Genomic DNA, 71926 nt, shown 5'->3' with positions numbered 1-71926 from the left:
TGAAGAAAATATTTGTAGGGACTTGAAAAATGATTATAAAGGTATTTCTTAGGAAGAAAATACTTGGAGATATATCGATGGAATATTTGGACAGTATTTCTGGAAAGAACTTGAAGGGGATCACTCGGGAAATATCTGGACAGTATTTCTGAAAAGAATTTGAGGGAGATCACTGGGGAAATATTTGTAGGATATTTTGAGGAGGATTTTAGAGAGAATATAGACCACTATAATTTATTTGTTGATATCAACTTGCAAACAAACATTTTTAAACGAAATTTGAAATTCATTTTGAATTTAGAGCAAGTTTGAGAAAATTTCAGGATTTGAATTTTTGGGATGCTACAAATCTACCCCACTTAAAAGGAATCTCGTCCTCGAGATTCGGCTTAGAAGGGTTATGGGTATAGCTTTACTTCAGCTACATATCTTCACTTTGCAACACTTCGAGGAGATGAAACTTCAACAAAGTCTGGCCTTTGAGGAACATCTGGTTGCTGATTGAAAACACTGATTCTGGCTACTCAAAGATCATCTTCAGGCTTCTAGCTTTCGCTTGGCAGCTAGCTTATTGAGGAAGCATTGATGCCAACACGCAAACCTTTCTCTTGCGAACTCCCACATGGATTCCTTTCTTGATTGGTCTTCTGGTGCTTCATCAACAAAACTTGGGTGACCACTTCTCATCCAGAAACTTATATGCTTTGATGATCTGGTCCTCCACAAGCTTGCTACAAGTCTTCTTCTTTTTCTCCACAGCAGGAACCTTACTGGAATACTACCCCACTTAAAAAGAATGAGGGTAGAACTCTTGAATCTTGGGGATTTGAACTCCTTGAAGTACCTCATAACAAGGGTGTTATAAGGCCTTCTTCTACTGTTGCTGCTTGAGCAGGCTGCGAAGAGATTACTGGCACAGGGTTGATTCTAGGAGAACCTTCTTCTTATCTTCTCTTCACTATCTTCTTTTCTCTTCTCACTTTTCACTTTTCACTGCCTCTTTCTTTCTCTTTGCTCTTCCCACTGGAGGAAACCAAAGACTATGAACCATGTGCAACAATTTTCAACCCAAGAATCACCAAGCATTGTGACCTTAGGGGCGAGGGAGTGGAAAATGGAGTTGCTTGGGATTTGGCAGAGGGATTTATCTGGAGTGTGCTTTGCTTTGAGCGAGCTAGGAGTTGAGGGAGCTGGTGGGGGGTTTTATAGGCGAGCAACACTGATGGTGGTGCTCGGGGTGTGTGGAGTGATGGTGATGGAGCAGGTGCCACAAGGCAACAAGTGCGATGGAGGGGGGTGGTGTTGCTGGCGGTAATGGTTGTGGGTGCGCTGCAAAAAGGGGGGTGGGCGGCGGTAGTGCGCTGCAAAGGGGAAGTGGGGCGGTGGTGCTAGTGCGCATGGAGGCGGGCACTCGTGCGGGGGCACGGGTGACTGGTGGGGTCGATGACCCTGATGTTTGTGGTCTCTGGTTCCAAGAATCTTTGCCTCTCTGTATGGTAATAACTCCTTCTGTCCTCTTTTCCTGTTTACTTTGACTCAGGGGCAGTGCTTTGATTCTCACGGTCGGTCCTTTTGACTGAGCGGCTGGACTGGTTTCTTCTGTAGCTTAATCCATGCTTCAAGGGTAAGCTTCCCGGTATCTTCTTGGGTAAGACACCTTTCTCTTCAGATGGGTTAAGATGAGAATGGAAGCATAAGGTAAGGATTAGCCCTAATTTGTGATCTATGTTTTTAGAGAAAACTTTTTTAAGAAAAACGAAAAGAAAACACACAAGCTCAGCAATGATAAGCACAAACAAATCAAATGTTTTGAATAAGGGAAGAATAGAGTTTTTCCAAAGCACAGACTACTCAGATTCGGGGGCTAAGCATAACTACTATTGCTTGGCTCCTGAATTGAGAACTATGCTAAATGCGACTTATGAGCACTAACGTTAAAGCATCACATATGCACTCAAAAGGGGAGAAAACATCAAGCGAAATTCATTTTGAAATGCCCTAGGGGACCACACAAATAGAGTTTTGCAAAACACGAGTCTACACGATTACCTTTCATACATGCAGGGCTCTAGCCAAAGTGAAGAAAAACTTCACTACCCAATGCATGCAGGGGACTGGGCATAACTAACTTCAGACCAGGCAGCTTCTCTTCTGGCAGGGCTGGCACACAACTTCAATCTGAGACATCTCCTGGATGGGTCAAGAGGGAGCTGATGTTGATGACTTCTTCTGGCGGCAACTGAGATGGCAAGACGGGGTTGAACTCTTCTTCAAGCTGGACTAGCTCTTGTAGCTCCTCAGAGGGCGGCGGTGCTAGCGGGGTGCTTGCAGCTTCTTCCTTGACTTCAAGGGATGATGCTGGAATCTTCTTCATGGTGAGGGGCTCAAACAACTCTGGTGGGGGATCTTGGGAGGACTTGGGGTGCTCTTGCTTATCCATATCCTGAGGGAAGACTGGAATTCCTTCCAAGACTATGGCTCCTTCCGGGAGTTCCCATGCCTTCTTCTCTCCCCTGATAGAGACCGGGTGACCTTCAAGAATCTGGGGGTCTTCAGCTCTCATGGGTTGAACTGGGTTGGATAGAGCGGGCTCTTGGATCCGCACGGCTCTACGTTGGTTATGGGTTACCAAGTAGGCCTCCATCAACTTCTGGACGTGCTCATCCTTGGCTTGCTTTAGGGCTTCAACAGCAATGACTTCACGACTCTCCAAGGCAGTTGCACGGGCTTGAGCTGTGGTGAGATCCACATGGAGCTTACGGTTGAGCTTCTCTGCATTTTCTGCTCGGGCAATCATCTGACGGTGGTGCCGAGCCAAGAAATCATACTGCACATCCAGGGTGAGCAGGTATGCAGTGAGGTACACGATTGTGGGGTCATCCTCAAGCAGCTGGTGCTCTTCCAATGCACGCATCCTGGCCATCCAAGCGGGACGGTTTCTCTGAAAGGGCGGAAAGAATCTGAGCGGGGTGTCGGCCACTTCTTCTTCATAAATCTGACACAGGGTCCTCAATGCCTTGCGGGCGACGACTTGGCAGGTGTCTTTGAATCTGTGCCCAGCAGCAGTGACACTACATTCCACATGGTGCGGACTGGATCCAACGTATACAGTCACGACACACTTCTCTGTGCCATGCTCGACAAATTCACGACCATCATACTCTAGCTGACTCCTGATTCCGAGGCGAACTGTGCATGCTCTCAGCAACTTGGGGAAACCATCTTCATTCTGGCAAAAGCTGGTTTGGCAACGGACCTCCATCTGACTTCTGAGAGAAGGAAAGGGGAAAGCATTTTTGAAATGAAGGGATGAGAGCAAGATTTTTTTTAAGAAAATAGTTTTGACTCAAAAACTTTTGGATCAGGCTAAGGGTTACGTCCTGCGGCCAACCTAACAGCTCTGATACCACCTGAAGCGTCCCCAATCCTCTGGGACTCAAATGTGATACAATTACTAGTCCCAGGAGGCTAGTAAACACATTTATACATCAGATGATTCCAGATCTGCTTAAACGAGACAAACCTATAAAGGTGGCGAACAACTTTAACAGTTGGTCCACAACTCGGGACATATCATCAGAGTGGGGCTGAAGCAGCCCGATATACGCAGTGAAGCAATTCAGCGGTCCAACAGCCACAGGCAAGGTTGGGAACAGTCGTAACTCTTACCCGATCTTCTTTTTCTAAAAAACAACAAATAAGCAAGGGTGAGTACAAACGTACTCAGCAGCCCACCTTCACCCGCGGAATGGGGAAATCAGATATAATGCATGGAATATGTGGAGCTCAGGATATTTTGCAGAAACAGCAATATTTTATGCAGAGTTGTTTTGAAAAACATTTTGTATTTTTGCAAAGTGCATCCTCTCCAAAAGGAGCGGGAAGTTTTTCAGTATTATAACAAAATCCCATGGACTAAACCATCCAGGTATCTCAGCAGTTCCCACTGGTTTTCATTTTCAAAAACAGCTACTGGACTTCCCGTCCACCATAGCTCACGGCTCAACCGCCGAACCTTTTAAAAACCACTTTTCAAAAGCATCTCTTTTTTTGGAAAACAAAACATTAATTGCCATACCATACCAGACTCGTCCATTCCTGTGGACACAGACTATTCGAATAGGTTTTCAAACTCTGCGCAGAGGGGTACACTTTACCCACTAGTTCGGCTCTGCGATCCCATGGCCAATGAGACCCGAATCCGACTCTCTTTCTTTCCCCGCACGTCCTAACCTTAACGGTTATCCGGAAGGAGTCAGGCCACCACCATGTCCAAACCGGACAAAACTTTCCCCCTCCTTATCCTCCCGGTGCTCCCCAGCCTTCATAACCCTGGGGTTGGACCGTACGAGTTCAGATTGAGTGACTGCCCACACAGTCTCGAGTGGTTGTACTATTAAAGAGTACAGGTAGTGAAGATGACAAACCGGTCCTTATATGAGGGGACAATCCTTCTGCTCACGCCTAAACCAGCTGAGCCAACACCTTAGGCCCTCCCCTAAACCAGGGAGTCCCTGATTATCCCACTCACAAGGTGATAAGGGTGAAAACCCTTCATCATACACATTTTGAAAAGCATTTTCTTTTGAAAACTCACACCCTTTCTCAAATCATTTTGTAACAAATATATTAAGGATTGATTGCGGCAAGCGGCTTGGTGGCCATAATAACTTGTCTCAAAATCATATCATGCATAAAATAACAGGCTGAGGGTTGTGGTTGAAAAATCATAGGTAATTTATGCATCAAAGGGATCCAGTGAGCTTGCCGTGCTTATTCGGCGAAGGGGGAAGGGGAGCTCGCGGAACTAGCTTCTGGCTCCACCGCCTAGCGTAGACTCGCAGATCTGGCCTCCACGAGACGGCACGAACGCTCCGATAACTATGCAACATGAACAAGCAAACATACAAACGAGCAAGTATATCAACAAATATTTAGTATAGTGGTCAGAATAGTGATACATGGATGGGTAGAGTCTTGAGTAGAATATGTGTCATGTGGTGTTGATATACTACTAGTGGTGGAGCGGAGGTGCTTACCAGGAGGGTGGTCTGGAGGCGAAGCGACACTATGCGTGTAGCCGGCAGAGCAGAGTAACTGAGTGGGTGGGGTGTTTGCCTTGGTTGAGGGTGTTGAGTGTGTGTGGAGAGGGAGAGGGTAGCTGGGTGTATTTATAGCTGGGTGTATGTGGTGTAGCACAGTGAAGTTCACTGTTGGTGAGAATAGTGACGAATGAATCGTCTGACTTAGTATGAACAAGAGAGTTATAGGCAGAATATGGGACAAGAGTATTTTGGGAGTTTTCTGGAATATGGACCATGCTCAAGGGATGACATGGTTGGATAGGGAATAGTTTTGATAAGAATTTAGAAACGAGAATTGTTGGAATCTGAGTTTGGGAGCCTGGTTCGAAGGAATCTCAAAGTTAAGTGTGCTCAACTTGGAGAAACCTGGGATGGGTGACCAGATGAGAAGTTCCCACTGGAAGGAAAATCATAGTCACCGGAGTCCGTATGACTGGAATATGGGTCTGGCTGGTCTTAGGTGGACTGGACAGCATGATGTATGAGTAGTTGAAATTTGGGGTCATCGGCTAATCGATGAATAGTAACGATGAATAGTGTTGACGAAAAAGTTACTAGATATCATCGATGAATAGTACGATGATGAATAGTAACGATAATGAATAGTAACACTGAATAGTAACGATGGTGAATAGTGTCAGTGAATAGTAACGGTGAATAGTGATGTTGAATAGTCGTATGAACGAACGATGAACGATGAATAGGAACTATGAACGAACGATGAACGATGAATAAGAACTATGAACGAACGAACGAACGATCGAATGATCGGACGAACGAACGATCGGAATTTCGGCAGCATAACGGCAGGACAAAGATTATCTGGAAGAACGATGAATAGGGACTATGAACGAATGATGAACGATGAATAGGAACTATGAACGAACGATGAATGATCGAATGATCGAACGAACGAACGATCGGAATTTCGGCAGCATAACGGTAGGACAAAGATTATTTGGATGAACGAACGGACGAACGATCGAATGATCGAACGAACGAACGATCGGAATTTCGGCAGCATAACGGCAGGACAAAGATTATCTGGAAGAACGATGAATAGGGACTATGAACGAACGATGAACGATGAATAGGAACTATGAACGAACGATGAACGATCGAAATTTCGGCAGCATAACGGTAGGAAAAAGATTATTTGGACGAACGAACGGACGAACGATCGAACGATCGGACGAACGGACGAACGAACCATGAACGATCGGACGAACGATCGAACGATCGGACGAACGAACGAACAAACTAAGAACAGGGGACGAACGATCGAAGAACGATTGAACGATCCTTGTGCTAGTGTGTGCTTGTGTGGAACATGGAGTGGGTGTGTGTGTGGGGGGGGAGAGAGTTGCCATGAAATGGCTTGGGGTGGGATGAGAGGAGGCCCTTGCCCCTCTATTTATAGCCATGGTGGGGGGATTAGGGGGAGGGATGAGAGGATTAGTGGGAGGATGAGAGGATTAGTGGGAGATTAGCATGTATTTGTCTTGTATAAGTGAGATTAGCTTGTAGAGCTCACCGTATGACACTGGAGGCATACGTATACGTATGAGCATGAGAAAAGTTATGAAGAAAATATTTGTAGGGACTTGAAAAATGATTATAAAGGTATTTCTTAGGAAGAAAATACTTGGAGATATATCGATGGAATATTTGGACAGTATTTCTGGAAAGAACTTGAAGGGGATCACTCGGGAAATATCTGGACAGTATTTCTGAAAAGAATTTGAGGGAGATCACTGGGGAAATATTTGTAGGATATTTTGAGGAGGATTTTAGAGAGAATATAGACCACTATAATTTATTTGTTGATATCAACTTGCAAACAAACATTTTTAAACGAAATTTGAAATTCATTTTGAATTTAGAGCAAGTTTGAGAAAATTTCAGGATTTGAATTTTTGGGATGCTACAAGTAGGCAAGTTTTGTACTTGGCCGAACCACGGGATAAACCACTATGTCATCTCTGTGTTGATCTCTTTGTGGTTATCGTATTGTGCAAGTTCTTCTCTCTAGCCACTTGGTGATTATTGTGCTAACACTTAACCAAGTTTTGTGGCTTAAGTTTTAAGTTTTATAGGATCACCTATTCACCCCCCCTCAAGGTGCTCTCAATTGGTATCAGAACCGTTCTCTTCAAGAAAGGGACTAACCGCCCGAAGAGATGGATCCTAAGGGGAAGGGAATCGTGATCAATGACAAGGAGAAGGAGTCCTTCGTCAACGAGCCAAAGGATGACAAGTCCAACGACTCGGGCTCGGGCCATAGACGGAAAGATGGGAAGAAGAAGAAGACAAGGCGCATTAAGGAAATTGTCTACTACGACGACAGCGACGAGTCATCTTCTTCCCAAAAGGACAACGACGACAACGACTACGAGAGGAGGAAACCGGTTAATTCGAACTTTTCTTTTGACTACTCTTGTATTCCGCAAAGTTCAAATTCACATTTGCTCTCCATTCCTCTCGGCAAGCCTCCACACTTTGATGGGGAGGACTACGGATTTTGGAGCCACAAAATGCGTAGTCACCTATTCTCTCTCCATCCAAGCATATGGGAGATTGTTGAAAATGGAATGAAGTTTGATAGCTCGGATAGTCCTATTTTTATTAATGAACAAATTCATAGAAATGCACAAGCTACTACTGTGTTGTTAGCCTCCTTGTGCAGGGACGAGTACCATAAAGTGAGCGGCTTGGACAATGCCAAGCAAATCTGGGACACCCTCAAGATCTCTCATGAGGGGAATGACGTCACCTTGCTCACCAAGATGGAGCTGGTAGAAGGCGAGTTCGGAAGATTTGCGATGATAAGGGGCGAGGAGCCAACCCAAACATACAACCGGCTCAAGACCCTTATCAACAAAATAAGGAGCTATGGAAGCACGCGATGGACGGACCATGACGTCGTCCGACTATTGCTAAGGTCCTTTACCATTCTTGATCCTCATTTGGTGAATAATATTCGTGAGAATCCCAGGTACACCAAAATGTCGCCCGAAGAAGTCCTTGGAAAATTCGTAAGCGGGCGAATGATGATCAAGGAGGCGAGGTACGTGGACGACGCGTTGAATGGTCCAAGCCATGAGCCTCAACCCATTGCTCTCAAGGCAACAAGGAGCAAGGAGGCGTTACCTAGCAAGGTGGCGCAAGTTGAGGCGGCAGGGCTCAATGATGAGGAGATGGCCCTCATCATCAAGCGCTTCAAGACGGCGCTTAAGGGTCGCAAGGGACAGCCAAGCAAGACCAAAGCCAAGGGGAAGCGCTCATGCTTCAAATGCGGTAAGATTGGTCATTTTATTGCTAACTGTCCCGATAATGAAAGTGACCAGGAACACGGGAGCAAGAGGGAAAAGAAGAAAAATTACAAGAAGGCCAAGGGCGGGCACATCTAGGAAAGGAGTGGGACTCGGATTGCTCCTCCTCCGACTCTGACAATGAAGGACTCGCCGCCACCGCCTTCAACAAGTCATCCCTCTTCCCCAACGAGCGTCACACATGCCTCATGGCAAAGGAGAAGAAGGTATGTACTCGAGACGGTACTACTTATGATTCTTCTAGTGATGATGAGTCTAGCGATGAAGAAATTGATTACTCTAGCTTGTTCAAGGGATTGGATAGAAATAAAATTGATAAAATCAATGAATTGATTGATGCCTTGAATGAGAAGGATAGACTCTTAGAGAAACAAGAGGATTTGTTGTATGAAGAACATGATAAATTTGTAGAGGCACAAAAATTCTATGCTTTAGAAGTTAAAAGAAATGAAATGCTTTCTTTTGAACTATCTACTTGTCATGAAACCATTTCTACTTTAAAAAGTGTTAACAATGATTTAAATGCTAACTTAGAAGTAGCAAATAAATCTAAATCTTGTGTAGAACATGTTATGATTTGCACTAGGTGTAAAGATTTTGATATTGATGCTTGTAGTGAACACATAGCCTCTATTGCAAAATTAAATGATGAAATTGCTAGTCTTAATGCCCAACTTAAGATTAGCAAAAGTGAATTTGACAAATTAAAATTTGCAAGGGATGCCTACACAATTGGTAGACACCCCTCAATTAAGGATGGTCTTGGCTTCAAGAGGGAAGTCAAGAACTTAACAAGCCATAAGGCTTCCATCTCCACAAAGGAGAAAGGGAAGGCCCCTATGGCAAGTAGTACTAAAAAGAACCATGCTTTTATGTACAATGATAGAAGACAGTCTCATAGGAGTTGGAATGCTTATAATGCCTTTGATGCACATGCCTTTGATTCTTATGCTATGTTTGCTTCTAGTTCTTCTTATATGCATGATAGTGATATGTCTAGGAGTTATGTTCATCATGTGCCTAGAAAGAATGTTGTTCATGCTGCTAGGAAAGTTATGAATGGTCCTTCTACAATTTATCACACTTTAAACGCTTCCTTTGCTATTTGTAGAAAGGATAGGAAGATAGTTGCTAGGAAATTAGGGGCAAAATGCAAGGGTGATAAAGCTTGCATTTGGGTCCCTAAGGAAATTGTGACTAACCTTGTAGGACCCAACAAGAGTTGGGTACCTAAGACCCAAGCCTAAATTTGTCTTGCAGGTTTATGCATCCGGGGGCTCAAGCTAGATTATCGACAGCGGATGCACAAACCATATGACGGGGGAGAAGAAGATGTTCACCTCCTACGTCAAAAATAAGGATTCCCAAGATTCAATCATATTCGGTGATGGGAACCAAGGCAAGGTGAAAGGTTTAGGCAAGATTGCAATATCCAATGAGCACACTATCTCTAATGTGTTTTTAGTTGAGTCTCTTGGATATAATTTACTATCTGTCAGTCAATTATGTAATATGGGATATAATTGTCTATTCACAAATGTAGATGTGTCTGTCTTTAGAAGAAGTGATGGTTCACTAGCATTTAAGGGTGTACTAGACGGCAAACTTTATTTAGTTGATTTTGCAAAAGAGGAGGTCGGTCTAGATGCATGCTTAATCGCTAAGACTAGCATGGGCTGGCTGTGGCATCGCTGCTTAGCACATGTGGGGATGAAGAACCTTCACAAGCTTCTAAAGGGAGAACACGTGATAGGTTTGACTAACGTGCAATTCGAAAAAGATAGACCTTGTGCAGCTTGTCAAGCAGGTAAACAAGTGGGAGGAGCACATCACAGCAAGAATGTGATGACCACTTCAAGACCTCTGGAGCTGCTGCATATGGACCTCTTCGGACCCGTCGCCTATCTGAGCATAGGAGGAAGTAAGTATGGTCTAGTTATTGTTGATGACTTTTCCCGCTTCACTTGGGTGTTCTTTTTTGCAGGATAAGTCTGAAACCCAAGGGACCCTCAAGCGCTTTCTAAGGAGAGCTCAAAATGAGTTTGAGCTCAAGGTGAAGAAGATAAGAAGCGACAACGGATCCGAATTCAAGAATCTTCAAGTGGAGGAGTTCCTTGAGGAGGAGGGGATCAAGCATGAGTTCTCTGCTCCCTACACACCTCAGCAAAATGGTGTGGTCGAGAGGAAGAACAGGACGCTCATTGATATGGCGAGGACTATGCTTGGAGAGTTCAAGACCCCCGAGCGTTTTTGGTCGGAAGCCGTGAACACGGCTTGCCACGCCATCAACAGGGTCTATCTTCACCGCCTCCTCAAAAAGACGTCATATGAGCTGCTAACTGGTAACAAACCCAATGTATCTTACTTTCGTGTATTTGGGAGCAAATGCTACATTCTAGTGAAGAAGGGTAGAAATTCTAAGTTTGCTCCCAAAGCTGTAGAAGGGTTTTTGTTAGGTTATGATTCAAATACAAAGGCGTATAGAGTCTTCAACAAATCATCGGGTTTGGTTGAAGTCTCTAGTGATGTTGTATTTGATGAGACTAATGGCTCTCCAAGAGAGCAAGTTGTTGATCTTGATGATATAGATGAAGAAGATGTTCCGACGGCCGCTATACGAACCATGGCGATTGGTGATGTACGACCACAGGAACAAAAGGAGCAAGATCAACCTTCTTCCTCAACTATGGTGCATCCCCCAACTCAAGACGATGAACAGGTTCATCAACAGGAGGCGTGTGATCAAGGGGGAGCACAAGATGATCATGTGATAGAGGAAGAAGCGCAACCGGCACCTCCAACCCAAGTTCGAGCGATGATCCAAAGGGATCATCCAGTCGACCAAATTCTGGGTGATATTAGCAAAGGAGTAACTACTCGATCTCGATTAGTTAATTTTTGTGAGCATTACTCCTTTGTCTCTTCTATTGAGCCTTTCAGGGTAGAAGAGGCCTTGCTAGATCCGGACTGGGTATTGGCCATGCAAGAGGAGCTCAACAACTTCAAGCGTAATGAAGTTTGGACACTGGTGCCTCGTCCCAAGCAAAACGTTGTGGGAACCAAGTGGGTGTTCCGCAACAAACAGGATGAGCACGGGGTAGTGACAAGGAACAAGGCTCGACTTGTGGCAAAAGGTTATGCCCAAGTCGCAGGTTTGGACTTTGAGGAGACTTTTGCTCCTGTGGCTAGGCTAGAGTCCATTCGTATTTTGCTAGCATATGCCGCTCACCATTCTTTCAGATTGTTCCAAATGGATGTGAAGAGCGCTTTCCTCAACGGGCCAATCAAGGAGGAGGTGTACGTGGAGCAACCCCCTGGCTTCGAGGATGAACGGTACCCCGACCATGTGTGTAAGCTCTCTAAGGCGCTCTACGGACTTAAGCAAGCCCCAAGAGCATGGTATGAATGCCTTAGAGACTTTCTAATTGCTAATGCTTTCAAGGTTGGGAAAGCCGATCCAACTCTTTTCACTAAGACTTGTGACGGTGATCTATTTGTGTGCCAAATTTATGTCGATGACATAATATTTGGTTCTACTAATAAAAAGTCTTGTGAAGAGTTTAGCAGGGTGATGACACAGAAATTCGAGATGTCGATGATGGGCGAGTTGAACTACTTCCTTGGGTTCCAAGTGAAGCAACTCAAGGACGGCACCTTCATCTCCCAAACGAAGTACACACAAGACTTGCTAAAGCGGTTTGGGATGAAGGATGCCAAGCCCGCAAAGACTCCAATGGGAACCGACGGACACACCGACCTCAACAAAGGAGGTAAGTCCGTTGATCAAAAAGCATACCGGTCAATGATAGGGTCTTTACTTTATTTATGTGCTAGTAGACCGGATATTATGCTTAGCGTACGCATGTGTGCTAGATTTCAATCTGATCCTAAGGAGTGTCACTTAGTGGCAGTGAAGCGAATCCTTAGATATTTAGTTGCTACGCCTTGCTTCGGGCTCTGGTATCCAAAGGGGTCTACCTTTGACTTGATTGGATATTCAGATTCCGACTATGCTGGATGTAAGGTCGATAGGAAGAGTACATCGGGGACGTGCCAATTCTTAGGAAGGTCCCTGGTGTCATGGAACTCTAAGAAACAAACTTCTGTTGCCCTATCCACCGCTGAGGCCGAGTATGTTGCCGCAGGACAGTGTTGCGCGCAACTACTTTGGATGAGGCAAACCCTCAGGGACTTTGGCTACAATCTGAGCAAAGTCCCACTCCTATGTGAAATGAGAGTGCTATCCGAATGGCGGAAAATCCTGTTGAACACAGCCGCACAAAGCACATAGACATCCGGCATCACTTTTTGAGAGACCACCAGCAAAAGGGGGATATCGAAGTGTTTCATGTTAGCACCGAGAACCAGCTAGCCGATATCTTTACCAAGCCTCTAGATGAGAAGACCTTTTGCAGGTTGCGTAGTGAGCTAAATGTCTTAGATTCGCGGAACTTGGATTGATTTATAGCATACATGTGTTTCTGCCTTTGATCATGTTCCTTATGCATTTTGTTGCTTAGTTATGGTGCTCAAGTTGTACAAACACTTCCTAGACCTCACAAGTCCGTTGCAAAGTGATGCACATTTTTAGGGGGAGATGTGTTACAACTTGACCCTTTGAGACTAACCATGTGCTTGAGTTTGATGATTTAGTCTCGAAGGAGATTTGAAAGGGAAAAGATGGACTTGGACCATGAACGACTTCCACTGCACTCCGATGAGAGGGTAACTTATTTCAAGTTCATCTCGTGTACTCTTATTGCCTGTGTATTCCTATTGAAGATTTTGGTGAGGCAATGGGGTTCAAGGGCCAAGATTAATCCCATTTTGGTGCTTAATGCCAAAGGGGGAGAAAATAAAGGCCAAAGTGATAAATGGATCAGCTACCACTTGAGAGATTTTGAAAATAGAAGAATAGAGCTTTTGGTTTGTCAAAACTCTTTCATTGTCTCTCTTGTCAAAGGTTGGCTTCTTGTGGGGAGAAGTGTTGATTATGGAAAAAGGAGAGTTTTTGAAATCTTGAATCAATTTCTCTTGTAATGACTCTATTTATGTCTTAACATGTGTGTTTGACCTAGAGATAGAAATTTGAGTTTGATTTGCAAAAACAAACCAAGTGGTGGCAAAGAGTGATCCATATATGTCAAATTTGAATCAAAACAATTTGAGTTCTTATTTGAAGTAAGTTTGTATTTGTTCTACTTGCTTTATATTGTGTTGGCATAAATCACCAAAAAGGGGGAGATTGAAAGGGAAATGTGCCCTTGGGCCATTTCTAAGTATTTTGGTGATTAAGTGCCAACGCAAGTGCTTTTGTGTTGATCTATGCAATGTGGTGGACAAAGTGCAAATCATGTCAAAAGGTATGTTTCTAGACTTAGTACATTATTTAATTGACTAATGTGTTGTGTCTAAGTGCTGGAAACAGGAAAAATCGAATTGGAAATGAGATGGCTTTGTTCAGCCAAAGTCTGCTCAGTCTGGGAGCACCGGACTGTCCGGTGGTGCACCAGACAGTGTCCGGTGCGCCAGGCTGGCTTGCGCGAACTGGCCGCTCTCGGGAATTTCACCGGCGACGTACGGCTATAATTCCCCGGACTGTCCGGTGTGCACCGGACTGTCCGGTGAGCCAACGGTCGGCCGGGCCAACGGTCGGCCGCGCGATCTGCGCGGGACACGTGGCCGAGCCAACGGCTAGAAGGGGGCACCGGACTGTCCGATGTGCACCGGACATGTCCGGTGCGCCAACGGCTCTCTGGCTGCCAACGGTCGGCTGTGCCGTTTAAGGAAAGAAATCGGGCACCGGACAGTGTCCGGTGTGCACCGGACTGTCCGGTGCGCCAGTCGACAGAAGGCAAGATCAGCCTTCCCAGATTGCTCCCAATGGCTCCTAGCTACCTTGGGGCTATAAAAGGGACCCCTAGGCACATGGAGGAGAGAACCAAGCTTTCCTACAACATTCATAAGCACCAAGACATTGATTTCGCGCATTCGTTTCATTGTGATAGCATATAGAGCTCTAGTGGAGTTGTGAACTCATTGAGTTGTGTTGCGAGCTCTTGTTGCGACTTGTGTGCGTGTTGACACTCTGATTCTTGTGTCTTGTGTGCGTTGCTAATCCTCCCTTGCTCCGTGCTTCTTTGAGAACTTCAAGTGTAAGGGCGAGAGGCTCCAAGTTGTGGAGATTCCTCGCAAACGGGATTGAGAAAAGCAAGCAAAACACCGTGGTATTCAAGTTGATCATTGGATCACTTGAGAGGAGTTGAGTGCAACTCTCGTCCGTTGGGACGCCACAACGTGGAGTAGGCAAGTTTTGTACTTGGCCGAACCACGGGATAAACCACTGTGTCATCTCTGTGTTGATCTCTTTGTGGTTATCGTATTGTGCAAGTTCTTCTCTCTAGCCACTTGGTGATTATTGTGCTAACACTTAACCAAGTTTTGTGGCTTAAGTTTTAAGTTTTACAGGATCACCTATTCACCCCCCCTCAAGGTGCTCTCAGAAGGCGAACTAGGAAGGTTCGCAATGATCAGGGGGGAGGAGCCAACCCAAACGTACAACAGGCTCAAGACCCTGGTCAACAAAATCAGGAGCTATGGAAGCATGAGATGGACGGACCACGACGTCGTCCGGCTTATGCTAAGGTCCTTCATTGTCCTTGATCCTCATCTTGTAAACTCTATCCGTGAAAATCCTAGGTACAACCAAGATGACGCCCGAGGAAATACTCGGAAAGTTTGTAAACTCTATCCGTGAAAATCCTAGGTATCCACGAGCCTCAAACTGTTGCTCTCAAAGCAACAAGTAGCAGGGAGGCGCAACCTAGCAAGGTGACGCAAGTTGAGGCGGCCGGGCTAAATGAAGATGAAATGGCCCTCATTATCAAGCGCTTCAAGACCGCATTGAAGGGACGCAAGGAGTACTCAAACAAGAATAAGGCAAAGGGAAAGCGCTCCTGCTTCAAGTGCAGTAAGACAGGTCATTTTATTGCTCAATGTCCCGATAATAATGACCAGGGAGATGAAAGACATGGGAAGAGAGAGAACAAGAAGGTTTACAAGAAGGCTAAGGGCGAGGCACACCTTGGCAAAGAGTGGGACTCGGATTGTTCGTCATCCGACTCCGACGACAAAGGACTCGCTGCCTCGGCCTTCAACAAATCGTCTCTCTTCCCCAACGAGCGTCACACCTGCCTCATGGCAAAGGAGAAGAAGGTAAGCACTCGAAATAATATTACGTATGCTTCTTCAAGTGATGATCAAGTTAAGAGAAATGAAGTATTATCTTCTGAAATTTCTGCTTGCCATGAGACTATTTCTAGTTTAAAAAGTGTTAATGATGATTTAAATACTAAGTTAGAAATAGCTAATAAATCAAGCTCTTGTGTAGAACATGTTGTGATTTGCAATAGGTGTAAGGATTTTAGTGTTGATGCCTGTAGTGAACACTTAATTTCCATTTCTAAATTAAATGATGAAGTGGCTAGTCTTAATGCTCAACTTAAGACTAGCAAAAATAATTTTGATAAACTAAAATTTGCAAGGGATGCCTATACTATTGGTAGACATCCCTCAATTAAAGATGGGCTTGGCTTTCAAAGGGAAGTCAAGAACTTAACAAGCCAAAGGGTTCCCATTCCCAACAAAGAGAAAGGGAAGGCCCCTATGACTAGCAGTAGTCAAAAGAACCATTCTTTCATGTATCATGATAGGAAATTTTCTAGAAATGTTCATCATGATAGGAGTTACAATGCTTATGACTCACATGCCATGTTTGCTTCAAGTTCCAATTTTAATGGTAGGCCTAGGAGAAATTTTGTGTCTCATGCTCCTAGGAAAGTGTGTAATGGATCTACCACTATGTTTCATGCTTGCAATGCTAAATTTATTCTTTCATGCAAAAATAAAAAGGTGATTGCTAAAAAGATGGGGGCCAAATGCAAGGGAGACAAGACTTGCATTTGGGTCCCTAAGGCTATTATTACTAACCTTGTAGGACCCAACAAGAGTTGGGTACCTAAAATCCAAGCCTAATTTGCCTTGCAGGTTTATGCATCCGGGGGCTCAAGCTGGATTATCGACAGCGGATGCACAAACCACATGACGGGGGAGAAGAAGATGTTCACCTCCTACGTCAAGAACAAAGATTCCCAAGATTCAATCATATTTGGTGACGGGAATCAAGGCAAGGTTAAAGGACTAGGAAAGATAGCTATTTCATCCAATCATTTCATATCAAATGTGTTTTTAGTTGAATCGCTCGAGTATAACCTGTTGTCCGTTAGTCAATTATGTAATATGGGTTATAACTGCTTATTTACAAATGTAGATGTGTCTGTCTTTAGAAGGAGTGATGGTTCATTAGCTTTTAAGGGTGTACTAGACGGCAAACTCTATTTAGTTGATTTTGCAAAGGAGGAGGCCGGTCTAGATGCATGCTTAATTGCTAAGACTAGCATGGGCTGGATGTGGCATCGCCGCCTAGCACATGTGGGGATGAAGAACCTTCACAAACTTCTAAATGGAGAACATGTGTTAGGTCTAACAAATGTAACTTTCGAAAAAGATAGACCTTGTGCAGCTTGTCAAGCAGGCAAACAGGTGGGAAGTACTCATCATAGCAAAAATGTGATGACCACATCAAGACTTTTGGAGCTACTTCATATGGACCTCTTCGGACCCGTCGCCTACCTCAGCATCGGGGGAAGTAAGTATGGTCTTGTTATTGTTGATGATTTTTCTCGCTTCAGTTGGGTATTCTTTTTGCAGGATAAAACAGAAACCCAAGGGACCCTAAAGCGCTTCCTAAGAAGAGCTCAAAACGAATTTGAGCTCAAGGTGAAAAAGATAAGAAGCGACAACGGGTCCGAGTTCAAGAACCTTCAAGTGGAGGAGTACCTTGAGGAAGGAATCAAGCACGAGTTCTCCACTCCCTACACACCACAACAAAACGGTGTGGTAGAGAGGAAGAACAGGACGCTCATAGACATGGCGAGGACGATGCTTGGAGAGTTCAAGATGCCCGAGCGGTTTTGGTCGGAAGCCGTGAACACGGCTTGCCACGCCATAAATCGGGTCTACCTTCATCGCCTCCTCAAGAAGACGTCATACGGACTTCTAACCGGTAACAAACCCAACGTTTCGTATTTTCGTGTATTTGGGAGTAAATGTTATATTCTAGTGAAGAAAGGTAGAAAATCTAAATTTGCTCCCAAAGCTGTAGAAGGGTTTTTGTTAGGTTATGACTCAAATACAAAGGCGTATAGAGTCTTCAACAAATCATCAGGTTTGGTTGAAGTCTCTAGCGACGTTGTATTTGATGAGACTAATGGTTCTCCAAGAGAGCAAGTTGATCCTGATGATGTAGATGAAGAAGATGTTCCAACGACCGCAATACGCACCATGGCAATTGGAGATGTGCGACCACAGGAACAAAAGGAGCAAGATCAACCTTCTTCCTCAACAATGGTGCACCCCCAACTTAAGATGATGAACAGGTTCATCAAGAAGAGGCGTGTGATCAAGGGGGAGCACAAGATAATCATGTTATAGAGGAAGAAGCACTTCAGGACCCTCCAACTCATGTCCGAGCGATGATTCAAAGGAATCATCCCGTCGATCAAATTTTGGGAGATATAAGCAAGGGAGTAACTACTCGCTCTAGATTAGCTAATTTTTGTGAGCATTAATCTTTTGTCTCTTCTATTGAGCCTTTCAGGGTAGAAGAGGCCTTGCTAGATCCGGACTGGGTGTTGGCCATGCAGGAAGAGCTCAATAACTTCAAGCGAAATGAAGTTTGGACACTGGTGCCACGTCCAAAGCAAAACGTTGTGGGAACCAAGTGGGTATTCCGCAACAAGCAAGACGAGCACGGAGTGGTGACAAGGAATAAGGCTACACTTGTGGCAAAAGGTTATGCCCATGTCGCAGGTTTGGACTTTGAGGAGACTTTTGCTCATGTGGCTAGGCTAGAGTCTATTCGCATTTTGTTAGCCTATGCCGCTCACCATTCTTTCAGGTTGTTCCAAATGGATGTGAAGAGCGCTTTCCTCAACGGGCCAATCAAGGAGAAGGTGTACGTAGAGCAACCCCCTGGCTTTGAGGATGAACGGTACCCCGACCACGTGTGTAAGCTCTCTAAGGCGCTCTATGGACTTAAGCAAGCCCTAAGAGCATGGTATGAATGCCTTAGAGACTGTCTAATTGCTAATGCTTTCAAGGTTGGGAAAGTCGATCCAACTTTATTCACTAAGACTTGTGATGGTGACTTATTTGTGTGCCAAATTTATGTCGATGACATAATATTTGGTTCTACTAACCAAATGTCTTGTGAAGAGTTTAGTAGGGTGATGACTCAAAAATTTGAGATGTCGATGATGGGCGAGTTGAACTACTTCCTTGGGTTCCAAGTGAAGCAACTCAAGGACGGCACCTTCATTTCCCAAACGAAGTACACACAAGACTTGATCAAGCGGTTTGGGATGAAGGACGCCAAGCCCGCAAAGACTCCAATGGAAACCGACGGACATGTCGACCTCAACAAAGGAGGTAAGCTCGTTGATCAAAAGGCATACCGGTCTATGATAGGTTCCTTGCTTTATTTATGTGCGAGTAGACCGGATATTATGCTAAGCGTATGCATGTGTGCTAGATTTCAATCCGACCCAAGGGAGTGTCACCTTGTGGCCGTTAAGCGAATACTTAGATATTTAGTTGCTACGCCTTGCTTCGAGATCTGGTATCCAAAGGGGTCAACCTTTGACTTAATTGAATATTCAGACTCCGATTATGTTGGATGCAAGGTTGATAGGAAGAGTACATCAGGGACGTGCCAATTCTTAGGAAGGTCCCTGGTGTCTTGGAGTTCAAAGAAACAAACTTCCGTTGCCCTATCCATCGCTGAGGCCAAGTATGTTGCCGCAGGACAGTGTTGCGCGCAACTACTTTTGATGAGGCAAACCCTCCGGGACTTTGGCTACAATCTGAGCAAAGTCTCACTCCTATGTGATAATGAGAGTGCTATCCGCATGGCGGATAATCCTGTTGAACACAGCCGCACTAAGCACATAGACATCCGGCATCACTTTTTGAGAGACCACCAGCAAAAGGGAGATATCGAAGTGTTTTATGTTAGCACCGAGAACCAGCTAGCCGATATCTTTACCAAGCCTCTAGATGAGTCAACCTTTTGTAGGCTGCGTAGTGAGCTAAATGTCCTAGATTCGCGTAACTTGGATTGATCTATACCATACATATGTTTTATGTCTTTGATCATGTTCTTTTCTGTATGTTGTTGTTTATGTATGGTGCTCAAGTTGTGCAAGCAATCCCCGGACCTCAAAAGTCCATGTGTGAGTGATGCACATATTTAGGGGGAGATGTGCTACAACTTGACCCTTTGAGACTAACTGTGTGCTTGAGTTTACTTAAATTAGTCTCAAGGGTGGATTGAAAGGGAAAGGTGAACTTGGACCATGCAAGACTTCCACTGCACTCCGATGAGAGGGTAATTAACTCCAAGTTCATCTCTTTGCTCTTATTGCCTTTTTGCTCTTAATTGACGATTTTGGTGAGGCAATGAGGTTAAAGGGCCAAAAATGATCCCGTTTTGGTGCTTGATGCCAAAGGGGGAGAAATTAAGGCCAAAGCAAGCAAATGGATCAGCTACCACTTGAGAATTTTGAAAATAGTAGAGTTAGTACTTTTGAATTGTCAAAATACTCTTGTTGTCTCTTATTGTCAAAAGTTGGTCTCTTGTAGGGAGAATGTTTGATTATGGGAAAAAGGGGGAGTTTTTGAATCTTTTTGAATCTTTGATCAATTTCTCTTGGAATACCTCTCTTTATGTCTCAACAAGTGTGTTTGACTTAGAGATAGGAAATTGAGTTTGATTTACAAAAACAAACCAAGTGGTGGCAAAGAATGATCCAAATATGCCAAATTTAAATAAAAAACAATTCTTGTTCTTATTTGAATTAATGTTGCACTTCTATGTGTTGCTTTGTGTTGTGTTGGCATAAATCACCAAAAAGGGGGAGATTGAAAGGGAAATGTGCCCTTGGGCCATTTCTAAGTATTTTGGTGATTAAGTGCCCAACACAAATGGTTCAAGTATTAAATTGTGCCAAATGGTGGATGAAGTGCAAATCAACACAAAGGTATGATTCTAGACTTAGTACATTGGTTTTTGTGTACTAACATATTTGTCTAAGTGCCTAAATCAGAGACAATACAAAAGGAAAAAGACTTGGCTGGAACAGCCAAGACTCTGTGCAGTCTGGGTGCACCGGACTGTCCGGTGCGCTAGGCTGGCGTCTGGTCAACTGGCCGCTCTCGGGAATTCATCGGCGGCGTACGGCTAAAATTCACCAGACTGTCCGGTGGTGCACCGGACTGTCCGGTGAGCCAACGGTCGGCCACGCCAACGGTCGGCCGCGCAATCCGCGCATGACGCGTGTGAAAGTCGCCTAGAGGGGGTGAATAGGGCGAAACTGAAATTTACAAAGTTAATCACAACTACAAGTTGGGTTAGCGTTAGAAATATAATCGAGTCCAAGAGAGAGGGTGCAAAACAAATCACAAGCGAAAGAGTGTGACACGCGGATTTATTTTACCGAGATTCGGTTCTCGCAAACCTACTCCCCGTTGAGGTGGTCACAAAGACCGGGTCTCTTTCAACCCTTTCCCTCTCTCAAACGGTCCCTCGGACCGAGTGAGCTTCTTCTTCTCAATCAAATGGGAACAAACTTCCCCGCAAGGACCACCACACAATTGGTGTCTCTTGCCTCGGTTACAATTGAGTTGTTCGCAAGAAAGAATGAAAGAAAGAAGCAATCCAAGCGCAAGACCGCAAAAGAACACAACAAATCTCTCTAACTAATCACTAAAGCCTTGTGTGGAATTGGGAGAGGATTTGATCACTTGGGTGTGTCTAGAATTGAATGCTAGAGCTCTTGTAAGTAGTTGGAAGGTGGAAAACTTGGATGACTTGAATGTGGGGTGGTTGGGGGTATTTATAACCCCAACCACCAAACTAGCCGTTTGGTGGAGGCTGCTATCGCATGGCGCACCGGACAGTCCGGTGCGCCACCGGACACTGTCCGGTGCGCCAGCCACGTCACCAGGTCGTTAGGGTTCGACCGTTGGAGCTCTGACGTGTGGGCCCGCCTGGCTGTCCGGTGGTGCACCGGACAAGTCCTGTAGACTGTCTGGTGTGCCACCCGCGCGTGCTCTGCTCCTCTGCGCGTGCTGGCGCGCATTTAATGCGTTGCAGACGATCGTTGCGCTTGAAGTAGTCGTTGCTCCGCTGTTATACCGGACAGTCCGGTGTGCACCGGACACTGTCCGGTGACTCATCGGACAGTCCGGTGAATTTTAGCGGAGCGGATTTCCGAAGCTGGCGAGTTCAGAGTCGCTCTTCCTTGGAGCACCGGACACTGTCCGGTGGTGCACCGGACAGTCCGGTGAATTATAGCGGAGCGCCTCTGAGAATTCCCGAAGGTGTTGAGTTCAGCTTGAAGTCCCCTGGTGCACCGGACACTGTCCGGTGGTACACCGGACAGTCCGGTGCGCCAGACCAGGGCACACTTCGGTTATCCCTTGCTCTTTTTGTTGAACCCTTTTCTTGGTCTTTTATTGGCTTTTTGTGAACCTTTGGCACCTGTAGAACTTATAGACTGGAGCAAACTAGTTAGTCCAATTATTTGGGTTGGGCAATTCAACCACCAAAATCATTTAGGAAATAGGTGTAAGCCTAATTCCCTCTCAATCTCCCCCTTTTTGGTGATTGATGCCAACACAAACCAAAGCAAGTATAGAAGTGCATAATTGAACTAGTTTGCATAATATAAGTGAAAGGTTACTTAGAATTGAGCCAATATAAATACTTATAAGATTTGCATGGATTGTTTCTTTATTTTCAACATTTTGGACCACGCTTGCACCACATGTTTTGTTTTTGCAAATTCTTTTGTAAATCCTTTTCAAAGTCCTTTTGCAAATAGTCAAAGTTAAATGAATAAAAGTTTGAGAAGCATTTTCGAGATTTGAAATTTTCTCCCCTTGTTTCAAATGCTTTTCCTTTGACTAAACAAAACTCCCCCTCAATGAAATTCTCCTCTTAGTGTTCAAGAGGGTTTTTAAGATATCAATTTTGAAAATACTACTTTCTCCCCCTTTTGAACACAATAAGATACCAATTTGAAATTTACCAATTGAAAATCATTAGTTTTAAAATTAGGTGGTGGTGCGGTCCTTTTGCTTTGGGCTAATACTTTCTCCCCCTTTGGCATGAATCGCCAAAAACGGATACTTTGAGTGAAATATAAGCCCTTTGAATTACTTTCTCCCCCTTTGGTAAAAGACATATGAGTGAAGATTATACCAAAAACGGAGAGTTGCTCGGAGTGACGGCGAAGGTTGAGTTATGGAGTGGAGTGGAAGCCTTTGTCTTCGCCGAAGACTCCAATTCCCTTTCAATATACCTATGACTTGGTTTGAAATTCACTTGAAAACACATTAGTCATAGCATATAAAAGAGACATGATCAAAGGTATATTTATGAGTTATGTATGCAAGACATCAAAAGAAATTACTAGAATCAAGAATATTTAGCTCATGCCTAAGTTTGTTAAAAGTTTGTTCATCAAGGGGCTTGGTAAAGATATCGGCTAATTGATCTTTAGTGTTAATGTATGCAATCTCGATATCTCCCTTTTGTTGGTGATCCCTTAGAAAATGATATCGAATGGCTATGTGTTTAGCGCGGCTATGCTCAACGGGATTATCCGCCATGCGGATAGCACTCTCATTATCACATAGAAGAGGAACTTTGGTTAGTTTGTAACCGTAGTCCCTAAGGGTTTGCCTCATCAAAAGTAGTTGCGTGCAACAATGGCCTGCGACAATGTACTCGGCTTCGGCGGTAGAAAGAGCTACGGAATTTTGCTTCTTTGAAGCCCAAGACAACAAGGATCTTCCCAAGAACTGGCAAGTCCCCGATGTGCTCTTTCTATTAATCTTACACCCCGCCCAATCGGCATCGGAATAACCAATTAAATCAAATGTGGATCCCTTAGGATACCAAAGCCCAAACTTAGGAGTATAAGCCAAATATCTCAAGATTCGTTTTACGGCCGTAAGGTGAGCTTCCTTAGGGTCGGCTTGGAATCTTGCACACATGCATACGGAAAGCATAATGTCCGGTCGAGATGCACATAGATAGAGTAAGGAGCCTATCATCGACCGGTATACCTTTTGATCGACGGATTTACCTTCCGTGTCGAGGTCGAGACGCCCATTGGTTCCCATGGGTGTCTTGATGGGCTTGGCATTCTTCATTCCAAACTTGTTTAGAATGTCTTGAGTATACTTTGATTGGCAAATGAAGGTGCCCTCTTGGAGTTGCTTCACTTGAAATCCTAAGAAGTACTTCAACTCCCCCATCATAGACATCTCGAATTTTTGTGTCATGATCCTACTAAATTCCTCACATGTAGATTCGTTAGTAGACCCAAATATGATATCATCAACATAAATTTGGCATACAAACAAATCATTGTCAAGAGTTTTAGTAAATAAGGTAGGATCGGCTTTTCCGACTTTGAATCCATTAGTGATGAGAAAATCTCTAAGGCATTCATACCACGCTCTTGGGGCTTGCTTGAGCCCATAAAGCGCCTTAGAGAGTTTATAAACATGGTTAGGGTACTCACTATCTTCAAAGCCGGGAGGTTGCTCAACATAGACCTCTTCTTTGATTGGTCCGCTGAGGAAGGCACTCTTCACGTCCATTTGGTAAAGCTTGAAGCCATGGTAAGTAGCATAGGCCAATAATATACGAATTGACTCAAGCCTAGCTACGGGTGTATAGGTTTCACCAAAATCCAAACCTTCGACTTGGGAGTATCCCTTGGCCACAAGTCGAGCTTTGTTCCTTGTCACCACACCATGCTCATCTTGCTTGTTGCGGAAAACCCACTTGGTTCCTACAACATTTTGATTAGGACGTGGAACCAAATGCCATACCTCATTCCTAGTGAAGTTGTTGAGCTCCTCTTGCATCGCCACCACCCAATCCGAATCTTGTAGTGCTTCCTCTACCCTGTGTGGCTCAATAGAGGAAACAAAAGAGTAATGCTCACAAAAATGTGCAACACGAGATCTAGTGGTTACCCCCTTGTGAATGTCACTGAGGATGGTGTCGACGGGGTGATCCCGTTGGATTGCTTGGTGGACTCTTGGGTGTGGCGGCCTTGGTTCTTCATCCTCTTTGTCTTGATCATTTGCATCTCCCCCTTGATCATTGCCATCATCTTGAGGTGGCTCATCTCTTTGATCTTCTCCTTCATCAACTTGAGCCTCATTCTCATTTTGAGTTGGTGGAGATGCTTGCGTTGAGGAGGATGGTTGATCTTGTGCATTTGGAGGCTCTTCGGATTCCTTAGGACACACATCCCCAATGGACATGTTCCTTAGCGCAATGCATGGAGCCTCTTCATCACCTATCTCATCAAGATCAACTTGCTCTACTTGAGAGCCGTTAGTCTCATCAAACACAACGTCACAAGAAACTTCAACTTGTCCAGTGGACTTGTTAAAGACTCTATATGCCCTTGTGTTTGAATCATATCCTAGTAAAAAGCCTTCTACAGTCTTAGGAGCAAATTTAGATTTTCTACCTCTTTTAACAAGAATAAAGCATTTGCTACCAAAGACTCTAAAATATGAAATATTGGGCTTTTTACCGGTTAGGAGTTCATATGATGTCTTCTTGAGGATTCGGTGTAGATATAACCGGTTGATGGCGTAGCAGGCGGTGTTGACCGCCTCGGCCCAAAACCGATCCGACGTCTTATACTCATCAAGCATGGTTCTTGCCATGTCCAATAGAGTTCTATTCTTCCTCTCCACTACACCATTTTGTTGTGGGGTGTAGGGAGAAGAGAACTCATGCTTGATGCCCTCCTCCTCAAGGAAGCCTTCGATTTGTGAGTTCTTGAACTCCGTCCCGTTGTCGCTTCTAATTTTCTTGATCCTTAAGCCGAACTCATTTTGAGCCCGTCTCAAGAATCCTTTTAAGGTCTCTTGGGTGTGAGATTTTTCCTGCAAAAAGAACACCCAAGTGAAGCGAGAATAATCATCCACAATAACTAGACAGTACTTACTCCCATCTATGCTTATGTAAGCAATCGGGCCGAATAGATCCATGTGGAGGAGCTCAAGTGGCCTGTCAGTCGTCATGATGTTCTTGTGTGGATGATGAACACCAACTTGCTTCCCCGCTTGGCATGCGCTACAAATCCTGTCTTTCTCAAAATGAACATTTGTTAATCCTAAAATGTGCTCTCCCTTTAGAAGTTTATGAAGATTCTTCATCCCAACATGGGCTAGTCGTCGGTGCCAGAGCCAACCCATGTTAGTCTTTGCAATTAAGCAAGTGTCGAGTTCAGCTCTATCAAAATCTACCAGGTATAGCTGACCCTCTAACACTCCCTTAAATGCTATTGAATCATCACTTCTTCTAAAGACAGTGACACCTACGTCAGTGAAAAGACAGTTGTAGCCCATTTGACATAATTGAGATACGGAAAGCAAATTGTAATCTAAAGAGTCTATAAGAAAAACATTGGAAATTGAATGGTCAGGAGATATAGCAATTTTACCCAATCCTTTGACCAAACCTTGGTTTCCATCCCCGAATGTGATAGCTCGTTGGGGATCTTGGTTTTTCTTGTAGGAGGAGAACATCTTCTTCTCCCCTGTCATGTGGTTTGTGCACCCGCTGTCGATGATCCAACTTGAGCCCCCGGATGCATAAACCTACAAAACAAGTTTAGTTCTTGACTTTAGGTACCCAAATGGTTTTGGGTCCTTTGGCATTAGACACAAGAACTTTGGGTACCCAAACACAAGTCTTTGATCCCTTGTGTTTGCCCCCAACATACTTGGCAACTACCTTGCCGGATTTGTTAGTTAAAACATAAGATGCATCAAAAGTTTTAAATGAGATGCTATGGTCATTTGATGCACTAGGAGTTTTCTTCTTAGGCAACTTAGCACGGGTTGGTTGCCTAGAGCTAGATGTCTCACCCTTATACATAAAAGCATGATTAGGGCCAGAGTGAGACTTCCTAGAATGAATTCTCCTAATTTTGCTCTCAGGATAACCGGCAGGGTATAAAATGTAGCCCTCGTTATCCTAAGGCATGGGAGCCTTGCCCTTAACAAAATTAGACAATCTTTTGGGAGGGGCATTAATTTTGACATTGTCCCCCTTTTGGAAGCCAATGCTAGGGCGTCTCCCACTATAAAGCATACTACGAGCAAATTTAAATTTTTCATTTTCAAGTTCATGCTCGGCAATTTTAGCATCTAATTTTGCTATATGATCATTTTGTTGCTTAATTAATACCATATGATCATGAATAGCATCAATATCAACATCTCTACATCTAGTGCAAATAGTGACATGCTCAGTGGTAGATGTAGAGGGTTTGCAAGAATTAAGTTCAACAATCTTAGCACGCAATATATCATTTTTATCTCTAAGATCGGAAATTGTAACATTGCAAACATCAAGTTCTTTAGCCTTAGCAATTAATTTTTCATTTTCAATTCTAAGGCTAGCAAGAGAAATGTTTAATTCTTCAATCTTAGCAAGCAAATTATTATTATCATTTCTAAGATTGGGAATTAAAACATCACAAACATTTGAATCAACCTTAGCTAATAAATTAGCATTCTCATTTCTAAGGTTGTCAATAGTCTCATGGCAAGTGCTTAGCTCACTAGATAATATTTCACATTTTTCTCCTTCTAGAGCATAAGCATTTTTAACCTTAACATGTTTTTTGTTTTCTTTAATAAGGAAGTCCTCTTGGGTGTCTAAGAGATCATCCTTCTCATGAATAGCACTAATCAACCCATTTAATTTTTCCTTTTGTTGCATGTTTAGGTTGGCAAAAATAATGCGCAAGTTATCCTCCTCATTTGCTTACCACACTTGTAGCAAACCTTCTTTGAGCGGGGCTTGTAATCTTTCCCCCTCCTTTGCTTGAGGATTTGACGGAAGCTCTTGATGATGAGCGCCATCTCCTCGTTGTCGAGCTTGGAGGCGTCGATGGGCGTTCGACTTGGAGTAGACTCCTCCTTCTTTTCTTCTGTCGCCTTGAATGCGACCGGTTGTGCTTCGGACGTGGAGGGGCCGTCAAGCTCGTTGATCTTCTTTGAGCCTTTGATCATCAATTCAAAGCTCACAAAATTCCCGATTACTTCCTCGGGAGTCATTAGTGTATATCTAGGATTGCCACGAATTAATTGAACTTGAGTAGGGTTAAGGAAAACAAGTGATCTTAAAATAACCATAACCATTTCGTGGTCATCCCATTTTTTGCTCCCGAGGTTGCGCACTTGGTTCACCAAGGTTTTGAGCCGGTTGTACATGTCTTGTGGCTCCTCCCCTTGGCGAAGTCGGAAGCGACCGAGCTCCCCCTCGATCATTTCCCGCTTGGTGATTTTGGTCACCTCGTCTCCTTCGTGCGCGGTCTTTAGCGTGTCCCAAATCTCCTTGGCACCTTTCAACCCTTGCACCTTATTATACTCCTCTCGACTTAGAGAGGCGAGGAGTATAGTTGAGGCTTGGGAGTTGAAGTGTTGGATTTAGGCCACTTTGTCCTCATCATAGTCTTCATCCCCTATGGATGGTACCTGTACACCAAACTCAACAACATCCCATATACTTTTGTGGAGTGAGGTTAGATGAAATCGCATCAAATCACTCCACCTAGCATAATCTTCACCATCAGATGTTGGTGGTTTGCCTAATGGGACGGAAAGTAAAGGCGTATGTTTAGGAATGCGAGGATAGCGTAGGGGGATCTTACTAAACTTCTTGCGCTCATGGCGCTTAGAAGTAATGGATGGCGCATCGGAGCCGGAGGTAGAAGGCGACGAAGTATCGGTCTCGTAGTAGACCACTTTCCTCATCTTCTTTTTCTTATCGCCACTCCGATGCGTCTTGTGGGAAGAGGATTTCTTCTCCTTCCCCTTCCCTTTGTTGCGGGACTCTTCCGATGAAGCCTTCCCGTGGCTTGTAGTGGGCTTGTCGCCGGTCTCCATCTCCTTCTTGGCATGATCTCCCGACATCACTTCGAGCGGTTAGGCTTTAATGAAGCACCGGGTTCTGATACCAATTGAAAGTCACCTAGAGGGGGGTGAATAGGGCGAAACTAAAATTTACAAAGTTAATCACAACTACAAGCCGGGTTAGCGTTAGAAATATAATCGAGTCCAAGAGAGAGGGTGCAAAACAAATCGCAAGCGAATAAAGAGTGTGACACGCGGATTTGTTTTATCGAGGTTTGGTTCTTGCAAACCTACTCCCCGTTGAGGTGGTCACAAACATCGGGTCTCTTTCAACCCTTTCCCTCTCTCAAACGGTCCCTCGGACCGAGTGAGCTTCTTCTTCTCAATCAAACAGGAACAAACTTCCCCGCAAGGACCACCACACAATTGGTGTTTCTTGCCTCGGTTACAATTGAGTTGTTCGCAAGAAAGAATGAAAGAAAGAAGCAATCCAAGCGCAAGAGCTCAAAAGAACACAACAAATTTCTCTCACTAATCACTAAAGCCTTGTGTGGAATTGGGAGAGGATTTGATCACTTGGGTGTGTCTAGAATTGAATGCTAGAGCTCTTGTAAGTAGTTGGAAGGTGGAAAACTTGGATGACTTGAATGTGGGGTGGTTGGGGGTATTTATAACCCCAACCACCAAACTAGCCGTTTGGTGGAGGCTGCTGTCGCATGGCACACCGGACAGTCCGGTGCACCAGCCACGTCACTAGGCCGTTAGGGTTCGACCGTTGGAGCTCTGACGTGTGGGCCCGCCTGGCTGTCCGGTGGTGCACCGGACAAGTCCTGTAGACTGTCCGGTGTGCCACCCGTGTGTGCTCTGCTCCTCTGAGCGTGCTGGCGCGCATTTAATGCGTTGCAGACGACCGTTGTGCTTGAAGTAGCCGTTGCTCCGCTGTTACACCGGACAGTCCGGTGTGCACCGGACAGTCCGGTGAATTTTAGCGGAGTCGATTTCTGAAGCTGGCGAGTTTAGAGTCGCTCTTCCTTGGAGCACCGGACAGTCCGGTGAATTATAGCGGAGCGCCTCTGAGAATTTCCGAAGGTGTTGAGTTCAGCTTGAAGTCCCTTGGTGCACCGGACACTGTCCGGTGCGCCAGACCAGGGCACACTTCGGTTATCCCTTGCTCTTTTTGTTGAACCCTTTTCTTGGTCTTTTTATTGGCTTTTTGTGAACCTTTGGCACCTGTAGAACTTATAGACTGGAGCAAACTAGTTAGTCCAATTATTTGTGTTGGGCAATTCAACCACCAAAATCATTTAGGAAATAGGTGTAAGCCTAATTCCCTTTCAGCGTGGCCGAGCCAACGGTCTGATGGGGGCACCGGACCGTCTGGTGTGCACCGGACAGTGTCTGGTGCGCCAACGGCTCCAAGTATTCAACGGTCGGCTGCGCCAATTCAGGAAGGCGATCTGCACCGGACAGTGAACAGGGGATGTCTGGTGGTGCACCGGACTGTCCGGTACGCCACCCGACAGAAGGCAAGAATTGCCTTCCAAGAATGCCTCCAACGGCTCCTAGCTGCCTTGGGGCTATAAAAGGGACCCCTAGGCGCATGGAGGAATAAACCAAGCATACTTTGAGCATTCTTAATCATTCACACTCTGTCTTCGCGCACTCGATTGACTTTCTTAGTGATTTGAGCTCCGTTCTAGTTGTGAACTTTGTGCTATTCAATTGAGCTCAAGTCTTGGCTGTGTGTGTGCGTATTGCTACGGATTTGTGTGTGTTGCTTCCCTCCCTTACTCTAGTGCTTTCACCTTGATCCTTATTGTAAGGGCGAGAGACTCCAAGTTGTGGAGATTCCTCGCAAACGGGAAAGAGTAAACAAAGAAGAACACCGTGGTATTCAAGTTGATCATTGGATCACTTGAGAGGAGTTGAGTGCAACTCTCGTCCATTGGGATGCCACAACGTGGAGTAGGCAAGTGTTATACTTGGCCGAACCATGGGATAAATCATCGTGTCTCTTGTGCTTGTTCTCACTGTGTCTATTGTGTTTCACAAGAGCTCGGTCCTTAGCCACTTGATTTCATTGTGCTAACACTTAATCAAGTTTTGTGGCTTTAAGTTTTAAGTTTTTACAGGATCACCTATTCACCCCCCCCTCTAGGTGCTCTCACTTTGCCGAGCACTTCGAAAAGTTTTGGGTCTTGAATACGACTCAGATCAGATGCCTTCCTTTAGTGACAATGAGGTTTAAGTTACTACATGGTTAACCTGTTAGGGTTGAGGGTTAAGGGTTACTTCAATAGGAACAAACTTTTGGTTAGTGCGCAGGTGTAATCTGTTCCATGTGTTTTATGTCCATGAACAAGTGGATTATTTTTTAGTGTGCTAGTCTATGTAATAAATCCAACCTGAATGTTAGTACTTCTGCTACTACCTTATGGTATTATGGTACCATCATTGTGTTAATTTTATTTGCTTCTTATTTCGAGTGCACTTTGTAGGTCTATAACTGTATACTTGTTTTGCATTAAATGGAGAAGTCTGGCAAAGTGATTGCAAAGTGGGACACAAGAGCAACTAAAATATACACAGAAATTTGTGTAGAAGAGGTCAATGCACGCAACAGGCCACAACACTTTCTAAATGCAGAAGGGTATGCTAACCTCATTAGAAAGTTTAAGGAACGCACTGGACGCACGTACACCAGGGATCAAATGAAGAATAGGTGGGACTCTTTAAAGAGAATGTACACCCAATGGAAAACACTTAATGAAAGGGCTACAGGTCTTGGTCGAGACCCTCATGATGGTTCAATCAGTGCACCAGATGAGTGATGGGCTAAGCAAAATGAAGTAAGTAGATTGTTTTTTGTAGATTAGGAATACTGATCGGCATCTGAAAATAGGGAATTCCATGTTACTGCAGGCAATGCCAGGGTGTATTATGTTCAAAATAGCCCCGCTTGAGAATGAGGACGACCTTAAGATTATGTTTGGACCCATTGTGTGCACCAATGAGACAACCCTTGTTCCTGGAGTTGAGGATGCTAATTCATCGTCTGATGGTCACGAAGAAGAAATTTTAGGTGGCGGTGACAACAGCACACCTGACCCCAGCTCAATTGTGAAAGGTAAGCGTAAGGTGTTGCATGATTCTCCTAAACCTAAGAAGAAAAGGGATGTAAAGGAAGAATACATGAAACGCCTTGTCAAAGCTTATGAGTCTAGGTCCTTGTGCTCTAACATGTCCATAACCTCATTTGAGAACGACCCCGTTCGTAAAGAGGTTGCTGCTCAATTGCAACAAGTCATTGAAGATGGTTCACCGGAAGGAAGCGACTTACATTTCTTTGCGACTCATTTGTTGATGGAAAAACGTTACAGAGATGTATTTGCAACCCTAAAGACCAAAGAAGGAAGGAACGCTTGGCTGCGTCGTGCTTACGAGAAGAATGAGAAGTCCAGTTAGGTGGCCAGGAAGAGAACTGTTGGTCCGAAAACAGTTGGTGCTGCTCGTTGCTGGTGGTCTGAAAACTGTTGCTCGTGATCTGAAAACTATTGCTGGTGGTCTGAAAACTGTTGTTGGTCCTATTATACTTTGAATCAGTCTTTAATATGAGTTTTTTCGTCGTGTAGTGATGTTACAAACTTATGTCGTATGAGTCTTTTTTTCCCATCGGAGAAGTTTTTCAATTATTCGAGTTCAACTTGTGTTTGCAATAATAACAGTTGTATGTCTTTGAACAATGTCATTGTGTGAACCATATTGGATTTCAACAAGTATGTCCGTGAGTTTGTTTGTATGGTAAAGTTTTTATTGTAGGAATCTGGTTATTGTTTGTATGTTTGCAGATGTCTGAGCCTGATACAGACTCATATGATGATGAGAGGGATGGAGAATTGCTAGTTGCACTTTTTGCTGTGGACATATGGGGGAGCTCGCCAAGTGGGTTTTCGAGAAGAACCATGGTTGAAACAGGTATCCAATGGGTTGAGCGAACATTGGAGAGTAGTGACGGTTGCTTCGACATGTTTCGCATGCGTCGAACAATGTTTCGACGTTTGCATGATACGTTGGTGCAAAATCATGATCTGGTACCAAGTCGTGGTGTCAGTACAACGAAAGCAACTGCTATTTTCTTGTGGGCATGCGGGGGTCCACAATCATTTAGGCAGATAAGGAATAAGTTTGGTCACTCATTGGAAACAATAAGCCGCAAATTTAGTGAAGTCCTTAATGCAATATATAGGATGTCTTCTGACGTAATCAAGCCTAAGGACACAAATTTCATAGAGATTCACCCTCAATTACGAGAGACTAGATTCTGGCCGCTAGGGATGGCAGCGGGTCGGGTAAAGTGCGGGTAAGCCATTTACCCGCCCGCCAACATATACGCGCCTCTAGTGCTTACCCGTGCCCGCGAGAGCTTGCGGGTAAAGTTTTCGACCTGTGCCCGTACCCGCAGGATATCCGCGGATATCGGGTACAACCCGTTACCCGCCAGAAAATACCATAGAATGTGGTCATGTTCATTTTACCAAGAACATCAACAACTTGACAGATATAATATAATGACAAGGAACATAGTTCAAACTTCAAAGTCCACAAACATGATCGATCATCCACAAACATAAACATAAGTCTCAAACTCTTAAGATAATTAATTATTACAACACAATGTTTTAGGATAAAATGAACACATGGGCAATATTTTGACAGGCTAGTAAATTAAGCGGGTAACGGGTAATACCCGGGGGCGAAATTTTATATACGTCAATTACCGGCGGGTGAGAAGTGTTGCCCGTATCCTTACCCGTGGGCGAGATTTCTTACCCGTATCCATGCCCATCGGGTATGAAACCCGCGGATATCCGTGCCCGCAGGCAGGATTGCCATCCCTACTGGCCGCATTTCAAGGATTGCATATGAGCCATTGATGGAAGCCACTTTCCCGCGTCTGTCCCGGCCACGGAGCAAGCAAAGTATATTGGTCGTCACGGTTACGCATCACAGAATGTCATGGTCGTTTGTGACTTCGATATGAGGTTCACATTTGTTGTCACGGGTTGGCCAGGTTCAGTGCATGACACTAGAGTCTTACAAGATACTTTGATAACGTATGTGGATAGGTTCCCGCATCCACCAGAATGTATAACTATCTTTTACTTTTGTATCATTCTTTATTAATTTGTGTCATATGTATTGAAGTCCAGATTTATGTTTGTGCAGGTAAATACTATCTTGTGGATTCTGGTTATCCGAATAGGAAGAGATACCTTGCACCTTATAAGGGTCAGAAGTACCACATTTCAGAATGGCAAAATGCGAGGCAACCTGTTGGTAGCAAAGAAGTTTTCAACTTTGCACACTCTTCCCTACGTAATGTTATAGAGCGATCGTTTGGGGTGCTTAAAATGAAGTGGAGAATTCTTCTAAGTCTACCTTCATTTTCTCTTAGGAAACAATCGAAGATAATTATTGCTTGCATGACATTGCATAACTTCATTCGAGACAGTGCTCTACACGATCGAGACTTTGACCAACATGTACCTACTAGCCTTGCTCATGATGTACCCGTAGGTGAGAGTAGTAGTAGCACATCTGATGAGTTAGACATGAGTGCATTTCGAGATGCAATTGCTAATGCATTAGTGTCGTAGTTTAATAAGTGAATGTACCGATAGTTATGTTGTAATGAACTCTAGTGTTTTTAATGTAATGACCTTCTTGTTGGTTCGATGTTTTTATCTGTTTCCTTTTTTGAATCAGAATCTACAATCTCAGAATCTGCGTATCCAAACACACAGATTCTAACCACCAGCTTTTCTACACAGCAGACGAACCAAACACCCAGATTCTAACCATCAGCTTCTCTGCACAACCAGCTTTTTCTGACAACCAGCTTTTCAGAAAAGCTCTTCAGAAAAAAGCCGAACCAAACAGGCTCTAAGGCTAGCTCCAGCAAGGGACCCTAAAGGGTTCTGTACCCTAAATATAGAGGATCAAATGATCCTCTACGCTCTCCAGCAACGTCCTCTAAACGGTCCTCTAAATTTAGAGGACGCTGCTGGATTCTCTATATATAGAGTTTCTCTAAACGGTGCTCTATACATTTGAATACTTTAAATATCCGGTTTAGCAAAACTAAAATATGTCTAATACATTTGAGAGATGACAAATACGTATGTACAAAAAATAAAAATAAAAAATATCTCTAATATAGATATTTGAGTATAAATGGTGTGATTTAGAGGATGTTGTTGGAGAGAAAAGAGATATAAATGATGTAATCTTTTAGAGGAGACGGTAAAGTACGGATACAGAGGATGAATATAGAAAACGTTGCTGGAGACAGCTGGCGTGCCACCGACACTGCACGTCCACGCCATCGTGGCTGCAAGTTGGCAGTACCTGCAATTAAGAACGTGCCGATACAAATGCTGCTCAAGAAGTCAAAACCTGTTCCGTGCGCACGACCTCATCTGTCATCTCGCAGCAGACAGAGGAATTTCCCTTCTGGGAGAATCACAAACTGTTCTCCCTCTGCACTGTTGGATCTCTTGCGTGGTCGCCGTCCAAGCAGAAGCGGAGCACTAACCACACGAGCGCGAGAGTGGAGGCGCAGAGAGCCGTCGCCATCGTCCATCGCAAATTCGCTAGCGGACACAAATCCACCCAGCCAGCCGTTCATCGCAACCACCACAACCACCAACCAACGGGCGTGCCCACCACGCGGCGCCGTTGGGGTTGGCGGGCGCCATGGGGGCGCCGAGCAGCCGCGCGCTGGCGCTGGGCGCGGCCTTCCTGCTGCTCCTCGTCGCGCTGCCCTCCGCCTTCCTCTACCTCACCTCCTCCGCGGCCACCCGCGCCACCCTCCTCGACCTCAAGCCCTTCTCCGCCAGGTGCGCGCCCGCAGTCGCGCCGCTCCGCGTCTTCATGTACGACCTGCCTGCGCGCTTCCACGTCGCCATGATGGGGGCCGCCGCCGGCGCGGGGTTCCCCGCGTGGCCGCCGTCCGCGGGCGGGATCAGGCGCCAGCACAGCGTGGAGTACTGGATGATGGCGTCGCTCCAGGATGGGGGCGCGGGACCGGAGCGGGGAAGGGAGGCCGTCAGGGTGCGGGATCCTGACGCCGCCGACGCCTTCTTCGTGCCCTTCTTCTCCTCGCTCAGCTTCAACGTGCACGGTCGCAACATGACCGACCCTGACACCGAGGCCGACCGCCTCCTGCAGGTGCCGCCTCCGTCTTTCTTTTTTTTGGGGACAACTCTCAGCTCTGTACAAATTGTCACTCCTAAATACTATTATTACTACTTTCCGTTGGCTCATTGGCTGTTGATAGTTCTGCGCTGTCATGGGAGACCTACGATTGATTACCATTTAATTCGGCTCAGATTGAGACTGCTCTGTGCAAATTGCGTGTTTTGGGGAATTATCATTTGACATTTTGGCTATTTATTAGGACACTAAGAAGCAGCCAAAATTACCCAGTGAAACCTGCAGACACACCCAATAGAACAGCCACAGCACTACCAAAAACCAATGAGCCATTGAACACAGACAAGCACATCAAAGATATTCCCGAGAGGAACAAACTGTTGCCATTTTGACAATTCTCTCGCCAGTTGGGGTTATGTTACCATCAAACATGCTATCAAGAAACTGACTTCTTTTCAGATTCTGAACCTCTCAATAGAGTGATAGGTCGGCAGATGCCCCCCTTTCCTCGGTAATACAACGTGACATCTTTTGTCTCACTCTACTAATAGGGCTCTCCCAGATGTCCTCTTACTTAGTTTAGGATTTCTGTGGCTAAACCTTGATCACTGCTAAGGATATTTCTGCAGAACTCAAATCAATTAAGATGGGAATGGTGCATTTTCTTATTTCTGCCAAGGTTGACAGGATTTGCACATATTTTCTTAGCTGCTAAGGTTGACAGGATTTGCACATATGGTTAGATCTGTAGGAGAAACCCTTTAGTGTATATGATATGATGATGCTTCTCATATATGTTAAGGCCAGCGAATGTAGAATGTAGCTCCTTGAGGGCTGCAGAGCCCTGAAGGTAAGGTTGATGTGCATGACTACTAGCAACCTCTGCGGGTTTTTAGGTGCCATTCATGCTATGATTGTAGAATTAAACGAGGATAATAGAACAAGCAGTAGGTAAGAGTTCTACTGTTCAACATCACTAAGAACAGGACACTGTTTAATCCATGCCCTGCTGCTTCCTTTTGAGCTATTTGATGATGCAATTTGTGCATGAGCCAAAGAAAATTTATTCCAAGACGATAGCACTACTTTCTTGTCACCTAAGTTTTACTTTTGCCATCTCACTATGCCAAGATTGTTTTTTTACGGTCACCAAGTTTTTTTAGCCAACACATAACACTAGGCATGTATGATAAGAAGTAAAATAGAAATAGTCTGCTACTCGTCTACTGTTTATTAGTTAATCAGGATCGGTACTATTATTCAGTGTCCTTGTGAAAATATACTAATGTCGTAGTCCATTTTAACATTGGGAAAAGATTTTCATGTAAATAATCTAACTGTTTTTTTATTTATCTTGCTATTGTTTTCTTGCAGGTTGAACTTGTGGATATTCTCTGGAAGTCTAAATATTGGCAACGTTCTGCGGGCCGTGACCATGTCATTCCTATGCATCACCCTAATGCTTTCAGATTCCTGCGAGCAATGGTGAATGCATCTATTCTTATAGTTTCAGACTTTGGGAGATACACAAAGGAACTGGCTTCCCTGAGGAAAGATGTTGTGGCACCATATGTGCATGTTGTGGGTTCCTTCCTTGATGACGATCCACCTGATCCATTTGAGGCTCGCCATACACTGCTTTTCTTTCGAGGCCGTACTGTCAGGAAAGATGTATGGAACTGATTTATGATTGTAATAACTCCCTCTTCCCCTTCTCTATGATCTATCTTAATTTGTTAGTCTAGTTCACTCTTTTTTCTAAAGGGCAGGCTTGATGCAGTGGTGAGAGAGCTATCTCACTGAATCATCGGGTCACGAGTTGGAGGCAGCCTTTCTACATTTGTGGAAGAAAGACTTGCCTCAATTTATTCTTTTCCTAGACCCTACTCATGTGGGGTTTGCCCTTTTTAGTTCACTCTTTTTTCTCCTTGGCGGAATTTGACTAGGCATTAAACAACTTTAAGGTTAAATTTATTTATAGCGTTCATTTAATTTTTTTCAGGAAGGGAAAATCCGGTCAAAACTTGAGAAGATATTAAAAGGCAAGGAAGGGGTGCGCTTTGAGGATAGCATTGCCACGGGCGACGGCATTAACATAGTAAGTCATTTTTCCCATTTATACTCTTTTTCTTAGTGATATTAACATTTTTCTGTTAAGTTTTTTTTATAGAAGGGTAGACCCGATGCAGTGGTGAGAATTATCTCATGGAGTCATTAGGCCATGGTTTGAAGCAGCCAGACCTCACTCATGTGGGAGCCTCCGGCATTGGGTCTGCCCTTTTATTAAGGCTTCTTTACAATAGAGCATGAAATTTACAAATCTGGTTGATCCTAACAGTCTACAGAAGGTATGCGGTCATCAAAGTTTTGTCTCCACCCTGCTGGGGACACTCCTTCCTCATGCCGCCTGTTTGATGCCATAGTCAGTCATTGTGTTCCTGTGATAGTCAGCAGTCGAATCGAGCTCCCTTTTGAAGATGAGATTGATTACAGTGAGTTCTCCCTTTTCTTCTCCGTTGAAGAGGCTCTAAGACCTGATTACTTGCTGAACGAGCTCAGACAGGTCCCCAAAAGGAAGTGGGTTGATATGTGGTTGAAGCTTAAGAATGTCTCCCATCATTATGAATTCCAGTATCCCCCCAGGAAGGGCGACGCGGTGAACATGATATGGAGGCAGGTGAGGCACAAGATCCCCGCAGTTAACCTTGCTATTCACAGGAACAGAAGACTGAAAATTCCAGACTGGTGGGGATAATGATTGGTGGTGAATCGTGTACATATTACCATATCCACTGTTAGTCCTGGTTATTTTCGGTGCGTTATGATGGAAACATTGCTCACCGTCCTTTGTGAACCAAAGTGTTCATCTTAAGATCCAAGGACCGAGTCCACAACTATTTGCTGACAGGAACTGAGATTATCACCTCTTTTTTGGTCGATTTTTGTGACGGCTTCCTATTTCCCCCCCTGATGCTACAAAATAGAGGGGACAAATAAACTTACAGTAACATTATAGAGGAGTCATGCCTGACAAATAGGATCTGTAGCTTCTTTGTGCTCCCACACTGGAAGTTTAAATATATAATTCATATATGTCTGGTGCTGGACTGCCGGTAGATACGGTTTTTCTCTGTGTTTGCTACTTTGAAATCTGTTGACTCGATTAACGTAGGTTTCAATATGTTTGGTGTGTACTAAACCATATCGGTATGTGCTGTCAGCTGTCTTGTAGCGTGATGGCGCTACTGAATTTCGCTCACCTTGGTTGGTAACTTGCTGGGAACTCTGGTGGTGGAACCTTTTCTTTTGGCGCGTAGGGTCGTCCTGCGTTGGTCGTTAAGCAGACCCCGACCAAGCATCAGATGTGAATCTGGGTCATCCTTTCTTTTCTTTTTTTACGTACTGGTTTAGACGTGTGGAAATGAGGTCGCCGAAAAGATTGGATGAAAGGAACATCCTGTGGGATCATCATTGTTCCGCCTTTTTTCTCGTATAACGTTGACTTGGCACTTTGTACTTGGTAGTACATGTACATGCCTGGTGAGGATCTTCTGTGCTCAAGTTGCAACTTTGCAAGGGCTTCTTTCCGAGCTCATTTGCGCTTCAGCAGTTGATTAACATTAGTGGCACAGGTACCCCCTGCTTATGGTCGGCAGTTCCTCGATCTGGTCCAAGTTCCATTCCCTTGGACTAAACAAAGGATAGTCATAATCTGGTCCTTGGTTCCACTCCACCGAAGCGCTGACGGTTGCCTGCCTTGGCTGACCCTCAGGATCTAAAGCTAGTCGGAAAAAGGTGAACAGAAAATACAGAGCGCTGCTACTGAGACCCTGTTTGAAACACAGTTTTTCCAAACTGCAGTTTTTTAAATACTAAAACTGCAGTTTTTCAAATACTAAAGTATACTTTAGTCATAACATTACTGCAGTTTACAATGCTTCAGTTTTCGAATACAACAGTATCTAATACATCAAGGTGTTTGGGATAAACTTTGGTTGAGACCAATCAGCCAGAGCGGGACCCAGCTGGCGCTCTCTTTACAGAGAAAAACTTTAGCTGAGACCAAAGTTTCCAAAACTGCAAAACAAGTGCAGTATTTACAATACTACAGTTTAGTATACAGAGATTTCAGATGAGTTGCCAAACACCTCAAAGTATATAATACCACAGTATTGCTCAATACTATAGTATTACTTAAATACTGCAGAAAAACTTTGTTCCCAAACACTCCCTGAGATGTGAACTCGAGGGGGTGCACATGCAGTGGTGCACGCGGCAGGCGGCACACACGTCGAGAGTAGCATGGCACTCGCCGGGATTAGAGATGATGATGCAATCACTACGGGAGGCAAGGCAAGCAGAGAGCAGGACAGCAGAGCAAGCATTCTTTCTGTCGACGCTCGGTTGCAAAGCTAGCAGTGGTTGGTTTAACATGCACATGCCACGGTGTGTATCCGAATGACAAGCGAGCAGCACGAGCACGAGGCCATGTGCCTGCAGCCTGCACGAAGCTTTTGGCTCAGTGCAACAAAACAGCTAGACAGAGATAATGACATTACTAGTTGGCCGTTAAGTGATAACAGCATGCTGACGTGATGCGAAGAAATTCACTAGTTGGCTGATTTTTTTTTACTAAATGCAAAGAGCGCCCCCTACGTAACGGAGTATACTCGCGAGCTGACGTGATGCGAAAACAGCATGCAGCGCAGCGCAGCTGCGCAGGGACGGACGGTCGGACGGACACGTGGCTCGATAACAGGACGCAGGGAGCAGCATACGGGCAGTAAAAATTCAGACAGCTGGAGCCGCTCTGCCCTGTCTGTTGTAGCCTTGCTGCGGTGGATGTCTGGATGACAACCGTTGAGAAGCGAAGGATCAAGCGTGATCTCACCCATCCACATCACTAATCCTGAAGAGAATCACAAACAAAAGATCAATGGAAGACATTAAATAAAAATCAAGGACTATTAGTGAACAGTAATAGACGCCTATTCCCAATCTCTCTTGCACATGTAAACTCCCCAAGGAAAGCCATTGCCAGTCTGTTCCCCTGTACAAATACGTACACCATCCATCAATAAAAAGTTAACATTGTTTTCTTAACACCAAAATCATCATCTTAAACAACCGCGATTTCAACACATTATCAGCACGCTCCAAAACTGAATTCCACGACAATCAACGAAACAATAACAAAGAGACGTCAACTAAAGCCAATCCATCGGAGAAGGAATCATGACTTCTAGATAGTCGCACCACTGACACTATACTCACAGAAATAAAGTATTTCCAAACTCTTAACAGAAAAAAAGGAATGTCTTGACAATAGCTGATAGAGAGATACTTTGGTAATTGGTTTTGGTCGAGCCTTTATCACTCTCCCAATGGGAACACATATTGTGATTGGGGATTTGTTATTATATCTCGATTTAATGCGAACCTTGTTGATTTATAGAGACATTTGTAAGAATGGTATTCATGTGAAAACACACGTAGGAAATGAATTTCTTGTACTTACTAAACTTATAGGGTAAACAAATATGCTAAAAATTATACCTTTAGATTCTAGATTGTACTATATATACATTAAATCCATAAAACATGTTGCATATAAAGTACTTTTTAGAACATTGATGCCTTCAAAACTTTCCATGATCGACTTCAACATCCTAGTATATAGAAGATGGGAAAATTATATCCAATCCAATCGGTCATGATTTGGATAAAGCCAAATTTCTCTAATCTTTAGATTATGTATGCACTACCTGCGCTATAGGAAAATTAGTTTTAAAACCATCACATCTTAAAATCATACCGAACCATTTCACTTCCTTGAAAAAAAATTGAAGGTGATATTTGTGGACCAATCGAACCTGGTTCTAGACCATTTAGGTATTTCATAGTTTTGATTGACACATCTACAGGATGGTCACATGTGTGCTTACTATCCATACAAAACCATGTCTTTGCAAAAAAATAATGTCTCAAATTATTAAATTGAAGGAAAATTACCCTAGATATCGGATTAAATCAATATGAATGGATAATGTCGCTGTTTTTTTCTCGCATACTTTCACTTATTATTGCAATGCTTTAGAAATTCAAGTGCAACATTTAGTTCCATATGTCTATACTCAAAATGGTTTGGCTGAATCATTGATTAAAAGAATCAAGCTTATTGTCCACCATTACTGATGAATTGCTCTTTGTCTTCGTCCTATTGGGGTCATGTGGTCTTATGCACCATTGACCTAATTCAACCAAGGCCAACTGCACATCATGATTATTCTCCCATACATGTAGTACAAGGTGATCCATTGAGAAATTTTGACTTGTGTAAATTTGATTGTGCAATGTACATACCAATATCACCACCTCAACGAACCGTTATAGCCCCCCGCAAAAAAATAGGGATTCATGTGGATTTATGTGGGTTATCAATCTCCATAAATTTTTAAGTACTTAGAAACTCAACATCAATTATTAAGTACTTAGAAACTCAAATAGAGATCTTTTTACAACCCGATTTGTTGATTCAATCTTTAACGAGGAACATTTCTCAATATTAGGGGGAGACTTAGAGTACCAAAAAGGACCCAACTTTTGATTGGATATATAGATGCTAGCTATCTTTTATATCCCCATAATGATATAACCTCACAACAGGCTTTGTCTATTTACAATGTGGAACAACTATTTCTTGGAAATCAATTAAACAAACTTTAGTGGCTACACTCCCAAATCATTCTGAAATAATTACTTTATATGAAGCTTCTAAAGAATGTGTATGGATTCACAAATGATTAATCATATACTACAATCTTATGGTATAGGTTCTCTAGAATTACCAGCTCGTGTTGTCCAGATGAAAGTTGGTTATATTAAGAGCAATACCATTGAACATATAGCTCCAAAATTGTCCACATGAATATAAATACATTGCAAACTAAATCATGTGATAACCTCGTTGGGTATCTTACTCCTCATTTTCAAAATATGTTTAAGGTATATGTATGAGACAATTTAAAGCCATGTAAGATTCACGAGGAGTATCTCTCAGTGGTTACATCATGTTATACTCTTTTCTTTTGTGGTTTTAGCTCATGGAGAGTTTTTGTCACATAGAGTTTTAATGAGGCAATATCAATATAAATGTATTCCACATCGTTTTTATTTTTCTGACACGGTTTTTCATAAGACGATATGAGTCATAATAGGAATAAAAACACATGACTTTCATTGATGGATTTAATAAAGAGGGAGAGTTGAGAAGCGAAGGATGATCTCACCCATCCATGTCACTGATCCTGGAGAGAAGGACAAACGCAAGATCAATGGAGAACATTAACAAAATCAAGGGCTAGTGAACTGGAATAGACACCTCTTTGTAGTCTCTCTCACATAACTTAACCCATCTGAATTCCCATCTCTACTATCCCTTAAGATGATAGTGTAGACCAGGCACAACCATGCCCCCGCTCCCTTACGATCCGCTCGCCACCAACGACCTCTACACCACCCGCTCCAACGGTGCCCCGCAACCCCTTCTATCACGGCTACAACGTCACGCCAGTACCTGCCCCATCCCCGCACGCCATCTTCCCTCCGCCGAATCCGCCGTCTGCCTTGGTTCGCATCCTCATCCCCATCCCCGCACGCCATCGGTCCCCGCAAACATCACGCTGGCAAGGAACATCCGCCGCGCTCGCCCACCATCTGCCAGAGGTGCTGGAGAAGATGCAGGCGTCGGTCAAGGACCCTGCAATCCTCGTGATCGCGTCGGCCGCGGAGCTGTAGGAGTCTGACGGAGTGTTGTTTGGCTTCCTGACGAGGTACGACGCCATGGCTGCGCAAATGAAGGCCTTCTTCGACTCCACCGGCTCGCTCTGGGAGGCGCAGAAGCTCGCTGGGAAGGGCGCCGGGTTCTTCATCATCACCGGAACACAGGGCAGGGGGAGGGGGAGGAGACCACGGTGTATGGATCTCTTTACTATTCTTTCAGGTTTATTTTATTTAATACATGATACATGATCTTGAAGGAAGAAATGAATTTTTGCATTGGAACACTTGCTATTATGATGATAGGCCGTTACTGAAAACAGACCTTACTTCTTGAGATTAATTATTATACTTTGTTGCTATACAGGTGTTTAACTGAAATACATATCTATGGCTTCTCTTCCTCCTGCTTTACTCAGGGTGAATCAAGGCCACAATACTATAATCCTGATCAGTTAACTGGCATTAAGGATTTGTATCGTTTTCACTGCCTGTTGGTTTAGGCTTCATGAGACAGTCTATCGGCGTTTCGACCCCGGGGGGTCCCTGGACCGACGAGTAAATTGTCGCTGCGTGTCCCAGCCCAGATGGGTCGGCGCGAGACGGAACACAAGGGGGAACAATAAGGGGAACCGCGGCTCGTGTTGTCCTGCGCCCAGGGCGAATGCGCTTGCAGTAGGGGGTTACAAGCGTTTGCGAGGGAGAGAGTGAGGGCCTGTCTGTCAGCCCGTTCTCCCGCGCGGCCACCTTTTTCGTACGAGGGCCCTGGACCTTTCTTTTATAGATGTAAGGAGAGGGCCTAGGTGTACAATGGGGGGTGTAGCAATGTGCTAACGTGTCTAGCAGAGAGGAGCCAGAGCCCTATGTACATGTCGACGTGGCTGTTGGAGAGGTGTTGGTGCCCTGTTCATGTGATGTCGTGGCCGTCGGAGGAGCACTTAAACCCTGTAGAAGTACAACTGTCGGGGCTGTCAGGTCCTTGCTGACGTCTCCTTGATTCCGTAAAGGGCTGAGAACCACTGTCGTCATGGAGCACGCGGGGTGCCATCATTACTTGTTTACCGGGGCGAGCCAGATGGGACGCCGGTCTTGTTCCCTGTAGCCTGAGCTAGCTAGGGGTAGGGTAATGATGTACCCCCCTGCGGCGTGGTCGGTCCGAGCCCGAGGTCGGGCGAGGCGGTAACTCCTCCGAGGTCGAGGCTGAGTCCGAGCCCTAGGGTCAGGCGAGGCGGAGACCGTCTTCCGAGGTCGAGGTTGAGGCCGAGCCCTAGGGTCGGGCGAGGCAGAGACCGTCTTTCGAGGTCGAGGTGGAGTCTGAGGCCTGGGGTCGGGCGAGGCAGAGACCGTCTTCCGAGGTCGAGGTGGAGTCCGAGCCCTGGGGTCAGGCGAGGCGGAGCTTCCTATGGCGCCTGAGGTTGGACTCGGTGGCTGTCAGCCTCACCCTGGCGGGTGGCACAGCAGTCGGAGTAGTGCAGGCGGCGCTATTTTCCTGTCAGGTCAGTCAGTGGAGGGGCGAAATGACTGCGGTCACTTCGGCCCTGTCGACTGAGGAACGTGCGTCAGGATAAGGTGTTAGACGATCCTTGCATTGAATGCTCCTACGATACGATCGGTTGGCGAGGCGATCTGGCCAAGGTTGCTTCTCCGCGAAGCCTGCCCGAGCTGGGCCTCGGGCAAGTCGAAGGTGCGCCCGTTGCATGAGGAGACCCTCGGGCGAGACGTGAATCCACCTGGGTCTGCTGTTCTTGCCCGAGGCTGGGCTCGGGCGAGGCGAGATCGTGTCCCTTGGACGGAGCCTTGACCTGAATTGCGCCCATCAGGCCTTTGCAGCTTTGTGCTGATGGTGGTTACCAGCCGAGTTTAGGAGCCTTGGGGGTACCCCTAATTATGGTCCCCGACAGTAGCCCCCGATCCTCAAAGGGAGTGTTGGTACTCGCTTGGAGGCTTTGTCGCACTTTTTTGCAAGGGGACCGGCCTTTCTCGGTTACACTTTGTTCCGGTGGGTGCGCGCGAGCGCACCCGCCGGGTGTAGCCCCCGAGGCCTCGGAGGAGTGATTTGACTCCTCCGAGGTCTTAGTGCCTTTCGTGACGCCTCGGCCGGTCTGGTTGTTCCCTCATGCGATCTGATCGTAGTTCGGGTGCATGGTCAGGTTCCGAGGTCTCAGGCTGGTATGTTGATGCTGTCAACGGTTTGGCCGGAGCCGGGTTTGCGAGAGCAGCCCCCGAGCCTCTGCACAGGGCGAGAGGACGGTCAAGGACTGACTCGGCTTTTTTCATATGCCCCTTCATCGCCTTTCCGCAAGGAGGAGGGGGGAAAGCGCCATGTTGCCCTCGGAGGGCGCCAAACATGGTGTCTCCAGTGAGTTGCTAACGGGTGATCCGAGTGGACACCCGTGCCCCGTTCGATAAGGGTCGGCTAGTGGCCCAGAGGCACGCTCCAAAAGTACCTGCAGGTGATTTGCCGGACCCGGTCCCGTTTGATAGGGTCCGAGGGCTCGATGCCTCCCTCTGATGGGATTCCGTTACAGAATCGCTCCTGCTGGTCTCGGAAATGTCCTAGGGTACCTTGGGAGCGTAGCCCGAGACTCGGCCATGTATCGGACGTACCCAGAGTCATCCCTAGCTCTGTGTGTTCTGAGGCAGCTGTCGAACCCTTCGAGGGGCCAGCCTTCAAACCCCTGATCAGTAGTGGGCGCAGAGCCCGAGTGGCCTGAGGCGGCTTTTGACCCTTCCGAGGGGCCAGCCTTTGAACCTCTGACCAGTAGTGGGCACGGAGCCCGAGTGCTCTGAGGCGGCTGTCAAACCCTTTCGAGGGGCCAGCCTTCGAACCCCTGATCAGTAGGAGGGCTCGGGGCCCGCTTCCTTCGCAGAGAAGGATCCCTTTCGGAGTATCCCCTTTCCCGGTCCCTGTAGCAAGAGAGAGAAAGGGGAAGAGGAAAAGGATACGAAATTGAATGATGTGGCGCACCTTTTTTGACGCGATCATTATGGCGGAGGTGAAGCGTCGCCCGCTTCGCCTGCCAAAGGTGTCGCCTGCCCTGCCGCGAAATTAATGCGATGGGACGAGTGGTTCGCGGGGCAGCCGTTGCGAGAGCCGTTCGAGGAACGGAATACGGGCGCGTCGTCTTCATGCCGTGGGAGAGGGCTCTCCTGCTGCCCCAGGAGGGGACGTGAGCCTGCAGACGATTTGACCGCCGCTTCCGCTCGCCTGCTGCCGCCATTACTGTCGGCCCACTTTTGGCCATATCGATCGTCGCGCCTTCTCCCGCGGCTGACTGATCCGTGACCGATGCGCCTGGTTGGCACTGTTGGGCTATGCGCAGGGTCGCCTTGAGTCGCGGCACCGGTTCCGCAGTCGAGAAGGCGCAGTATTGGCGTAAGTGGCGGTGCAGTTTTTCGCACGTAGTAACCGGCGCGCCGGTTACATGACGTGTGGGCCTGGGCCTCCATGCTGGGTGCGTTGGAGTCGAAAGGGTGCATCCCCGTGGTGCAGTTGCATGCCGCCTGCATGGTGGTCCGCCCTTTCACCCACTGGATTAGGCGAAGGTGGAGGAGTGCTTGTAACCACTGGGCGGTTACACGCTCCGCGCGTGGCGGTTTGGCTTCTTCTGTCCTGGCCAGCTTGCACGACGTGTGGGACCCAGCCCCCGTGTCGTAGGGGGAGGACCTTTGAGCGCGTTGGTGAAGACTTAGTCCGTGACGCCTGAGGACGCGAGTGGGGTGAGTCGCCTTTAAAAAGGGATCGACCTCCTGGGTGGTAGCCATGCCTTCGCCCTTTCCTCATGCATCGCTCCCTTCCGCCTTTCGAGCCCCCGGATGGGGAGCGCCCGCGTTGCTTTCGTCTTGCTGTCGTTGGAGGAGCGCAACCTCGTGGAGGTTGGTACCTTTCATCCATCGCTCGGCTTCAAGGATTTTCATCAGGCAGCCCAGCTGCATCCCCTCACCAATGGTCACCCGAGATGGTGACCACCAGTTCGATGGTGGGGAGAAGCAAGCCGGGCTGCGGCCTCTGCCCCACCCTCAGCTTCAAGGATCTTCATCATCCTTGCTGGGGCGGAGGGCGAGCTGAGTCGGAGCTCTACCTCCCGTACGGGCTGGCGGGCCACCTGGAATTTTGTGGTCCCACAGGCCCTCCAATGTGGGGGGTTATTCGTACCTGCGGGATTGGAACCGAAGTTCCATTTGTAATGGCACCTTGAGTGCCGGTGTATGTTCATTGCGGCTGTCGAGGCCTGAACATCTGTGCATTTGGGCGTAAAGCCGTGTTTCTTCCTCATTTTGAGCACCAGGTCTCGCCTGTCGGCTAGCTGAACCGCTTAACCAAGTGTGAGTTGCCCTGCGTGGAAGGTGACGAGTGAGGTATCCGTATCCCGGAGGCGTAGGAGTCCCTCGGCTCGGTCGGCCTTGCCACTCAAGGCTTCTCTTGCTCAGTTAAAGAGAACCCTCGGCCGCTCTGCGATGAGCCAGAGCCGGAGGCAGCGGTGTGAGCGTGGACAGAGGCGGAGTTGGCTCGAAAAGAAGCTTTATCGGCCGGAGCCTGGCCGGGTTGTCCACTGGCGGAACCAACCCTGGAGTCGGGCTGCCGAGGCCATGAGCCGGGCTGGCGTCCTCGGGGGACAGCTGGCTGAGGCTACGGAGCGGCCGGTCCAGCCGTCTACTCGGGCCAGGTTACTGGAGGAGATCCTGGCGGCGATGGCTCAGGCGTAGTGCTGACATCTTCCTTCGAGGTGGAGATCCTCTGACCATGTTGCTGTCCGAGGCCGGGTCAGATTCCGCCGAAGGTGGAGTCGATGCCGAGGGTGCTGCTGCTCCCCTCACTGATGTCTAAACCTGCAGGAACAGTTTATCTGTAGTGTGCGTATGTTTTTTGCGGCCGCCGAGGCCCAAACATATCATCGTCGTGTTGTAAAGCTGCGTTTTTCCCTTGTTTCGAGTATCAGGACTTGTTTGTCGGTAGCAGAATCGCTCATCCGAGCGAGAGTTACTTTTCACGGAAGGTGATGAGTGAGGTATCCGTATCCCGGAGGCGTAGGAGTTCCTCGGCTCGGTCGGCCTTGCCGCTTACGTGTACTCTTACTCGTCCGCAGGATTTTGTTATCGATATAGTCGAGAAGGCACGAAAAATAGTTTCGGCAGAAAAGTTTTCGAGCGTTAAGACTTATTCGGTCAGCGGAATCGCTTATCCGAGCGTGAGTTACTTATCGCAGAAGGTGATGAGTGAGGTATCCGTATCCCGGAGGCATAGGAGTCCCTCGGCTCGGTCGGCCTTGCCGCTTACGTGTACTCCGTCGTTTTCAGGATCCCACTATCGAAGTAGCCGAAAAGCGTGAAAGACGTTCTGACAGAAAGACTTTTTCCGAGGAAAATTTTGACACAGAGGGTGTTCCCCCTTCTAGCCCCCGAGGGAGGGTCGGGCTTTGCCGAGGCTAGGCTGACCCTTCCCTGATGGTTAGACTTTATTTGTGTATGTAAAGAGAAAGAGGTATATGAACGACTTGTAAGCATCTTATGGGTAAAAGCGACGTAGCTGTCGGATGTTCCAAGCGTTGCTGTAGACCTCGCCTTGACTGTTGGCCAACTTGTATGTTCCGGGCTACAAAATCTTGGCGATGATGAACGACCCTTCCCAGGGAGGCGTGAGCTTGTGGCGCCCTCGGGCGTCTTGCCGTAGCCGAAGCACCAAGTCGCCCACCTAGAGGTCTCGGGACCGAACCCCTCGGGCGTGGTAGCGTCGCAGGGACTGCTGATACCTTGCCGAGTGTAGTAAGGCCATGTTCCGAGCCTCCTCCAGCTGGTCCAGTGAGTCTTCTCGGCTGGTTCGGTTGCTTCGGTCGTCATACGACCTCGTCCTCGGGGAACCGTATTCTAAGTCTGTGGGCAAGATAGCCTCGGTCCCATAGACTAGAAAGAACGGCGTGAAGCCCGTGGCTCGGCTTGGCGTCATCCTCAAACTCTAGACCACCGAGGGGAGTTCCTTCATCCATCGCCTGCCAAACTTGTTGAGGTCGTTGTAGATCCTCGGCTTGAGTCCCTGTAGAATCATGTCGTTGGCACGCTCTACCTGCCCATTCCTCATGTGGTGAGCTATGGTGGCCCAGTCCACCCGGATGTGGTGGTCCTTGCAGAAGTCCAGGAACTTCCTGCTAGTGAACTGGGTGCCGTTGTTGGTGATGATGGAGTTCGGGACCCCAAAGCGATGGATGATGTTGGTGAAGAACGCCACCGCCTGTTCGGACCTGATGTTATTTTAGGGGTCGGACCTCAATCCACTTGGAGAATTTGTCGATAGCAACCAGCAGGTGCGTGAAGCCCCCCGGTGCCTTCTGCAAGGGATCGACGAGGTCCAGACCCCACACAGAAAACGGCCAGGTGATGGGTATTGTTTGCAAGGCCTGAGCGGGCAGGTGCGTCTGCCTTGCGTAGAATTGACACCCTTGGCAGGTGCGTACAATTCTAGTGGCGTCGGCCACCGCGGTTGGCCAGTAGAAACCTTGTCGGAAGGCGTTCCAAACGAGGGCTCGAGGTGCTGCGTGATGACCGCAAGCCCCCGAGTGTATTTCTTGCAATAGCTCCTGACCTTCGGCGATGGATATGCATCGCTGGGGGATGCCTGAGGGGCTACGGTGGTAGAGCTCTTTTCTGTCACCCAGCAAGACGAATGACTTGGCGCGCTGCGCCAGTCACCGAGCCTCGGCTCTGTCGAGGGGTAGCTCTCCTCGGTGGAGATATTGCAGGTACGGGGTCTGCCAGTTTCGATTAGGCGGGACCCCATTCCGCTCTTCCTCGACGTGCAGTGCCTCACCCTCGGTGGCCGAGGGTGCCTCGGGCTGAGCCGAGGGCGCCTCGGGCAGGGTCGAGGCCTTCTCGGACTCGGGCGTGTCGTTGGTCTTGACGGAGGGGTGATGTAGGTCTCGGGAGAAGACGTCCGGGGGAACCATTGTCCGCCTCGAGGCTATTTTAGCCAGCTCGTCCGCAGTCTCGTTGTATCATCGGGCGAGGTGGTTGAGCTCGAGCCCGTAGAACTTGTCTTCTAGGCGCCGAACCTCGTCGCAGTAGGCTTCCATCTTCGGGTCGCGGCAGTGTGAGTTCTTCATGACTTGGTCGATGACAAGCTACGAGTCGCCACGAGCGTCGAGGCGCCGAACCCCTAGCTCGATGGCGATGCGCAACCCGTTAACGAGAGCCTCGTACTCGGCCACGTTGTTGGACGCCGGGAAATGGAGGCGCAGCACGTAGCGGAGGTGCTTCCCGAGGGGTGATATGAAGAGCAGGCCCGCGCCCGCTCCTGTTTTCATCAGCGACCCGTCGAAAAACATGGTCCAGAGTTCCGGTTGGATCGGAGCTGCTGGAAGCTGGGTGTCGACCCATTCAGCCACAAAGTCCGCCAAGACTTGGGACTTGATGGCCTTCCGAGGAGCGAACGAGATTGTCTCGCCCATGATCTCCACCGCCCACTTTGCAATCCTATCTGAGGCCTCTTGGCACTGGATGATCTCCCCCAGGGGGAAGGATGACACCACAGTCACCGGATGAGACTCGAAGTAGTGTCGCAACTTTCGCTGCGTCAGAATCACCGCGTACAATAGCTTCTGAATTTGCGGGTAGCGGATTTTGGTCTCGAACAGTACCTCACTGATGAAGTAGACCGGCCTCTGGACGAGCAATGCATGCCCTTCTTCTCGTCTCTCGACTACGATCGCGGCGCTGACCACCTGAGTGGTTGTGGCTACGTAGATCAAGAGGGCTTCTCCCGCAGCAGGGGGCACCAAGATGGGCGCGCTTGTAAGGAGCGCCTTTAAGTTCCCGAGGGTTTCCTCGGCCTCGGAGGTCCAAGTGAAGCGCTCGGTCTTCATTAAGAGGCGGTACAGAGGCAGGCCTCTTTCGCCGAGGCGCGAGATGAAGTGGCTCAGAGCCGCAAGGCATCCCATGACCCTCTGTACTCCTTTCAAGTCCTTGATGGGCCCCATGTTGGTGATGGCCACGATTTCCTCCGGGTTGGCCTCGATGCCCCGCTCGAAGACGATGAACCCCAGGAGCATGCCTCGGGGGACTCCGAAGACACACTTCTCAAGATTGAGTTTTACGCCTTTCGCCTTGAGACACTTGAATGTCGTTTCAAGGTCAGTGAGGAGGTCGGAGGCTTTCCTCGTCTTGACTACGATGTCATCAACGTAAGCCTCGACCGTTCGACCAATGTGCTCTCCGAACACGTGGTTCATGCACCTTTGGTATGTCGCGCCTGCATTCCTCAAACCAAATGGCATAGTGATGTAGCAGTACATGCCAAAAGATGTGATGAAAGAAGTCACGAGCTGGTCGGACTCTTTCATCCTGATTTGGTGATACCCTGAGTAGGCATCGAGGAACGACAGGGTTTCGCACCCAGTAGTGGAATCCACGATTTGATCGATGCGAGGCAGAGGGTAGGGAACTTTCGGACATGCTTTGTTTAGACCAGTGTAGTCTACACACATCCGCCATTTCCCACCTTTATTTTTCACAAGCACAGGGTTGGCTAGCCATTCTAGATGGAATACCTCTTTGATGAACCCTGCAGCCATCAGCTTGTGGATCTCCTCGCCTATGGCTCTGTGCTTTTCTTCGTCGAATCGGCGCAGAGGCTGCTTCACGGGTCGGGGTCTAGCTCGGATATCCAGCGAGTGCTTGGCGACATCCCTCGGTATGCCAGGAATGTCCGAGGGACTCCACGCAAAAACCTCGGCGTTCACGCGGAGAAAGTCGACGAGCACTGCTTCCTATTTGGGGTCGAGCTCGGAGCCGATCCGGACTTGCTTGGAGGCATCGTTGCTGGGGTCGATAGGGACGGACTTAACCGTCTCAGCTGGCTCGAAGTTGCCGGCGTGGCGCTTCGCATCTGGCACCTCCTTGGAGAGGTTCTCTAGGTCGGCGATGAGGGCCTCGGACTCGACGAGGGCCTCAGCGTACTCCACGCATTCCACGTCGCATTCGTACGCGTGTCGGTATGTGGATCCAACGGTGATGACCCTATTGGGGCCCAGCATCTTGAGCTTGAGGTAGGTGTAGTTGGGGACGGGCATGAACTTGGCGTAGCATGGTCTCCCCAGCACTGCGTGGTAGGTTCCTTAGAACCCGACCACCTCGAACGTGAGGGTTTCCTTTCGGAAGTTGGAGGGAGTCCCGAAGTAGACGGGCAGATCGAGTTGCCCAAGGGGTTGGACGCGCTTCCCGGGGATGATCCCGTGAAAGGGCGTCGCGCCGGCCCGGATCGTGGACAGATCGATCTGCAAGAGCCCGAGGGTCTCGGCGTAGATGATGTTGAGGCTGCTGCCTCCGTCCATGAGGACCTTGGTAAGCCTGACATTGCCGATGACGGGATCGACAACGAGTGGGTACTTCCCCGGGATCGGCACGCGGTCGGGGTGGTCGCCTTGGTCGAAGGTGATGGGCTTGTTAGACCAGTCTAGGTAGACTGGCGCCGCCACCTTCACCGAGCAGACCTCCCGGCGCTCTTGCTTGCGGTGCCCAGCCGAGGCGTTCGCCACTTGCCCACCGTAGATCATGAAGCAGTCATGGACCTCGGGGAACTCCTCTGCCTTGTGGCCCTCCTTCCTGTCGTTGTCGTGGGCTTTGCCACCTTCCGCCAGGGGCCCGGCCTTGTGGAAGTAGCGCCGAAGCATGACGCACTCCTCAAGGGTGTGCTTGACGGGACCCTGATGATAGGGGCACGACTCCTTGAGCATCTTGTCGAACAGCTTGGCGCCTCTGGGAGGCTTCCGAGGGTTCCTGTGCTCGGTGGCAGCGATAAGGTCTACGTCGGCGGTGTCGCGTTTCGCTTGCGACTTCTTCTTGCCCTTCTTCTTGGTGCCGCGCTGAGCGGACGCCTCGGGGATGTCTTCTGGCTGGCGCCCCTGAGGCTGCTTGTCCTTCCGGAAGATGGCCTCGACCGCCTCCTGACCAGAGGCGAACTTGGTGGCGATGTCCATCAGCTCGCTCGCCCTGGTGGGAGTCTTGCGACCCAGCTTGCTCACCAGGTCGCGGCAAGTGGTTCCGGCGAGGAACGCGCCGATGACATCTGAGTCGGTGATGTTGGGCAGCTCGGTGCGCTGCTTCGAAAATCGCCGGATGTAGTCCCGCAGGGATTCTCCCGGCTGCTGGCGGCAGCTTCGGAGATCCCATGAGTTCCCAGGGCGCACGTATGTGCCCTGGAAGTTGTCGGCGAAGGCTTTGACCAGATCGTCCCAGTTGGAGATCTGCGCAGGAGGCAGATGCTCCAGCCAGGCTCGGGCGGCGTCGGAGAGGAACAGGGGGAGGTTGCGGATGATGAGGTTGTCATCGTCCGTTCCACCTAGCTGGCAGGCCAGCCGGTAGTCCGCGAGCCACAGTTCCGGCCTTGTCTCCCCCGAGTACTTGGTGATGGTAGTCGGGGTTCGGAACCGGGTCGGGAACGGCGCCCGTCGTATGGCCCGGCTGAAAGCCTCCGGACTGGGCGGTTCGAGCGAAGGGCTCCGATCCTCCCCGCTGTCGTAGCGCCCCCCACGCCTGGGGTGGTAGCCTCGGTGCACCTTCTCGTTGAGGTGGGCTCGACGGTTGCGGCGGTGGTGCTCATTGCTGAGGCGACCCGGGGCTGCAGGCGTTGTGTCCCGCGTGCGCCCGGTGTGGATCGAGGCTTCTCGCATGAATCGGGAAGTCGCGGCGCGATGCTCCGGGGGGTACCTGTAACATCCCAAAATCCCAACCAAGGTTTGAAACCCTAACCTCTTAATCCCCCCTTATTTTATTTTTCTCCCTTAAACTCTACCCTTAGAACCCCTTCTCATGTGCATACACTTGAAATAATTAGAGCACCTCACATAGACTATATTTTCTCACTCAAGATCACTTAGAAAATATTTTTGGTCTCAAAGGAAAAAGAAACAAAAAGAAACAAAAATAGAAAAAGGAAAAGAAAGGAATTAGAATTAGAAAAAGAAAAAGAAAACTTCCCCCCTCCCTCGGCTGGGCTGAATCCGGCCCAACCAGCCCCGCGCGCCCGCGCTCCCCTCCTCTCTCCCCGGCCCAGGCGGCCCAGCTCCGCGCGCCGCTCCCTCTCGCTGACATCCGGGCCCCGCCCGTCATCGCCTCGTCCCCCTCCCTCTCGCGCCGCTTCCTCTCGCTGGCAGCCAGGGCCCGCCTGTCAGCTTCGTCCCTCTCGCCCATCCCTCATCGGCGCATCCGCCGCCGAGCCCCCCCTCGCCAACATGGGCAGACATAAAGAGTCAACAAAGTCCTCGAGGATCTATTAAGAGCATGTGTGCTAGCATTTGACAGAAGTTGGGAATCCAGTCTACCCTACGCAGAGTTCTCATACAACAATAGCTATCAGGCCAGCATCAAGATGTCGCCATTCGAAGCACTGTATGGACGGAAATGCCAGACCCCTCTCAAGTGGTCCAACGTAGGGAAAAAAGCACTAGAAGGACCTGCCTTTGTCAAAGAGGCGGAAGAGAAGGTTGCACTGATCCGCAGAAGGTTACTCGAAGCTCAGAGTCCGCAGAAGAGTTATGCAGACAACAGGTGGAGGGAACTCAGATTTGAGGAAGGAGACTTCGTCTACCTCAAGGTTTCTCCAATGCGTGGTGTCAGGAGGTTCCAAGTAAAAGGAAAGCTAGCCCCGCGATTCATAGGTCCCTATCCCATCATTGACAGGATAGGACCCGCAGCATACCATATGGAATTACCGGAATCCATGTCCGACATCCACAATGTGTTTCACGTATCCCAGCTCCGCAAATGCCTGCAAGCACTAGAAAGTCACCTCGAAGAAGAGACAGTGCAGATTCAGAAAGACCTTCAGTACCGTGAGAAGCCAGTGAAGATTCTTGATTCAGCAGTCAGAAAGACCCGCACCTCAGAGGTGAAGCTCTGTAAAGTTCAGTGGAGCAGAGAAGGAGAGGAGGAAGCTACCTGGGAGAGTGAGGACTCCTTGAGGAGGGAATACCCTTATCTTTTCTCAAATCCAGTCTAAATCTCGAGGTCGAGATTCCTTTAAGTGGGGTAGGTTTGTAACATCCCAAAATCCCAACCAAGGTTTGAAACCCTAACCTCCTAATCCCCCCCTTATTTTATTTTTCTCCCTTAAACTCTACCCTTAGAACCCCTTCTCATGTGCATACACTTGAAATAATTAGAGCACCTCACATAGACTATATTTCCTCACTCAAGATCACTTAGAAAATATTTTTGGTCTCAAAGGAAAAAGAAACAAAAAGAAACAAAAATAGAAAAAGGAAAAGAAAGGAATTAGAATTAGAAAAAGAAAAAGAAAAAGAAAAAGAAAACTCCCCCCTCCCTCGGCTGGGCCGAATCCGGCCCAACCAGCCCCGCGCGCCCGCGCTCCCCTCCTCTCTCCCCGGCCTAGGCGGCCCAGCTCCGCGCGCCGCTCTCTCTCGCTGACATCCGGGCCCCGCCCGTCAGCGCCTCGTCCCCCTCCCTCTCGCGCCGCTTCCTCTCGCTGGCAGCCAGGGCCCGCCTGTCAGCTTCGTCCCTCTCGCCCATCCCTCACCGGTGCATCTGTCGTCGAGCCCCCCATTCGCCTCGTCGCCTCGCCATTAATGCTCGCCTAGCCTCCGCGACAACCCCGCCACTGTGCTCGAGCCGTCCCCTCACCCCCCCTGCCCGAGCCATCGCAATCGGCGTTAGCGCCATTCCCGCCATCATGGCGAGCTCGCCGGTGCTCACCGTCTCCTCCATCCCCCTCCCTCCCCCGAGCGCCTATAAAAGCACCCGCCCGAGCCCGTCTTCACCACACAGCTCCAGCCACCTCCACTTTCTTCTCCGCCGAGCCATTCGAGCTAGCGCCGTCGTGCTCCCTTCATCGCTCCGGTGAGCTCCCTTCCCCCTCTCTAGCGATCCTCTATCCAATTAATCTATGCCCGAAGCTCCGCCACACTCTCACGATCGCAGGGCGCCACTTTTCCCCCTCTATTGTGACCGGCAACCTCACCGGCGACATCACCGCCGCGGGCACCCGCCACCGTGCCGCGGACCGGCCGCCATAGGCCCCCGCAGGCAAAATTCGCCCCACCCCCGTGACCCCCTTCACCCACCCGTGCTTCGCCACCGCCTCCCCGCCAAAGAACCGGACCCACGGCGGAGAACCGCCGCGGGACTCGCCGCCGGCCGGACCCCGGTCGAGCCCCCTGCCCCCTTCCTCCGTGCCGTTAACGCCGTCCGCCCCTCCCTCTCTCTAGCGTGCGGGCCCGCGCCACGGCGCCGTCCCCCGCCGTCGCCCCGCGCGGTTGGGCTAGATGGGCCGCAAGCGCGCCCGCGCGCGCACTCGCGCCTGGTGGGCCGAAATCCCCCCCGGCCCGGCTAGCTGGAAAATCCTCTCTCTTTTTCTTTTCCCTTTTCTTCTTCCCATTTTTCACATATATATTTAGATGCTAATATTTTATGCACCAAAAATAGTCTAAATGAATTATAGGGCACAAAAAAATAAAGTATAAGAACTTGCACACCCCACTAAAGTCCCTATGTTTGATGTATTGTTATTATCTGTGTTTGATTAGCGGAAGAGGAATCCGATCCTCCAGAACTTATAGCTCCGGAAGAAGGGCAAGAACCCGACCCCTCCGAGATAAACCTCTTGTGCCAGGAAAGCTTCGACGAAGGCAAGTCCATCCTTCCCTTGATGCATTATTTACCTATTTCTCTCTACCACTACCTAAGCCTAGATTATGGGATGGGAATCGAATTGCATAGTGAGCATGAGAGAGCCCGCATTAACTATTACTTTGATTAAAATATATGGGGCAAGTAAAAAGGGTACAAGTGACATGTTTTCCAAAAGTGTGCGATGAAGGGTATTCACCCTCATCACCTGGTGAGCAGGATGATTAGGGACTCCCTGGTTTAGGGGAGGGCCTAAGGTGTTGGCTCAGCTGGTTTAGGCATGAGCAGAAGGATTGTCCTCTCGTATAAGGACCGGTTTGTCATCTTTCATTATTTGTACTCACAAAAAGTACAACCACTCGAGGCTGTGTGGGCAGCCACTCGATCTGAACTCGTACGATCCAACCCCAGGGTTATGAAGGCTGGGGAGCACCGGGAGGATAAGGAGGGGGAAAGTTTTGTCCGGTTTGGACATGGCGGTGGCCTGACTCCTTCCGGTATAACCGTTAAGGTTAGGACGTGCAAGGAAGGAAAGAGTTTCAGATTCGGATCTCATTGGCCATGAGATCGCAGAGCCAGACTAGTGGGTAAAGTGTACCCCTCTGCGCAGAGTGTAAACATATTCGAATAGTCCGTGTCCACTGGTATGGACGAGTCTGGTATGGTATGACAATTAGTGTTTCTACTACAACCGGGAACAGGGAAATGTGTGTGTATGTTCTGGAAAGAAAGTGGTGCCACGGGAGCGGGAAGCTCAGTGGTGGTCAAGCAAGTGTTATTTCTAATGTCTTGGGAAAAACCTTCAACAATGAGTACTGCCTTTCTCTGAAAAAGTATGAGTGACTTCAACTCCACCATATAAAGCATGTACATTATAGGTCACTTTCTCTTTACGGGAGCCGGGTGGGCTTGCGGAATACCTAGTGTATTCACCCAGATTTATTTATGTTTTTCAGCAGCTGAAGACTTCTTTTCTGCTATGCTTGATTGACGGGGTTGTGTCTTCACCCAGTTCTGCCTGTGGCCTGGGCTATTTTATCTTCCACTGCGCTTTATGATTTTTGGCTCACTCTCGAGCTTGTATTCCCCCGGTATTGTAATGACATTATTCAGACTCTGTAACTATTTGAAGTAATGAATGTGGTTACTAGCCTCCTGGGACTAGTAATTATATCACATTTGAGTCCCAAAGGATCGGGACGCTTCAGTACCCCTGTCTTCGGGAGGCAGAGCTTTCGGCCCGTCGGACCGCGGCATCCTCCAGGAGATTCTTGAGCTCTCCCTGGATACGTCGCACCTCGGTGGTGGATGGTTCCGGCATCGCTCGGAGTAGTATTGCCGCTGCAGCCAGGTTCTGACCGACCCCACTGGAAGCCGGGGGCAGCCTTGCCCTGGCATCGTCGGCGATGCGGTGCTGGACGTCCTGGGCCAGATGACGCACTTCTCCGGCCGGAGCTTGGCCTGCCCACTCCTGCCCGATGTTCTGTCGGAGCTGCACAAGTTGTCCTGCTTCCTCATCGAGTCTGGCCTGCATCTCGCGGATTTGCTCGAGTTGTGTGTCCTGACCCCCCGCAGGGACTGGGACCACAGCTAGCTCCCGAAGGATGTCAACGTGAGGCGCAGGCCTAGGGGGATCGTCGTCCTCTGGCATACCAAGATGGTTGCCTTCGTCGAGACCCCCCTAGATCGATGTGGAAACATTCACGACTTGGGCCACAGTCCTCGTCGTCAAGGTTGTGGCCATCATCGGAGCAATCGGAGAGGCAGTAGTCACATGCGGCCATGAAGTCTCGCATGGCACTGGGGTTACCGAGCCCGGAGAAATCCCAACCAGAGTCGGGCTCGTCATCTTCCTCGGAACCCGGGGGCCCGTAGGTCGAGACGATCGTCAGTCGGTCCTAGGTTGACCACATATGGTACCCCGCAAGGTTTGGGTATGCCTTTATGAAAGCGTCCACCGAAGCGGGGTCGTTTGGTGGGTCGAAGCTGAATCTAAAAGGCACAGGATGGAAAACGGACGGTACCTCTTGATCGACGGATGGTGACGAAGTCGCGTCGGGGACGGACTGCACCGTTATCTCAGGTACGAGGCTAACGCCTAGCAAGTCCTTCACGAGCATGCTGGCGTCATCCGTCCGCTTGGGGTTGGCGTGTTGCGGGGAAACGACGCCCTTCTTCGTCTCAGACGCGAGGTCGACGCCCGACGTGTCCCCCGCTGGGGCGCCGGCGTCGTCGACTCGCTCGACAGCCGACGAGGTGCCGCCTCCTGCTTGGCCATGGTTGCCCCGCCTCCTCCTCCGTCGGCGGGAAAGGTGACGGGACAGACCCGAATGCTACTCTTCCACCACGCGGGGAAGACGTCGTCGATTTCGCCACCGGCGGGCGGGCTGAAGGTCGCCATTGTCGTTGTCGCGCGGCGGAGGAAGGAGTACCATGTCGTAGCTACCGTCGAGGGACATGAACTCGAGACTCCCGAAATAGAGCATCGTCCCGGGCTGGAGAGGTTGCTGGAGACTACCCATCTGGAGCTTGACGGAAAGCTGTTCGTCAACACGCAGCAGGCCCCTACCTGGCGCGCCAACTGTCGGCGTTTCGACCCCGGGGGGTCCCTGGACCGACGAGTAAATTGTCGCTACGTGTCCCAGCCCAGATGGGTCGGCGCGAGATGGAACACAAGGGGGAACAATAAGGGGAACCGCGGCTCGTGTTGTCCTGCGCCCAGGGCGGATGCGCTTGCAGTAGGGGGGTTACAAGCGTTCGCGAGGGAGAGAGTGAGGGCCTGTCTATCAGCCTGTTCTCCCGCGCGGCCACCTTTTTTGTACGAGGGCCCTGGACCTTCCTTTTATAGATGTAAGGAGAGGGCCTAGGTGTACAATGGGGGGTGTAGCAATGTGCTAACGTGTCTAGCAGAGAGGAGCCAGAGCCCTATGTACATGCCGACGTGGTTGTTGGAGAGGTGTTGGTGCCTTGTTCATGTGATGTCGTGGCCGTCGGAGGAGCGCTTAAACCCTGTAGAAGTACAGCTGTCGGGGCTGTCGGGTCCTTGCTGACATCTCCTTGCTTCCGTAAGGGGCTGAGAACCGCCGTCGTCATGGAGCACGCGGGGTGCCATCATTACTTGTTTACCGGGGTGAGCCAGATGGGATGCCAGTCTTGTTCCCCGTAGCCTGAGCTAGCTAGGGGTAGGGTAATGATGTACCCCCCTGCGGCATGGTCGGTCCGAGCCTGAGGTCGGGTGAGGCGGTGACTCCTCCGAGGTCAAGGCTGAGTCCGAGCCCTGGGGTCGGGCGAGGCGGAGACCGTCTTCCAAGGTCGAGGTTGAGTCCGAGCCCTGGGTTCGAGCGAGGCGGAGATCGTCTTCTGAGGTCGAGGTGGAATCCGAGGCCTGGGGTCGGGCGAGGCGGAGACCGTCTTCCGAGGTCGAGGTGGAGTCCGAGCCCTGGGGTCGGGCGAGGCGGAGCTTCCTATGGCGCCTGAGGTTGGACTCGGCGGCTGTCAGCCTCACCCTGGCGAGTGGCACAGCAGTCGGAGCAGTGCAGGCGGCGCTGTTTTCCTGTCAGGTCAGTCAGTGGAGGGGCGAAATGACTGCGGTCACTTCGGCCCTGTCGACTGAGGAACGTGCGTCAGGATAAGGTGTCAGACGATCCTTGCATTGAATGCTCCTGCGATACGGTCGGTTGGCGAGGCGATCTGGCCAAGGTTGCTTCTCCGTGAAGCCTGCCCGAGCTAGGCCTCGGGCGAGTCGAAGGTGCGCCCGTTGCTTGAGGAGACCCTCGGGCGAGACGTGAATCCACCTGGGTTTGCTGTTCTTGCCCGAGGCTGGGCTCGGGCGAGGCGAGATCGTGTCCCTTGGACGGAGCCTTGACCTGAATTGCGCCCATCAGGCCTTTGCAGCTTTGTGCTGATGGTGGTTACCAGTCAAGTTTAGGAGCCTTGGGGGTACCCCTAATTATGGTCCCCGACACAGTCAAACTATCGAGCTGCACTATATGAGACAGTCAAACACTTCGATAGTTTGGTCAACGAAGAACATGTTTACCAGATGCACAATGTAGAGTTCAACATTAATTTAGGTGATCGTTTTCGACATATAAGTGGTCCCATGGAATTGTATCTCACCAGACAAACTGTTGTGGAGCCGTACACTGTTCCATTTCAAATGCCGCCATTCCCAAAACATATATTCTTGAACCTTGCGGCTATAACCGAACTGCCAAACCTGACATTAGTTGGTAAGAATATATATCAATCTCCTAATATTTGAAACACCTTTGCAAAAATCAATATTAATCCATTTTTCACAAATTTGTAGACATTATAGCTATTGTAGTCCACTTAGATACAGTTCACCCCACAATGTGGGGTAATGTCACGAAGATTGTTGTCATGGATGCTAGGTGGTCTCTACACACTGTTAAAGTTTGGGGTGACTTACTAAACAAAAATGCACTCCACTGGGTGTTGGCTAAGGAGAATTATGGCTTAATAATTGGGACTATGTTTTGGCGATTTAGAAGGCAAGGTACAATATATACCTACGTCTTTTCAAGCACATATGTCATTAGTAATTTTCGTATAATGGTTGGTAATTATAACTTTAATGTTCTACGCTAGAGTACCTCGAGTCATCTGATTATACAACAATACACTTCAATCCGTACCATCACAGCACCCATCATTTCAAACGTAAGTATTTGGAAAAAACTCTTAAAATAAAATTTTTGTTCACATTATAACTCATGAAGTAAATGTCATATACATGTAATCAAATGCGGCATTCATTGCAGCTATTTGGAAAGCTTTGATGGAGCGGGGTCACGATCGTCGATTTGCTATTACATTCCTTGAAGAACAGAGGAGTAGATAAAGTGCAATTCTAAAGTGTCTTGAGTCTTCGGAACATACAACAATACACTTCGTGTCAAGATCTTTTACCAATTCTAGATCTTTTACCAAATCTATATTCTATGATACAATACATGTCATAGTGTTATTGATGATCAAACTTACATATGTCAAGAGTTGTCAAGCCCGTGTGTTCTCCATTTAGGCACCATTGGTTTAATGGTGTGTCATGTTTGACATTAAAACCGCAATTTTGCTTGTCATACATACACTAAGTATGTTCGTGTGCGTTGCCAGGGGAGTTAAAAATAGTATAAAACAGAGATCTGGAACGACAAACTTCATTATGATATGTAAAATTCATGTGCCAAAATATCAATGTAACACTAATATTATATTGACGATATAATATGTAATACTTACTAATATAAAATACACAGAGGATCGAGGGAGCAGCCTGATAGGCAAGCAAGGAGGAGGCGGTAAGTAAGAATGCTGGGAGTGAAAGGGAAATGTGCCCTTGGGCCATTTCTAAGTATTTTGGTGATTAAGTGTCCAACACAAATGGTTATGTGTTAAACTATGCCAAATGGTGAACAAAGTGCAAATCAATACAAAGGTATGATTCTAGACTTAGTACATTGGTTTTTGTGTACTAACATATTTGTCTAAGTGCTAGAATCAAAGAAAAGACAAATGGAAAAGATTTGGCTCGAGCAGCCAAAACTCTGCTCAGTCTGGGTGCACCGGACTGTCCGGTGCGCCAGGCTGGCGTCTGGTGAACTGCCTGCTCTTGGGTCTCGACGGCGGCGTACGGCTATAAATCACCGGACTGTTCGGTGGTGCACCGGACTGTCCGGTGAGCCAACGGTCGGCCGCGCAATCCGCGCGTGACGCGTGGCCGGGTCAACGGTCTGAAGGGGCACCGGACTGTCCGGTGTGCATCGGACAGTGTTCGGTGCGCCAACGGCTCCAATTCTTCAACGGTCGGCTGCGCCAGAATAGGAAAGAAATCTGCACCGGACAGTGTCCGGTGGTGCACCGGACTGTCCGGTGAGCCAACGGTCGGTCGAGCCAACGGTCGGTCGAGCCAACGGTCGGTCGAGCCAACGGTCGGCCGCGCAATCCGCGCGTGACGCGTGGTCGGGCCAACGGTCTGATGGGGCACCGGACTGTCCGGTGTGCATCGGACAGTGTCCGGTGCGCCAACGGCTCCAATTCTTCAACGGTCGGCTGCGCCAGAATAGGAAAGAAATCTGCACCGGACAGTGTCCGGTGGTGCACCGGACTGTCCAATGCACCAGTCGACAGAAGGCAAGATTTGCCTTCCTGGATTGCTCTCAACGACTCCTAGCTGCCTTGACCCCTAGGCGCATGAAGGAGTACACCAAGCATTCTTTGATAATCTCTTAGCACCAAGACATCTCTCTAACACATTTGATTCGTTGTGATAGCAATTTGAGCTCCTCTTGAGTTGAGAACTCTGTGTGTGATCTTAGAGCTCAAGTTGTGACTTGTGTGCGTGTTTGTGATTGTGCTTTGAGGCTTATGTGTGTTGCTCTTCCCACTCTTACATCTGTGCTTCTTTGTGATCATCTCATTGTAAGGGCGAGAGGCTCCAAGTTGTGGAGATTCCTCGCAAACGGGAAAGAGTAAAGAAAAAGAACACCATGGTATTCAAGTTGATCACTGGATCACTTGAAAGGAGTTGAGTGCAACTCTCGTCCATTGGGACGCCACAACATGGACAAGGCAAGTATTGTACTTGGCCGAACCACGGGATAAATCTCTGTGTCTCTTATGCTTATTCTCACTATGTCAATTGTGGTTCACAAGAGCTCTCCTTAGCCACTTGATTTCATTGTGCTAACACTTAATCAAGTTTGTGGCTTTAAGTTTCAAGTTTTTACAGGATCACCTATTCACCCCCCCTCTAGGTGCTCTCAATTGGTATCAGAGTCGTTCTCTTAAAGAAAGGGACTAATCGCCCGAAGAGATGGATCCTAAGGGAAAGAGGATGGTGGTCAACGACAATGAGAAGGAGTCCATCTTCAACAAGCCAAGGGACGACAAAGTCAATGACTCTGGCTCAAGTCAAAAGAAGAAGGATGGAAAGAAGAAGAGGCACATCAGGAAGGTTGTCTACTACGACAGCGACGAATCTTCCTCTTCTCAAAAGGACGACGAACACGAGGAGAAAAAGAAAACGGTTAACTCGAACTTTTCTTTTGATTACTCTCGTATTCCGCATAATTCCAATGCTCATTTGCTTTCCATTCCACTTGGTAAACCTCCACACTTTGATGGAGAAGACTACAGATTTTGGAGTCACAAAATGCATAGCACTTGTTCTCTCTTCATCCAAGTATATGGGAAATAGTAGAAAATGGAATGCAATTTGATAGTTCGGAGAACTCCATGTTTATCAATGAACAAATCCATAAAAATGCACAAGCTACTACTGTTCTTTTAGCATCCTTGTGCAGGGAAGAATACAATAAGGTGAGCGGCTTGGACAACGCCAAGCAGATTTGGGACACCCTCAAGATCTCGCATGAGGGGAACGATGCCACCATGCTCACCAAGATGGAGTTGGTGGAAGGCGAACTAGGAAGGTTCGCGATGATCAGGGGAGAGGAGCCAACTCAAACGTACAATAGGCTCAAGACCCTGGTCAACAAGATAAGAAGCTATGGAAGCACGAGATGGACGGACCACGACGTCGTCCAACTTATGCTAAGGTCCTTCATTGTCCTTGATCCTCATCTTGTAAACTCTATTCATGAGAATCCTAGGTACATCAAGATGACGCCCGAGGAAATACTCGGAAAGTTTGTAAGCGGGTGGATGATGATCAAGGAGGCGAGATACGTTGACGAGGCGTTGAATGGTCCAACCTACGAGCCTCAAACCGTTGCTCTCAAAGCAACAAGTAGCAAGGAGGCGCTACCTAGCAAGGTGGCGCAAGTTGAGGTGGCCGGGCTAAATGAAGATGAAATGGCCCTCGTCATCAAGCGCTTCAAGACGACGCTCAAAGGTCGAAAGGAGCATCCCAACAAGAGCAAGTCGAAGGGAAAGCGCTCCTGCTTCAAGTGTGGTAAGGTTGGTCACTTTATTGCTAACTGTCCCGATAATGATAGTGACCAGGATCAAGAAAAGAAGAGGGAAAAGAAGAAGACTTACAAGAAAGCGAAGGGCGAGGCACACCTTGGCAAAGAGTGGGACTCGGATTGCTCTTCATCCGACGACGAAGGACTTGCTGCCTCGGCCTTCAACAAATCATCCCTCTTCCCCAACGAGCATCACACCTGCCTCATGGCAAAGGAAAAGAAGGTATGCACTAGGAATACTACTACATATGCTTCTTCAAGTGATGATGAATCTAGCAATGATGAAACAGACTATGCTAGTTTATTCAAAGGTTTAGATAGAACTAAAATTGATAAAATCAATGAATTAATTGATGCTTTGAATGACAAGAATAGATTGTTAGAAAAGCAAGAGGATCTTTTGTATGAAGAGCATGATAAATTTGTAGATGTTCAAAAATCCCTTGCTTTAGAAGTTAAAAGGAATGAAATGCTTTCTTGTGAATTATCGACTTGTCATGAGACTATTTCTAGCTTAAAGAGTATTAATGATGATTTGAATGCTAAGCTAGAAGTAGTTAACAAATCTAATTCTTGTATAGAACATGTAGTGATTTGTAATAGGTGTAAGGACTTCAATGTTGATGCATGTGTTGAGCACCTTACCTCTATTGCAAAATTAAATGGTGAAGTGGCTAGTCTTAATGCCCAACTTAAGACTAGCAAAAGTGAATTTGATAAACTAAAATTTGCAAGGGATGCCTACACTATTGGTAGACACCCCTCAATTAAGGATGGGCTTGGCTTTAAGAGAGAAGCCAAGAACTTAACAAGTCATAAGGCTCCCATTCCTGCCAAGGAGAAAGGGAAGGCTCCTATGACTAATAGTGCTCAAAAGAACCATGCTTTCATGTACCATGATAGGAGATTTTCTAGGAATGTTCATTATAATAGAAGTTATAATGCTTTTGAATCACATGCCATGATTGCTTCAAGTTCTTCTATTATGTATGATAGAAATTTGGCTAGGAAAAATGTTATTCATCATATGCCTAGAAGAAATATTGTTCATGTACCTAGGAAAGTAAGTAATGAACCTTCTACAATTTACCATGCTTGCAATGCTTCCTTTGCAATTTGTAGAAAGGATAAGAAAGTGATTGCTAGGAAATTAGGGGCAAAATGCAAGGGAGATAAAGCTTGCATTTGGGTCCCTAAGACTATTGTTACTAACCTTGTAGGACCCAACAAGAGTTGGGTACCTAAAACCCAAGCCTAAATTGCCTTGCAGGTTTATGGATCCGAGGGCTCAAGCTGGATTATCGACAGCGGATGCACAAACCACATGACGGGGGAGAAGAAGATGTTCACCTCCTACCTCAAGAACAAAGATTCCCAAGATTCAATCATCTTCGGTGACGGGAATCAAGGCAAGGTTAAAGGACCAGGGAAGATTGCTATTTCATCCGAGCACTCCATTTCTAATGTGTTTTTAGTTGAGTCGCTCGGGTATAACTTGTTGTCCGTTAGTCAACTTTGTAATATGGGCTATAATTGCTTATTCACAAATGTAGATGTGTCTGTCTTTAGAAGAAGTGATGGTTCATTAGCTTTTAAGGGTGTACTAGACGACAAACTCTATTTAGTTGATTTTGCAAAGAAAGAGGCCGGTCTAGATGCATGCTTAATTGCTAAGACTAGCATGGGCTGGCTGTGGCATCGCCGTCTAGCACATGTGGGGATGAAGAACCTTCACAACCTTCTAAAGGGAGAACATGTGTTAGGACTAACAAATGTGACTTTCGAAAAAGATAGACCTTGTGCAGCTTGTCAAGCAGGTAAACAGGTGGGAAGTGCTCATCACAGCAAGAATGTAATGACCACATCAAGACCTCTGGAGTTACTTCGTATGGACCTCTTCGGACCCGTCGCCTACCTAAGCATAGGAGGAAGTAAGTATGGTCTTGTTATAGTTGATGATTTTTCCCGCTTCACTTGGGTATTCTTTTTACAGGATAAAACAGAAACCCAAGGGACCCTCAAGCGCTTCCTAAGGAGAGCTCAAAATGAGTTTGAGCTCAAGGTGAAGAAGATAAGGAGCGACAACGGGTCCGAGTTCAAGAACCTTCAAGTGGAGGAGTACCTTGAGGAGGAAGGAATCAAGCACGAGTTCTCCGCTCCCTACACACCACAACAAAATGGTGTGGTAGAGAGGAAGAACAGGACGCTCATTGACATGGCAAGGACGATGCTTGGAGAGTTCAAGACCCCCGAGCGGTTTTGGTCGGAAGCCGTGAACACGACTTGCCACGCCATAAACCGGGTCTACCTTCATTGCCTCCTCAAGAAGACGTCATACGAACTCCTAACCGGTAACAAACCCAATGTGTCATACTTTCGTGTTTTTGGGAGAAAATGTTATATTCTAGTAAACAAAGGTAGAAATTCTAAGTTTGCTCCCAAAGCTGTAGAAGGGTTTTTGTTAGGTTATGACTCAAATACAAAGGCGTATAGGGTCTTCAACAAATCATCGGGTTTGGTTGAAGTCTCTAGCGATGTTGTATTTGATGAGACTAATGGCTCTCCAAGAGAGCAAGTTGTTGATATTGATGATGTAGATGAAGAAGACGTTCCAACGACCGCAATACGCACCATGGCAATTGGAGATGTGCGGCCACAGGAACAAAAGGAGCAAGATCAACCTTCTTCCTCAACAATGGTGCAACCCCCAACTCAAGATGATGAACAGATTCATCAAGAAGAGGCGTGTGATCAAGGGGGAGCACAAGATGATCATGTTATGGAGGAAGAAGCACAACATGCCCCTCCAACTCAAGTTCGAGCGACGATTCAAAGGAATCATCCCGTCGACCAGATATTGGGTGATATTAGCAAGGGAGTAACTACTCGCTCTAGATTAGTTAATTTTTGTGAGCATTACTCTTTTGTCTCTTCTATTGAGCCGTTCAGGGTAGAAGAGGCCTTGCTAGATCCGGACTGGGTGTTGGCCATGCAGGAGGAGCTCAACAATTTCAAGAGAAATGAAGTTTGGACACTAGTGCCACGTCCCAAGCAAAACGTTGTGGGAACCAAATGGGTGTTCCGCAACAAACAGGACGAGCATGGGGTGGTGACAAGGAACAAGGCACGACTTGTGGCAAAAGGTTATGCCCAAGTCGCAGGTTTGGACTTTGAGGAGACTTTTGCTCCTGTGGCTAGGCTAGAGTCAATTCGCATATTGTTAGCCTATGTCGCTCACCATTCTTTCAGGTTGTTCCAAATGGATGTGAAGAGCACTTTCCTCAACGGGCCAATCAAGGAGGAGGTGTACGTAGAGCAACCCCCTGGCTTTGAGGATGAACGGTACCCCGACCACGTGTGTAAACTCTCTAAGGCGCTCTATGGACTTAAGCAAGCCCCAAGAGCATGGTATGAATGCCTTAGAGACTTTCTAATTGCTAATGCTTTCAAGGTTGGGAAAGCCGATCCAACTCTTTTCACTAAGACATGTGATGGTGACTTATTTGTCTGCCAAATTTATGTCGATGACATAATATTTGGTTCTACTAACCAAAAGTCTTGTGAAGAGTTTAGCAGGGTGATGACTCAAAAATTTGAGATGTCGATGATGGGCGAGTTGAACTACTTCCTTGGGTTCCAAGTGAAGCAACTCAAGGACGACACTTTCATCTCCCAAACAAAGTACACGCAAGACTTGATCAAGCGGTTTGGGATGAAGGACGCCAAGCCTGCAAAGACTCCAATGGGAACCGACGGACATGTCGACCTCAACAAAGGAGGTAAGTCCATTGATCAAAAGGCATACCGATCTATGATAGGGTCTTTACTTTATTTATGTGCTAGTAGACCGGATATTATGCTTAGTGTATGCATGTGTGCTAGATTTCAATCCGATCCAAGGGAGTGTCACTTGGTGGCCGTGAAGCAAATTCTTAGATATTTAGTCGCTACGCCGTGCTTCGGGATCTGGTATCCAAAGGGGTCTACCTTTGACTTAATTGGATATTCAGACTCCGATTATGCTAGATGTAAGGTTGATAGGAAGAGTACATCAGGGATGTGCCAATTCTTAGGAAGGTCCCTGGTGTCCTGGAGTTCTAAGAAACAAACTTCCGTTGCCCTATCCACCGCTGAGGCCGAGTATGTTGCCGCAGGACAGTGTTGCGCGCAACTACTTTGGATGAGGCAAACCCTCTAGGACTTTGGCTACAATCTGAGCAAAGTCCCACTCCTATGTGACAATGAGAGTTGTCGGGGACCATAATTAGGGGTACCCCCAAGACTCCTAATCTCAGCTGGTAACCCCCATCAGCACAAAGATGCAAAGGCCTGATGGGTGCGATTAAGTCAAGGCTCAGTCCACTCAAGGGACACGATCTCGCCTCGCCCGAGCCCAGCCTCGAGCAAGGGCAGCCGACCCCGGAGGATTTACGTCTCGCCCGAGGGCCCCCTCAGGCAACGGACATACCTTCGGCTCGCCCGAGGCCCAGTCTTCGCCAAGTAGCAACCTTGGCCAGATCGCCACGCCGACCGACCGTATCGCAGGAGCATTTAATGCAAGGATGGCCTGACACCTTATCCTGACGCGCGCTCATCAGTTGACAGAGCCGAAGTGACCGCAGTCACTTTGCCGCTCCACTGACCGACCTGACAAGAAGACAGCGCCGCCTGCATCGCTCCGACTGTCGTGCCGCTTGACAGAGTGAGGCTGACAGCAGCCAAGTCCGTCCTCGGGCGCCATAGGAAGCTCCGCCTAGCCCGACCCCAGGGCTCGGACTCGGGCTCGGCCCCGGAAGACGACGAACTCCGCCTCGCCCGACCACAGGGCTCGGACTCGGGCTCGGCCCCGGAAGACGACGAACTCTGCCTCGCCCGACCCCAGGGCTCGGACTCGGGCTCGGCCCCGGAAGACGACGAACTCCGCCTCGCCCGACCCCAGGGCTCGGCCCCGGAAGACGACGAACTCTGCCTCGCCCGACCCCAGGGCTCGGACTCGGCCTCGGCCCCAGACGACGGTCTCCGCCTCGCCCGACCCGGGGCTCGGACTCGACCTCGACCTCGGAAGACAGACTCGACCCCGACCTCAGAGGAGCCTCCGCCTCGCCCGACCCAGGGCTCGGACCGACCACGTCACAGGAGGGGCCATCATTACCCTACCCCTAGCTAGCTTAGGCTACTGGGAACAAGACCGGCGTCCCATCTGGCTCGCCCCGGTAAACAAATAATGATGGCGCCCCGCATGCTCCATGACGACGGCGGCTCTCAGCCCCTTATGGAAGCAAGGAGACATCATCAAGGACTCGACAGCCCCGATAGCTGTCCTTCCGCAAGGCTCCAACGCTCCTCCGACGGCCACGACATCACATGAAGAGGGTGCCAAAACCTCTCTAGCTGCCACGACGACATGTACTTAGGGCGCTAGCTCCTCTCTGCTAGACACGTTAGCACATTGCTACACTCCCCATTGTACACCTGGACCCTCTCCTTATGCCTATAAAAGGAAGGTCCAGGGCTCTCTTACGAGAAGGTTGGCTGCGCGGAAGAGGACGGGACGGCGCGTGCACGCCTCTCGCTCCCTCCACGCGGGCGCTTGTAACCCCCTACTGCAAGCGCACCTGACCTGGGCGCGGGACAACACGAAGGCCACGGGTTTCCCCCTTTTACGCCTGTCTCCCTCTAGCTTCCCCCCTTCGTGCTCCGTCTCGCGCCGACCCATCTGGGCTAGGGCACGCGGCGACAGTTTACTCGTCGTTCTAGGGACCCCCCGGGGTCAAAACGCCGACAGTTGGCGCGCCAGGTAGGGGCCTGCTGCGTGTTGACGAACAGCTTCCCGTCAAGCTCCAGATGGGTAGTCTCCAGCAACCTTTCCAGCCCAAGACGGTGCTCCGTTACGGGAGTCTTGAGTTCATGTCCCTCGACGGCAACTACGACATGATACTCCTTCCTCCGCCGCGTGACAGCGACAATGGCGACCGACAACCCGCCCGCCGGCGGCGGAATCGACGACGTCTTCCCCACGTGGCGGAAGAACAACATTCGGGTTTGTCCCGTCGCCTCCCCCGCCGACGGAGGAGGAGGCGGGGCAACCAAGGCCAAGCAGGAGGCGGCACCTCGTCAGCTGTCGAGCAAGTCGACAGCGCCGGCGCCCCAACGGGGGACACGTCGGGCGTCGACCTCGCATCTGAGACGAAGACGAGCGCCGTTTCCCCACAACACGCCAACTCCAAGCAGACAAACGACGCCAGCACGCTCGCGAAGGACTTGCTGAGCGTTGCCCTCGTACCTGAGACGACGGTGCAGTCCGCCCCCGACGCGACTTCGTCACCGCTTGTCGACCAAGAGGTACTGACCGGTCCCCATCTCGTGCCTTTTAGATCCAGCTGCGACCCACCAAGCGACCCCGCTTTGTTGGACGCTTTAATAAAGGCATGTTCAAACCCTCCGGGGTATCGTATGCGGTCACCCTGGGACCAGCTTACGGCTGTCTCGACCTACGGACCGTCGGGTTCCGAGGAAGATGACGAGCCCGACTTTTGTTGGGATTTCTCCGGACTCGGTAACCCCAGTGCCATGCGGGACTTCATGACCGCATGCGACTACTGCCTTTCCGACTGTTCCGACGGTAGCCGCAGCTTCGGCGATGAGGACTGCGGCCCAAGTCGTGAATGTTTCCACGTCGATCTAGGGGGCCCCGGCGAAGGCAACCATCTTGGTGTACCGGAAAACGGTGATCCCCCTAGGCGTGCGCCTCGCGTTGACATCCTTCGGGAGCTAGCTGTGGTCGCAGTCCCTGCGAGGGGTCAGGACGCACAGCTCGAGCAAATCCGCGAGATGCAGGCCAGGC

General features: G+C 48.1%; 1 protein-coding gene and 1 pseudogene across 1 annotated transcript; both read left to right on the top strand.

Annotated features, from left to right (window-relative positions):
- Positions 1 to 31029: 31029 nt before the first annotated feature.
- On the top strand, positions 31030 to 31966 carry LOC109944864 (L10-interacting MYB domain-containing protein-like; annotated as a pseudogene).
- Positions 31967 to 34947: 2981 nt separating this feature from the next.
- Positions 34948 to 38911, top strand: LOC100286186 (xylogalacturonan beta-1,3-xylosyltransferase). Its single transcript, NM_001414179.1, has 4 exons — positions 34948 to 35731; positions 37091 to 37387; positions 37719 to 37814; positions 38055 to 38911. The coding sequence occupies exons 1-4, from the start codon at positions 35258 to 35260 to the stop codon at positions 38469 to 38471; spliced, it is 1284 nt and encodes a 427-aa protein (NP_001401108.1). The 5' UTR covers positions 34948 to 35257; the 3' UTR covers positions 38472 to 38911.
- The last annotated feature ends 33015 nt before the right edge of the window (positions 38912 to 71926 follow it).

This window comes from Zea mays, chromosome 3, assembly GCF_902167145.1.
Source record: "Zea mays cultivar B73 chromosome 3, Zm-B73-REFERENCE-NAM-5.0, whole genome shotgun sequence".
Lineage (NCBI taxonomy): Eukaryota > Viridiplantae > Streptophyta > Magnoliopsida > Poales > Poaceae > Zea > Zea mays.
This window is presented reverse-complemented; position numbering and strand designations above follow the sequence as displayed.

Excerpts from the sequence above, each read along its gene's own strand:
- LOC100286186 (NM_001414179.1), top strand. The coding sequence starts at position 35,258 with ATGGGGGCGCCGAGCAGCCGCGCGCTGGCGCTGGGCGCGGCCTTCCTG. Across the intron at positions 37,388-37,718 it reads GCCGTACTGTCAGGAAAGAT|GAAGGGAAAATCCGGTCAAA; the intron begins GTATGGAACTGA and ends AATTTTTTTCAG. Across the intron at positions 37,815-38,054 it reads CGGGCGACGGCATTAACATA|TCTACAGAAGGTATGCGGTC; the intron begins GTAAGTCATTTT and ends TGATCCTAACAG.